This window comes from Taudactylus pleione, unplaced genomic scaffold, assembly GCF_031769625.1.
Source record: "Taudactylus pleione unplaced genomic scaffold, aTauple2 ptg000518l, whole genome shotgun sequence".
NCBI classification, from domain to species: domain Eukaryota; kingdom Metazoa; phylum Chordata; class Amphibia; order Anura; family Myobatrachidae; genus Taudactylus; species Taudactylus pleione.
In genome coordinates, this window is record NW_028284920.1 from 11,121,166 (window position 1) to 11,193,254 (window position 72,089).

General features: G+C 41.8%; 2 protein-coding genes across 2 annotated transcripts; both read right to left on the reverse strand.

The window, feature by feature from the left end:
* Positions 1-3,051: 3,051 nt before the first annotated feature.
* On the reverse strand, positions 3,052-3,984 carry LOC148501487 (olfactory receptor 5AR1-like). The gene has a single exon (XM_088450424.1). It carries the CDS (start codon positions 3,982-3,984, stop codon positions 3,052-3,054), a length of 933 nt encoding a protein of 310 aa, XP_088306550.1.
* A 31,406-nt stretch (positions 3,985-35,390) lies between these two features.
* LOC148501488 (olfactory receptor 5AR1-like) lies at positions 35,391-36,320 on the reverse strand. Its single transcript, XM_088450425.1, has one exon. It carries the CDS (start codon positions 36,318-36,320, stop codon positions 35,391-35,393), a length of 930 nt encoding a protein of 309 aa, XP_088306551.1.
* Between the last annotated feature and the right edge of the window lie 35,769 nt (positions 36,321-72,089).

Consider the following 72,089-nt stretch of genomic DNA (forward strand, 5'->3'; position numbering starts at 1 on the left):
ATACAAGCAGGCTGTAGCCACTGAATAACTAGATACTTGGGAGCTCAATCATACCCGCTCGCTAGATGCGTACACTCGCACCCAGTGTATGCAAATCTGGCCAACCAACAGCAAGGCAGGTGATCACATGGGAATTCATTAGCATGCCCACTATGTCATGGCGTGTGATCACCTTGTGTATGCAGATGCCCACCAGCCTGTCTTAAGACGGCCACTTGCGCATGTCATCTCCAGGATGACGTATGCAACCATTGGTACATTGGGCACTGTGAAATACAATCAGGTGACGTGTACTATGACGCTGTCTGTTAATTATGCACGCCCCTGAAATGGCGTTAAGATGCTCAGGCACGTCTGCGTTTGCACCTCCACTCCCCTGTTGTTAATGGCCAGCCCCTGTCACCACCCACAAATGGTTTCTCCTGTCACTCACTCTACTGCACTCTATGTGCAGCGAGTGAACGCTTCCCGATCTCTCGCACAGGTTCGCGCATGCGCACTATGATGCGTACGCATGCGCAGAATGCAAAAATTGGTCAGCTATGAGCGAATACATCCTAGCAAGTGGGTCTGAATCAGCTCCGTGGTTCCAAATGTAATAGGGTGAGAGTTAGAAAATGTGAGAGTTTAGCAGTGAACTCTCACACTTTTTAAACTCAGCCAAGGTAATTGAGTCTGACAACATGCAAAACTCCCATTTTTTTAGACTTAAAAAACTCTCACAATTTAAACTGTCATCCAGAGGTTTTCCTGTTTTGAAGATAAAACTCAACCTTACTACTAAACTCTTTTTTTTTTCACATTTTCTAAATTCTCACCCTATGACATTTAGCCCTTGGACTGTAGATGAACCAGATAAAACCGGACTTTGCAGATCTGGAACCAGAATGGAACCAGAGACTTGAACTATAATGGGACCAGTAAGGGTAGCAGCCAGCCAGAGTGGAATCATAGGCTTGCTGGACTGGAACAAAAGGTAGCTGCATACTAGTCGGAGTGGAACCAGAGGCTTGAACCAGAATGGCACTGGAGGTAACAGCAGAGTAGCCAGAGTGGAACCAAAAGCTTGAACTGGAATGGGACCAGTGAGAGAAATAACTAGCCAGAGTGGCTTTGAGCTGAGTGGAACCAGTGAGGGTAGCAGCCAACAGAGGTGGAACTGCAGACTTGGACCACAGTGAAAATGGGGAGAGAAACAGCAAGTCAGAGTGGAACCACAGGCTTGGACCAGAGTGGAACAACTGAGAGTAGCAGCTAGCTGGAGTGGAACTGCAGGCGTGGGCTGGAGTGGAATTGGTGAAAGTAGCAGCCAGCTGGAGTAGAACCACAGGCTTGGACTACTGATGTTGACCTACTGAATTTCTATCTAGACACTGTCGATCTTTAATATGGATACCCACAGAGCAGTTACACACAGGTGGATGAATAATTGAGAGTATAGATGTGCGCAGACCCCAGTGTTTTGGTTTTAGTTCTAAATCATAGTTGCATTTTGGCTTTGTTAAAACCACCGTCAAGTGATTTGGTTCAGTTCTGGTTTTGGATTTCTTTCAAAAATGTGTAAAAATAGCTATCATAACTTGGACCTGTTTTTGTTCCTATAGTATTATTAACATCAAAAACATTTATTTCCAGCCATTTACAGTCAATATTGTCCAATTTTGGCACCCACAATCATAAAGGAGTGGCTTACATGCATCAAAAACACACAAGATCTGGTTTATAGGTCCGAGATCCAACTTGTGTGAAGATCCAAGCTAGGACTCGGTGCTACACGGAAGGCCGAAAGTGACGTGAACCGGGACTTGTTTATACTGGTAATCCCCAAAGTGACCAAAGCCAGGACTTGGTTCTGCTCAAAACCCCAAAAGTAACCAAAGCCAGGACTTGATTCGACTTGGAACCACAATCTCATCTCTAATAGAGAGGCTGATGAGCTTTCAGAGAGTCTGCAGCCTTGCTGCAGCCAGGTTAGAATATCCTAAACACATCATTTGTTCTGTTTGTTGTGGATGGGGTGAACGAAACTAATCTAGTTGGTCAGTCACTAGGTAGTTAAACAGTGCATACAGTATATAGTGACAGGTTAGTGGGGACATTAAATTGCTGTAAAGAGTCTGCTTTATTCTGCATACCATAATGCCTTTTGGCCAGTCTGACAACCGGCAAAAAAAGATCAGCAAAGTGATACTGCAAACTGTGCATAAATTGTCTCACCACTATGCCTTTGTTACACTAGATAAATAGAACACATGATCTATATTAGCTAATTACTGTACATTATAGTTAGCCTAATATTCTTGTACTCCATTGAGTATTACACAATGCATTGTACCAGGTATGTGAAATTCTGATAGTTGTACTAAATTCTAAGCATAAAGAAATAATTTGCTAAGCTTTTAACCCGTAATATTATTATTATTATTATTATTATTATTATTATTATTATTATTATTATTAATGTTACATTCAATTTATTTAGCACACATACAGTATTATTTATATTGCAGCACTTTACAAAGAATGTTTTATCATTCACAACTGTTCCTGCTCTAATGCAGTTTATTGTCTAAACCAGTGATTCTGAGCTCCTACCATCAAGTGCCCAAAACAGGTCATGTTTTGAGGATTTCTGTCTGTGGATACAGGTAGGAAATTTAATGGCTCAGCAAAATATCTCACCTGTGCATTAGATTAAAGATATCCACAAAACATAACCTGCTGCGGATACTTAAGACTAGAGATTAAAACCCATGGTCTAAATATTCTCAACACACAATAATAAATAACCAGTTTGTTTTTAGTCTATGGGAAGAACCCCATGCATATATGTGAAGAACATACACATCTTATACAGATGGTGACCAGGTTCAAATAGAGCCCATGACTTCAATGTTGAGTCAGCAACACTCATTACTATGGCACCAGGCTGTCTGCAATGATACTATGCCTCGATGCTGCCAACATTTCAAGGGTTTTTAAGAAAATGTCAAATTATATTTTACACAGTCTGTATTATAAAACTCCTAAGACAATAATTTGTCATTAAATTTAATACAACTTCTTGTACATAAGTTTCTTCAAACCAACTTTAAATTCATGATTTTTCAAGCTATAAATAACAGGATTCAATATTGGAATTAACACACCAGATAAAAGAGAAAAAAACTTGTCCCGTTCTGGTGAATAACTTGAAGTGGGTCTCATGTAAATACAGAATAAAGTCCCATAAAAAATAATTACACAGGTTAGGTGGGAAGAGCAGGTAGAAAATGCTTTAAGTCGACCTTCTGCAGATTTTATCTTCAAAATAGTAGAGATAATAAACATGTAAGAAATTATTGTAAAGATAAATGCATTGAACGTCACAAGTACTCCTTCAATATAGTTCATAATTTCTACATTGTATATATCACTGCAGGTCAATTTCAATACAGGTGCGATGTCACAATAAAAATGGTCAACGATATGTGAATCACAAAAGGATAGTTTTGACACAAGCACAGTATGTCCAATTGTGATTAGGAAACTAACGGTCCATGCGGCAATTGCAAGCCCAGCGCAGCGTGTTAAGCGCATTAATAGAATATATTGAAGTGGATGACAGATAGCCAAATAGCGATCATATGCCATAACCTCTAACAGGAGGACTTCTGTACAAGTCAGAGCTATGTAGAAGTACATCTGTGTCATACACCCATAGAAAGAAATTGCGTTGTGCTGTGTGTGGAGGATATTCAAGAGATTAGGCAAAATATTTGAAGCATAAATGATGTCTACTGCTGAAAGGTTCATTAAAAATATATACATGGGAATGTGTAGGTGTGAATTTCCTAAAATAATGATAAAAATTGTTATATTCCCAAATATAATACTAGAGTAAATAAACAAGCATATGATGAATACGGGAATTTGGAGCTCTGGGATGTCTGACAGGCCTTTGATAAAGAAACTGGTTGCATTGAATTTGCTTTCCAACTTCATTACCAACATGGAATTTCCACAAAATGATCTAGAAGTAAGAGAAACATTGTTATTATAACCAATAAAGGTAAACACAACATACCACTAGCTTGCTATAAACATTGTACTTTGTATTTTGTCTAATATATATGAAATGATCCCCACATTTCACAAGTAGGTTTACAAACTAGTAAAGGAGTCTAATATGGACTGGTTATTGCAGCCTTCAATTTTTATTGCAGCCCCAAATTTTAAATACTTTATTCTGCACTTTATCCGGCTGTGGACTCAGGGTCTGACTCAGAGCCGATCGCTCGATGCGATCGCTCACATGACGTGTATGCAAATTGCATAGGCAGTGCTACCGCACAACTATGCATGCGAGCACTTCAGTATAAAACCAAGCCAGGTGACGTGTACTATGCACACCTCTAAAACGCCGTTGAGATGCTCAGGCACGTCTGTGTTTGCACCTCCACTCCCCCGTTTTTAATGGCCAGCCTTTGTTACCACCTACAAACGGCTTCCCCTGTCACTGACTCTGCTGTGCTGTCTATGTGCAGCGAGCGAATGCATTGAGAACTTTTGCTAAGGTATGCACATGAGCACTGCGATGCATACACATGTGCACAATGCATACCATCGGCAGCAGCGAGACTATGCATCGTTGCGAGCTGGTCTGACTCAGGCCCTCAGAGCGGTAACTACCGCCATGCAACAGGAAATAACCGGCATAATATGGAGAGATGTGAGACCTGTGTTTCAACTGTGGGAGAAATAAGCAGAGCGGGACCTAGCGGCTGTGTCATCAAACGGACCGGTGATCAACAAACACAGATTGCCCTTACCCAGGAGACGGAGCTGAATGCGGCCAGGTAAAAACTAACAACACCCCTTAAAGGCACGGTCTGGAGAAGCTGAACGACGAGTGTATTTGGGGTGAGACCTGGCCAGCAGCCACTGGTGAGGAACTGTGTTATACAAACGAGTAGTACGCTGATATATGGTAACCACGCTGCACAACAGCACGCGATTACATGGTAACAAACGCTATATGCTTTATATCCTACACGGTGGAATGGTGATTATTAATACTTTGCCATATAAATATATTTTTCAATAAGGACTTCATCTCTGATACAATTCTGATTATTGGCTGGTTGTTTACTACTATATGTAGATGTGCATATGAGGCTGCTATTATAGGCTGAATATTTATGTTACATTGTTACTGAATGTTATTAAGTGTATTCTAAATGTATCTTTTTATTGGATTTGCAGATGAATTGATACTGTGTGAAATAAATTGTTTACTTTTAACAGCTTTTGGGAATCCTTAAGGTGCGTACACATGGTACGATATCTATGAACGATATGAACGATAACGATAACGTTCATATCGATCATTTTTATGCAGCGAATGACCAACAAACAACTAACGATGTACGGTCCTGCATGGGCGATAATGGTCGTCCGTACATGCAGGCCATCTTGGACGATTTCAACACGATTTGCATTTTAAGAGATGTGGCAGGATGACTCCACTGAAAGATATTTATCACAGATATCTATCACTGTGTACACCCAATATAATTTGTTCTACACTACAGAAAGTTCAAGGGAAATCGTTCAGCGATATCGTTGGTTGTGCAGATCGTACCATGTGTTTACACCTGTGCAGACATATTTTTTCTATATTTCTGCTAATGAGGGTTTAGACAGAATCCCTCATGTGTCAGCTGCAGGTATTCACACAGGGCAGTTTTTATCTATAAAGCGCACCTATCGCTTTATTACAAATTAGTAAGGTTAGTAGTATGCCTGGAGCAAGTGTTGGGTATTCGTGGAGGAGGAAATGAGATTAGGGGGTATATTTACTAAAGTGCGGGGTTTTAGAAGTGGAGTTGTTGCCCATAATAACCAATCAGATTCTAGCTATTATCTTCTAGAAGGTGCTAGATAAATGATATGTGGAATCTGATCGGTTGCTATGGGCAGCAACTCCAATACTAAAATCCAGCACTTTAAGAAATATACACCCAGTAATTCCATAAATTATTTATAAGTAAAGACAAATTTAAGTGACCATATGGGCGCTAAACACCATAGTCTTAACAATGTGAAACGGAAATATACACATTTCTTATCTTTTAAATATTTATATGTAGATCCTGGAATGAGCCAGATGTTTTCTTCTCTCATATATCATGTAATACAAATAAACAATATATTTTCTTAGAAGGTAAGCTCTCACGAGCAGAGCTCTCTTCCCTCATGTACTTTCATTCTCTTACTTATACTATCATCTACTCCAGTGGTTCTCAAACTCGGTCCCCAAACAGTACACTTTTTCCAGGTCACCCAGCAAGTGCACAGGTGGATTCATTCCTCATTAAAGCATTTTAAAAGTTCCACAGGCGGAGCTAATGATTTTCACTTGTGATTCTGTGAGGAGACCTGGAAAACATTTACTGTTTGGGGTCCTGAGGACGGAGTTTGAGAACCTGTGATCTACTCCATACTCCCTACCATGGCAACTAACCCTTGGTTTATTCTGCCCTGCTGTTTTTTTGAGTGTTATGACCACTAATGCAGCAATGTTTATTAAATATAGGATATTATTATTATTATTATTATTATTATTATTATTATTATTATTATCCTTTATTTACAGTATATGGTGCCACAAGGGTTCTGCAGTGCCTGACAATGTACATAAACAGAAACAGTATTAGCAAAACAAGAATACAGTGACTTACAGTACAGCACATTGCAGTACAAGGACATGGTTTATAAACATTGCTGCATTAGTGGTCATAATACTCAAAAAAGCAGCAGGGCAGCAGAAACCAAGGGTTAGTTGCCGTGGTAGGGAGTATGGAGTAGATCACAGGTTCTCAAACATGTGATTAACTATAGTATATTATTATTATTATTATTATTATTATTATTATTATTATTATTATCAACCTTTATTTACGGTATATGGTGCCACAAGGGTTCTGAAGCACCTAACAAAGTACATAAACAGAAATAGAATTAGCAAAACAAGAATACGGTGACTAACAGTACAGCACATTGCAGTACAAGGACATGGTTTATAACATCAATATAAATACAGAACAGACAGACATTACTGTTATTACTTTAGGGTGACTTGTGATAAGCATGGAATATGAATTCTTGTACCAAGATTTTTTAGTTCTCCACTCCCATGTGAAGTCCTGCCAATTTTGCGTAAGAGATGAAACACGTTGAAGGAACAATGACCTCCGATTTCACAACCAGCTACTTTGAGCAGATAAGCCTATTGAAATTTAATTTATGTCATTTTCCATTTATATGTGTGTTTTGCTGTCTGTGTATGTGATTAAATACTTTGAATACTACACTATGAGAGTGCTTCTCACCTTCCTTTTTGGTTTATAATTGGGAATTTGACACCCCATATTATGAAGTGAGCAAAGGAATACAGTCGAATTTCCGGAAAAGAGATATAACCCAAAGCACAGCTTATTGGGATAATACGGCACACTCATATCTAATTTAAGCAGGAGATATATATCATTATTTACTACACCATAAGGCGCTTGTTCTCACCTTTTGTCTTTCATAAATCCGTGGGACCACACAACATCGGTTCATTTGGAGAACAAACAGTGGCCCCTGTGATAACAGGACTATAAAACGTTATTATTGACTTTTATGAAACTCACAATGCCAGTACAGATTCCAATAGAGTGTAGCGCTTCTCAGTACCATTCTATCAATTATATATTTATATATTTTTTTTATTTTTATCACAATATGATTGGTTGATATAGGTAACAACACAACTTGTCGGTTTTAGATGCTCTACTAAATGTACCCCAAGTGTCTAATAGCAATTACTGGAGTCTGGAATAAAAGCTTTCTTTTGTATTTCTGCCCTTTGTCCACTTGGTGCTGTATGTTGTTTTTTTTGCCTTCTCCTACAAGTCTGCAATTTCCGAAACTTAATTCCTAAATTATCAGGATGGGTATTCAATACATCAGTAACATGGGCTGTCATGTCATGTGATTTATTTATTTGAATCAACATCTAAATAATACAAAATCCAAATGTCAGAATATACTGTACTAGAATGTTTTGCTAATCTACAGTGACTGCTTTATGTACTGAATGCTCTTTATAGTAGTAATAAATATTCTTCTTTGTCATCTGTGATTTATAAATACAGATATGCCATCATACACTGTTGCTGTAGTCGCGCCAAACTGCCCTTCTCCGCACACTAGGTCATGTGCGACTCTGCAGTCTCATGAAGCAGTTTATCACCTTCAGTTGTGACTAAGATTCATTTTTGGGTGAAAAGGATGGAAAAGATGCTCTGCACAAGCCGAGTCACACAGCACCTGGCGGCTCACTCAGGCCAGTTATCTCGTGCCGCATGGCTTATTGAGGCTTATTGTATGGAGACACATCTGTACATGTGCCATGATATATACAGTACATGTTGCCATAAACCCTGGAATTAATATCTTTGCTACCAGAATGAATTACTGCTCGTGATAAGGTGCCTGTTTATAGAGATACATATCAGAAATGGAATTGTTATCAAAACGAAAAATAAAAACACAAAGTAACAGCACAATTCTTGAATTATTAATTACTGATATTTAATTCTTGCGTAAATTCCACAGTGGACTGATAGACAAAGACCACTAAGCTACTACTAGTGTGTGTAGATTGTATAGTCCAATTTTATATTCAAGAGTCATGTCAATAGAAAAAAGTGTAATCCTTACTTTATGAAATGCCTTTACATTTACCTTTAAATACATAAGATGAGCATGAGGTCTCAAATAATAAAACTTACAGTGAATGGTTAAGGATCCAGAGATGTAGCTGTCCAAGAGGCAGGTATTAAGAGCCATAAACATGGGCATAGCTATAGTGTGTGCCAGGGGTGTCATTGCTATGGGACCCAGAGGCTTTGAGGACCCCAGACCCAGGTTATATAGTTGTCTACCAAGTTCCTGGAATTGCCTACTAAGCAATTGTGTCTGGACCATTGCATTCCAGAAAAGGGGGACTCGTCAGTGCTTATATATAATGTAGGTGGAGGTCTCCGTCTCTCTGTCCACACAGATATGATCCTTCTCTCAAGCTCTCACTTCACCTCTCACAGGCACAGCTGAGCTGATCAGTGAGCTCGACACTGTCAGACAATAGGCTCCTCCTTGATTATAGCCCATTAAAGTGAGCATGGGGATGTATTAAACAATGTGACATAATATGAACTGGAGGCAGTACCATGTGGCATAATATTAACTGGAGGCAGTACAGTGTGTCATAATATGAACTGGAGGCATTACAGTGTAGCCTAATATGAAGTGGAGGCAGTACAATGTGGCGTACTATGAACTGGAGGCAGTACAATGTGCCATAATATGAACTGAAGGCAGTACAATGTGGCATAATATGAACTGGAGGCAGTAGAATGTACCATAATATGAACTGGAGGTAGTACAATGTGGAATAATATGAACTGGAGGCAGTACAATGTGCCATAATATGAACTGAAGGCAGTATAATGTGCCATAATATGAACTGGAGGCAGTACAATGTGGAATAATATGAACTGGAGGCAGTACAATGTGTCATAATATGAACTGGGGGCATTTTTGTTATCCAGCAGCACAAGATTCAACCTGGCCATTGGTGGTTTGAAAAACCCTTTATCTGTGGAATCACTATGTGTAAAAAGAGGAGTGTTTTTAAATGGTGACTCCATAGTGCTAACAGTAAACATTCAGTACATATGAGACTCATGGAGAGAGAGAAGGTTAAGTGAGTGACTATACAAGCATGGGACCTGATGGTTATCACAAAGAAAGAACATTTGTGGTCTGAGATGTAAAGAATTTCATATTTTGGCAGCTTCAGATCCATGTTCTCGTGTGTCCACCCATTTACTTTATGAAAATCCCATTTACAAATTATATTTTCTAAGGGTCTGATGGGAAAAATAAAAGAAAACACTGATCTTACAAAACCATGATGTAATACACATAGGTCCTGATTCAGAGATGGACAGAATTGCACAGATGCACACAAGCAGCTTTGCAATTTCCGTCCATTGTAATGCAAATGCAGAAGAAGGTGTCAAACACCTCCTTGCTTCATGTGCGAGCACCATCGCAACCGATGTGATGGTTGGTCCTTTGGTCAGGTTGCGGGAGCTGAAGCTTCCCGCAGCCTGACCGGGTGCTGGTCAGTGCAGAGGCCAGGAATCTGCATTCACCAATGCAGACCCTGGCCACATCCCTCCCAGAAAACGGGGTAACGCGTCCTCGTTTCCGGGAATGGTGAGACAGACACAGACCCGGAAATATCGAAGATGTGCGTTCATCATCGGATGAACATACATCTCTGAATCAGGCCCATAGTGCACTCTTATCTACCAGGGAGCTAGCTATTAATCCAACATTCACAATGTCGACAACCACATTGTAGGCAGCATGATTTTGAGCACAGTATGCCGACACAGTGCTAATTTAGTTAAAGTATTGTAACTTCGTCAGCATTATAGCTTTAAACTTTATGCTTTAAAGTTATAGTGCCGACACACAGAAATTAAAACAAACAGTATATCTCCATGCTTAGCAAGTTCAATCCTGGTGTCCTTGACATACAGTACAAGTACATGGCCTGCAAGATAAACTACTGCTACTATATAAGGTTCTAGGCAAGTAAAAATCCAAACCACTACTTAAATATCCCACCAGTAGTACATCAAACAAAGGTTATGGGATACATATTTACTAAAGTGCGGGTTTGGTGTTGCCCATAGCCACCAATCAGATTGTAGCTATTATTTTCTAGAAGTTGCTAGATAAATGATAAGTAGAATCTGATTGGTTGCCATGGGCAACACCTCTTCTTCTAAAAACACGCACTTTAGTATACCCCTAAAGTCTCCATTTATGGCCAAAATCTTGTGCTGAAATATTTTAGGGGATGCATTTTACCCTTTACAGCTGGACTTTTAAAATATTGATAGGTTCCATGTTATGCAGGAGACTGGTAAAACTAACTTACCAAATAATTGTATTGTATGAACTGTCAAAGCCACAGTAATTATACAATCCTTTATGTGATATAAAAAAAAGAAAAAGAAATGTTTCATTTGCTCTTTCCAAACCCAGGCTCTAGTAACGTGTATTTATTTAGTTTTGCCACCTAAATAATTGCTTAAAGGTAAGGAGAGTATCCAATTAGCCTTGATAATGATACGTTTTCTCCGGAGAAAACTTTTCGGACCCATCGCACGAAGTTGTCACTTATCACATGTCTGCGCACTATCATTTATCATGCAATCCTATTGCAAAACTGGCGAAACAATATTTGCACGATAATTCATGCACGGATGACAGGTGAAAAGTACAGGTGAAAATAATGAAATCAGCCTGTAAATAAATAAAAAGGTCAACTAATATTGGGTAACAGTATAGAAGTCTGTTAGTGGCCATAATTAAAGGGTTTGGCATTCTTAAATTGTGTCAAATGGCTGCTATATGTATTTTACTATAACAGTGAAAAAATTATAGAAAGCAATTTTCTTTGGCCAAAAGTAATGCTCTAGTTAAATTAGGGATACATAAAATGGGGGTAAGCATTACAAGTCATTTTAGGGCATTTTTTTTTTAAATTAAAAATACACCTGTCACTGACTCCTGCAATGTTTAAACACCTGCTCCATCCAAAGTACCTAACCCACTACTGTGAACCCACTTTCCTGGACTTTTTACTTTTTCAACCCAAGATGTTATTGGCACAAATAAGCTAATTAAAAAATATATATTTTCAGAGATGGTGAAAACGAATTTGCGATAATTGCTATGGAAGACTTTGTATCTGCGAAAACTGCGGCTAATTGGATAATAATACATAATGTTAAACAGCTTTAATGATTACTTTTTACAGTAAGCAGTCTGTTTCTTTTAACTGTTCTACAATAGTGGATGCTTAGCTGTATGTATATTCTATATTCTATGCCTTTGTACAATACTGCAGAACCCTATGCATGATTGAATAGAGCTATTTTTATAGTGTGTGAATTAGATTATTCTGTGGGAACACAGTGAACATAAACATGCAATAATCCCAAAGAAATGGATAGATAGAGACAAATGGTAACCTGGATATGACATAAGTTGAAAGAAAGATGAAAGGGAGTTGTAGTAAATTGAGTGCATTCAGAAAAGAGACAGGTTACCACTGGGGTATCCCAAGCATCTATACTTGAACTTGTGCTCTTTAATAGTTTTATTTGTGCTATTGCTACTGATGCTGATAGTATGCACTTCTGTAGATGCACAGTATATGATATAGGTTTCCAAATGTATGAATGGTGTTAACAAGGTACAAAAGGAAAGCATTCTGAAGAGCAACAGATGTATTATACTTACTGTCAGGGGCGGATTGGGAATTGAAAGGGGCCCTGAAAAAATTTGAGAAAGTGGCCCACGTTGGCTAACTGAAAGATCAACAGAAGGACTTTGCTCGAGCCTCAGGTGTGCGTCTGAAAAAGGGGTGTGTCCTTATGAGAAGGGGCGTGTCATGTGAAATACCATGGCAGCGAGCCACTCCACTTGTTTTTGTCACACTTGGGGCATGCCCAGCGCTCCAGGAGCTCCTGGGCATGTACCCAGTCTCTTTCTCTCCAGTGAATAGACAGTGGGTGAGTTGGGGCTTCCTAACTTCCTGCCCACCACAAAGGGACCTCTGGCTCACAAGACAAGGATGGTCTCATCTTGCAATGTGAAGAGATCCTCCGTGGGCCACTTTGCTTGCTATGACAGACATCAGTAAGCTGCCTGTCATGCAAGTCATGGGCCTAGACCAAGTAGAGCAAAATGTCTAAAAAGAAATCTATGCTATTTTTTGTGTGTGCTAAATAAAAATACACCTTACCTTTTTGTAGTTTCTGTGCAATGAGGAACTGAAGAAACTGAAGAAACTGATCCTTCCTGGACAGGCAGTGTTGGTATTCACTATTCATGCAGGAGAACACGTGGTCTGGAAGCTGCCTGATTGCCTAGGAATAAAGCCAACATCATCACCATGCAATAGAGGTTCAACCAGATAATACATAGTAACAGAAGTTTTGAGGCAGGGCGAAATTTGAGTTTTTCTGATCTAACAATTTTATATTAATAAAATATATTTGCTAATTTGGTTCCATTTGTATCAATAATATGGTTTCTGGAATTGGTATTTTATTGAAGATTATTGTCTCCCAGCCTTTTCTTCTAGTTTTACAAGTGGTTTGGGATGCGGTCATAATACCGACTGCGAGTATTCCAGTGGTCAGAATGCCAGTGACAGAATCCCAACACCTGTCAGAGTCCCAGCACCAGCATCCCAGCTGCTGGAATCCTGAAGGTAAGTAGTGGGGTAAGGGGGAGGATTAGGGGCTAGATCTGGCACTAGGGGGAGGGTTAGGCACTAAGGGGGAGGGTTAGTTTAGGGTGCAGGGAAAGGGAGGTTAGGTTAGGCACTAATGGTGGAGAATTAGGCACCAGGAACGGTAGATGGGAGCACTTACCTGGGTTTTTTCCATGCCCAGGTTAGGGTTAGGGGTATGGAAAGGGGGGGGGCTTAGGATACCGACGGACAGCTGTCGGTATCTAACCCTGTCAGGATGACTGCGTCGGGATTTTGACCACTGGGATCTCGAGCACTGATATCCCGTACGTTACGTACCCAACCCAGTGGTCATAATGATGGGGATGATAAAGTGGTGGCTGCATTGTTCACAGGGAGGGATAACACTGGCCTGGATGGGAAGGGGGCTGGGGGAAAGAGAGAGTGATTTATGAGAGGGACACTGGGCTAGATGAAGGGACAGTGAGATGGGGGTGCACTGGGCTGGATGGTAAGGGGAAACACTGGGCACAATGAGGTGGTCTGGCTGGGGGTTCTTACTTGGTGGGGCAGTGAGAAGGGGGCTGGTTGTGGAGGGAAGGGGGAGACACTGGGATGGGGGAGGGGAACAGTGAGATTGTGGGGGTTTGAGGGACACTGGGCTGAATTACAGGGAGACACAGGGATGGGAACATAGGAAAGTGAGCACTTATCTGAGTTTGTTCCATGCCCAAGCCCCCGCACACTCACTGGTGCAGTGTCCAAAGCCACAGCAGCAACTCAGCTCCGGCTGCTGCTGCTGGGATCTGGGAGGCAAGAGCTGAGGATGGTCCAGGAGCCAGAGAGTGGCGTGAGGTGTGGCGCAGTGCAGGCAGGGTGGCGCGGCCTGGTCGGGTGGGACTGCCGGGCCATCAGTCTCAGCTAGCCACAGTAATTGACTGCTGCAGTAATTGGAGACGGGGCCTCTCTCCAGCTCAGTTAACTTGAGCTGAGGCTGGGCCGCCAGCCGATCAGTTACCCAGGACACATTTAAAAATAAAATAAAAAAGAAAACAGAAAAAAAGAGATTTTAGTGGCCCCAACATGGTTTGGCCCACCGGGCAAAGTGCCGGTGAAGTCTATGGCCAATCCGCCCCTGCTTACTGTAGGAAAACAGGTTTAGGGGAAGATTGAGGAGTAATTAATTTATTATGTTTAAAGATTGAGTGTGCAGTCCAAGTCCCCCCTCTTACTACTATATTTGTGTATATTTTGTACACTTGAAGGTTGAGACTCCTTCTATTTGGAATTTGCACCCCACCCATCTGCCCTTAGGTGTTTTTAATCACCAGCCCAGGTTCATGCATTTCTGTTTACATGTTAGAATGGGCACTATTACAGGTAAGTCCTGGATAAATTTAATGTAATGTGTTAGTATTGGGGATGTTAGGGACCCATCTTATGGGGTTCACTTTGACAAGGTGGATGGGCAGACATGTTTGGCCAAACATGTACTAAGAACCTCATTTATACTCCATATTAATTGTAGAGTTTATCAGGATTTTTTTGTCTATCATTGTTCTTAGTACCTAGAGCAGTGATTCCCAACCTGGGTCCTCAATGCACACTAACAGTCCTGGTTTTAGTGATATCCATGCTACAGCACAGATGGTTAAATCAAAATAACTGAGATACTAACTAAGTCACCTGTGCTCAAGTATGGCTATCCTTAAAACCTGGACTGTTAGTGTGCCTAGAGTGTGCACCTGCATTATATGCCCCCAACATCTAATGGCCGAATTCAATTAGAGGTGAATCCATTCATCGCTGTAATCTTTTCACCTAATTCGCCTGTTGGCGGCGAAGTTATCATGTACTTTCAGTATGCACGCTCCCGCTTTTCACCCTATTCAATTCCAATACAGGCGAAAACGTAGATGTGCAAATACAGCGAATGGCGAAACTAACGAAAAGGACAGTTTATTTTGGGGAAATCAGTCTGTACCCCATTAAAAGCCTAATTTACCCAGGAAATCAATATAGAAGTGTATTAATAGCCCTAATAAAAGTATTTTGGGTGTTTAAATTTAGTCAAAGGGCTGTTATATACATATTTGCATAAATGTGGAAAAAGGACCTAAAGCAATGTCTTTTGTGAAAAATAGCTGTTGTAGTTAATTGCGGGTACATTTAGATGGGTACTAGTATATTTTTGGGGCTCTAAAGTGCCTTTAAAAAAACTTAAAAAAACACCTGCTGCAGCCTCCTGCATTCCTAAAAACACCTGTCCCATCCATACAGCCCCCCAAACACCAGACCCAGTACTTTATACCCATTCTCAAACACTTTTTACATTTTCACCCCAAAAATGACATGCCTTTTTTAGGGGGAATTCAGTTTCTATCTTCATAATTAGTCAGTAGGGGCGGGGGGTACCAAAGGGCTTTGAGCCAATTCCCCACATTTTAGCCCAAAATAGAGATTTTGCACAACGTTTCATCTGCCTCTGGATGGAGAAAATCTTACACCTGTTTTAGCCTATGGACTTTTTGCACATGCAAAAACTTCCTGGAATTGAATAGGGCGATACGCTGAATGTGGCGAAAACATTGCATCGGCGAACGCTTTTCGCCAATCGCGGCTTTTCGCCTCTAATTGAATCCAACCCTAAGTCTTTATGGAAAACAATTGCCAGATTAGATAGTCTGAGTGGTTCTACTTATCTGCCATTAAAAGCTATGTCTCTAATTTATATTTGTGACATGAGTAACATACAAAGGGGAATGTAATAGAGTAAGGAGGCCATGTAATAGTGTTCGAAAGGAAGTAACCAGCATGATTTCAGACTGTCCACTGCTAAATTCAAAGTGGCAATCAGTTGTAAGGCAAAACCAGCATTACAACTGATTGTTGCTTTAAAATTAGTGGTGAACTCACTGAAATGATGCCAGTTCCTTCATCATGGCACTTATTACATAACCCCCTAAGAGTTTATAAATGTACAGATGTTATGACAATTTTCTGCTGGATTTAAAGCAACAACATTTTTAAAGGCAAAATTAGGTTGGATTTGTCTTTTAAAATAATTTCTGATTTCAATCTCATTGTAAATTTGCCAAAAAATCGGCAATTTTATTAACTCCTACCCTATTAAAGGATATTTACTCCCACAGTGTCCAATAATTAAATCTTATAACATAACAATAAAACTAGAATCTGTTTTAAGTAAAATAATATGATATTTTCCTCCTGAGTATGACAATGTAAGCTGTCTCACATCATTCATTACAATAATCATATCAGTTATTTTTTTGAGTAATACAGTAATCACTTTAGTACTCCCCAGATCTACATCTAATTAATACAATTTATGACTGTGAATCGTGTTTTACTTGCTCTTAGTTGAAAAAATATATTGAAATCAGAAATGTAGCTGATTGTATTCATACATTTTAAATCATTTCAACTTGACATTATCATTTGTTGATGTACTTTTACATTATGTTTCTATTATTGTTGAACCAAAAGTCTGAAACATCCTTTTGACACTACTTTTATTTGTCTATAATTGGCGTTCATTGCTTTTCGGTTTTAAAATGCAGAAATACGGCCATTACCATATTGCTAATAAGTTAACCTGATAACCTGATGTTGATCTATATGAAGGAGTCTGATTTCTGACATACTATAGCAAACATTCTATTAAAGTGTAAAAAAAATTTGAGATTGACAAAGTGGAGTCATTACCTTGTACCTTACTCCCCTAAAGTACATTTACAATTGGTAAGAGCTGCAAATCATTAAGGTGTATTTGGCAGGATTTCATGTTACATTTATGGTCAACATTTAGAACACAAATGATATTAAAAAAATTACAAAATAGCAGTTTTCTCAAAAAAATATTTTACATACCTAAAGTGAGTTAATGCATAGAACAGATAGAGTTGACACAGATGGGATCACATCCATAAAGGTCTAGATGTCTGCAAAATGTGAAGAGGTTGCAACAATCTAGTTCCCTATTATACTGTGTAAGCAATAAATTGTTTTCCCCTGAGAGGTGTAATTCATAAAATTAAAATTATCATTGACTCTTTGTATGGAGGCTAGAAATAATCAGAGAAACGCTTTTAATGGGTGAATACTTTCCTCCCTAGAATAATAAAATATTATAAGAGCTATAGGTGGAGTGTTTACCCTAAGCCCTATTTCATCAAACTATGGCTTTATACGTAACTAGGGGCATATTGGGAGCCTAAAAAAGGGAAAAATTCTGAACGTATATCAAATAAATTGGAATCAAATCAAATATAGGCAGGGCCAAACTCAAATGTAAGTGTGGTTAGCAAACCACTAGCTCTAGAGGCAATACAAAGAGCATCCATGTGACTGACATACAGTCCAGAAAGCATTAATGTGACAACCATAAAGTACAGAGAGCATCTATATGACTGCAAAACAATACAGATAGCATCCCAGTGACCACTATATAGTAAAGAGAGCAACCCAGCAACCACCCTACCGTAAAGACAGGATACAGTAACTTCTATATACAGGTAGTACATACAGCATCCCAGTGACCACTGTAAGGCATAGACAGCATCACAGTAACCACCATACAATAAAGACAGCTTCCTAGTGACCCCATGGTGGTAATGGCATGAAACAGTAGGCATAGAGTAGAATAGGCTATAGTGAGGAATTGGCAATTGATGGAATGCAGAGAATTGACTAAGTATGGTGGCATACCAATACAGTAGAAATCCCCCGAATCATGTTGGTACTCATTTGGCCCCATGTTTCTAGTGGATATGTGGGAAGTGAGTGGGTTGTGTGCATAACATGAGTAGTATATGAAATCCTGTAGAGGTGAGGTTGGAAGACAGGCTTCCAGACACTGACAGTAATCAGACGGAAAGATTAGACAGGTGATGAGCACTTAGAATGAATTCAGGTGAGGTGGTGCTCATTCTGTTTAGTATTTATGTTGTGTAGTTCTATGGGCCTGATTCAGAGATGTAGGTTCATCTGAGGAAGAATGCACATCTCCGATGATTAGTGGACTGTGCCTATGCAACATCAGTTCTGCGCATGTGCAGAATGGGTCCTGCGATCTCACACACAGACCCCTTAAGCCGTAGCATGATTGACATGCTGTAGCATTTAGGGAGCAGAACAGATGCGTGCCTGGTCGCCGTTCCCGGAAACGGAGGAGTGTCGCCTCTGTTTTCCAGGTGGGGCGAGGCCAGGGTCTGCGTCAGCAGATGCAGATTCCTAGACTCTTGCGTGACCAGGCAGTGGTAAGCTTCAGCTCTTGCAGCCTGACCAAAGGAGCAGCCATCGCGACCATTGGTCATGATAGTCGTGATAGTGATCCCAGCCTGTTATGTCGGTTGTAGTGCTGGGATCGCAAATGTAGCAAGGAGGTGTCTGATATCTCCTTCTGCATTTGCATCTGAGATGGAGGGGTTTGCACAGATTTGTTCATGTGTGGCTCTGCAAATCCATCCATCCCTGAATAAGGCCCCATGTTAGGTGAGCAGACCCTTGAGAAAGGTGTGGATTGCACACCGATATGGCTATTCAGCTGGGACTCGATAATATACTACAGTATCTTCAAATAATGACTGCTAATGATAAGAGTATGCTGTGTACTTTTTTGACACGATTAGCTTCATACTATAAAAGGTGTGCATGCCTTGGTCAGCTCTGTTTGGAACTGCAGCTTCTCTGTACTGTTTATGTATATGACCGAGCGCAATAGTTGAAGTTTACCTGGTAGTGTGTTTCATTTAATTTTCCATTGGATTATAAATATATCATAAGTGTACGGTTGTGCCCTTATGTTAAGGGTAATCTAATAAACAGCATTCCGACATTATCATTTTGTGAGAAGAAGGGCATAGTGTTTGAAGAGCCAATCATCAAAGGTTATTGGATGTACTGAGCTGAAATTTGGCATGTCCATTACTCTGTGCTACATACCAAATTTCAGGGCAAAATAAATTAATAAGAGATTTGGAATAATCTACAGTTGAAAATTTCAATGTTTTTTTCTCCACTTCCTGTTTGAAAAAAAAGTTACAGTTTTCAGGTATTTTGGGGTAGGCATAACTCAGGGTAGAGGATGATTTAATACTAGGGTGTAAATTTACTACAGGTTTCTAAGCAAAAAACATATGTAAATGATGGCATTCGTCATTGTGTCTTTGTCAAGTAATTAATATTTATCATCTGTCAGGTTTCAGGGTCTGATTCAGAGGTACTCGTTATTTGCGAGCGCTCGCTCTGAATCAGGGCGGATATTTTAATTAAAAAAATCCGCCTCCAGGCCGCTTGCATAGCTGTGGGTTACCACCCACAGCTTTTGTGAGCGGCCTGGTGATGGTCTCGATTATCGCGACCATCGGGTTTGCGTCTAGAAACTTGTGTATGGTCTCGGTTCCCGAAAGCCTGAGTGAACTTCCTGCTCTAATAGAGCAGGAAGTTCACTACTGACATCACGAAAGATGTCAGTAGGGCTGTCCACAAATGGCAGGCGTTCCTTCGGGAATGCCTCCGTTTGTCCAGCCACCTCCCCTCCCCGCCTACAAAACGGGGCGAGCTGTCGATCAACATCGACAGTCGCCCCGTTTTGTAGCGAGCCCCAGAGCGAGTGAAGTTCTCACTCACTCCGGGGCTTGCGCCTGCATATTGCGCACGCCGCGCGTGCACACTGGCCGACCATCGACCCACTTGCGAGCGCTATGCACTTGCGAGCGGGTCTGAATCAATCCCTCAGTTACAACTGAAACCCGACATCGATGTCAGTTGGTTTTTGCTTGGGCTGGTATTGGAAAATAGGGGGTAAAAAGCATGGGATTCCCCCTATTCTCTGATAACCAGCACCGGACTGAACCAGCTGGGATGGTTAATGCCACAGCATGGGATCCTGATGGTGCTGGATATACACACAGCCAATATATCCATAAATATAATGGCTGTGTGTATTTCCAGTGCCATCGTGTGACATATTTTCTTTTTGGGGTGATTGATAAGTGTTTTAGTGAGATCCTATTTTTGTGCCAGACAAGAGGCTGCAGGTTTTGCGCACCTATTACAAAGCAATTGTTTTTATATAAACAGCATGGGCTCCCCCTGCAATTACATTAACCAGCCCCAAACTGCTCAGCTCAGACCTGGAATTCCTCAGAAATTGAGGACCCCAAAAATAAAATGGGTCCCCACTTCTATTTTTGGTTAAATAAAAGTTAATAATATTGTTCATTACAAATGGACTATAAGTTCCAGACTTCCTTCCCCAACATGCAGGCACTTGTGTAACAACAAGTGCCAGCATGTTCGGACATTAAGAGCCCACTGGCAGCTGTAGTCCACTTTTAAAGGAAATATTAAAATAAATACAGTACCCATGCACTATATTTGTAAAAAAAATAAAACAAATTCATACTTACAATGTGTACAGGGGATGCAATCGGGAAACCGGAGGGTTAGGGTTAAGTTAGGGGGAGGGAGGGTTAAGGTTAGGCACCCCCGGGGGGGACTTAGGGTTAGGCACCCCCCCGGGGGACTTAGGTTTAGGCAGCGGGGAAGGGGGTGTAGGGTTAGGCACTTACAGGGGGGATTAGGGTTAGGCACTCGGAGGGGAGGTTAGGGTTAGGCACCCCTAAGGAGGGTTATGGGGATTAGGTTAGGTTAGTATATACTTACCTGAGGACGAACGGTATTTCCAGCTCTGTCGGCCTGTTGCTGCTGGGATCTGTCCATCTGTCGGGCTGCCACTGCCGGGAGTCGAACCATGCGGCCAATGGTATTTCATACCGATTCCTGTATCCGTGGGGATCAGTGATCCTTTTTTTTATTTTCCTAAAGCCTATGTCTACATGGACTAAAGATTTGGTATGAATTTTTTTTTGAAAACATGTCAGAAACATTAACAATGAAGTAGAGACCCATGTAGTATCGAAACACTTTAAGGAGTTATATAATTGTGATCCGCTATTTCTGAAACATAAAGGGATAGAAGTGGTAATAATAGGTGAATAAGGAGGTGACCTTGCTTTAAAGCTATCATCTATCATGTAGAAATATATTTTGGATTTCTAGATTGGGGCCTGATTCAGCAAGGAAAGCAGTTGGCCGATTGTTGTGTACTGCGCATGCATATGCATCGCAGTGCGCATATGTGAACCAACCATCGCAGAGTGATTGGCAGGAAGTGCCGTTTGGGGGGTGGTGACGGGGGGGTCGGCCGAACGCAGGCGTGCTGGTGCATTTGAACGCCATTGCATGGACATGCATAAATTATCCACTGCGATGCCGTACGCAGCCTGAGGCTTTATAGCATGCGCTGAAGTAAGCAATTCCTGAGTAAGGTCTGACCTGCCTTAACTGTGTGTGAGGCTGCAATGGTACTCGATTGTACCAATGTTTTCACACTCTTGCTAAACATTACGGATGTGTATGTAAAGTAAAGTAGGCGTCCTTATGTAGTGCTGTGACGGCATTGCAATCGCTATGGCTTAGCATACTATCGCAGTGAATGGCAGGAGTATGCAATATTGCGTAGCCAGTGGCATAAGTTCACCCCAGTTGCCCGGAGGCAAGTTGTAGTTTGGCGCCCCCCCCCCCAAGAAAAAAAGGGAAAATAAAATGGTGAATATCTGTCTATCAATCTATACATGACACATGCACGCACGCAAACACACTGAAATAAAATGTTTCTATTGAGCCTATTTCCTGAAGTAAATTTGCAGGATAACCCCCTGGGAGAAAACATCCATTTCTTGAGCCATCTGCAAATTTACAGTATCCCCCAAATATATCTAGGGGGACCACAGCAGATATCAGAGACTTACCCTAACTGCAGCGTATTCCTAACCCAACTACAGTCTAACCCTAACCGTAGCCTAACCCTTCTCTCACTGCAGTCTAGCCCTAACCACCACCTAATTCTAACCCCACCCTAACTGCAGGCTAACCCTAACCGCAGCCTAAACCTAACTGCAGCCTAATCCTAACCATAACCAAAGTACAGAATAACCCTAACTGCAGGCTAACCCTAACTGCAGCCTAATCCTAACTGCAGGCTAACCCTAACCATAACCTAATCCTAACCCCACCCTAGCTGCAGTCTAACCCTAACCACCGCCTAATACTAACCCCACCATAACTGCAGGCTAACCCTAACCGCAGCCTAACCCTAACTGCAGCCTAATCCTAACCATAACCTAAGTACAGAATAACCCTAACTGCAGGCTAACCCTAACCATAGCCTAATTCTAACCCCACCCTAACTGCAGGCTAAACCTAACCACTGCCACATCCTAACCCTAATGTAACTGCAGCCTTACCCTAATAGCAGCCTAACCCGAACCTCAGCCTAATCCTAGCCATAAATTAATGTGTAGATATTCACAATGATGACAACACGTCAATGTTGACATTGTGAATGTCGACATTATGAACATGTTGACATCCTGAATGTCAACATTATGGTATTGACATTCTAAATGTCAACCTGATTACTACGTAACCTTCAGTACTCATCATTTCTAATAAATTTACAAATGAGTACATTTCATGATTTATTGATTAAACTACATATAATTAATAAATCATAAGTGTAACATGTACAGTAAGTGACTTACCTTCCATGTGGAGAACAGGATACACTGGTGCTGTAGCTTCCTCCCAGGATGAGACTGTGTCGGTGTCTGGAAGGTCATGACAACTCTTGGTTCTCCCTTCTTTCAGGGTTCATTTTCTGCTGAAGTTGAACTGAAGTGGGGAATGAAGGAATTGGGGGTGGCACGGATGGGGGGGTTTGGAGCTGTGAGGGGAGAGAGAGCAGGAGAGGGGAACCTGCCTGGGGAGGGGGAGTCAGTAGTGCTGTGGATGGAGGTGCCATGGATGGGGGGCTTGGAGCTGTGAGGGGAGAGACAGCAGGAGAGGGGAATCTGTCTGGGGGAGGGGGGGTCAGGAGTGCTGTGGATAGAGTTGCTACAGATTGGAGAGGTGTTGGAGCTGTGAGGAGAGCAGAAGAGAAGAACCTGTGTGTGGGGGGTCGGGGGGCTGCAGATGGGGGAGGGGTTGGAGCTGTGAGCAGAGAAAGCAAAGAGACAAACCTTTGTGGGGAGGAGGGGGGGTCGAGGGGGCTTCGGATAGGGGAGGAGTTGGAGCTGTAAGGAGAGAGAGCAAAGAAGCAAACCTGTGTGAGGGAGGGGGGTTAGGAGGTGCCGCATTTGGGTGAGGGGTTGAAGCTATAAGGACAGAGAGAGCAGAGCTGTGAGTGTAGAGAGAGATTAGAAGGAAACCAGGGAGGGGGGAAAGGGTACCGCGAGCTCCGCTGCATGTGTCTCTCACTGTGTGGCTCTGATGCTGAGCAGTTCTGTCTTGGTGGGTGAAGGAGGGAACTTGAATGGAGGAGCTCTGCTCGCGAGATGTCAGCCTATTCTCGCAGTTTCAGAAGTTCAGAGCTACTCCAAGCTATGGGCCTCTGACAGGTGCCGGCGTGCTTCCAGTGCCCGTTAGAAAGAATAATACACACTCCTCTGTCCTTAGCAGTAGGAGGCCCCGGAACGTCTGGGTGACAATGGAGCCAGGTGCTCCCTTCAGAGCTGGCGCCCGGCGGCAAATGACTCCATTGTCTCTGGTAGTTCCGCCACTGTGCATACCGTAGTGAATCAGGTGCTTATTATTTTGAAGTAGCGCTGTTTAAATGACTGATTGTTTCCCTTTAATACACGTTCGATTGGGTTCATGTCGGGCTAAGGTGGTGACCACACCATTCATCTGAACTCTCCAGAATGCAGAAGGAACCAATTCTGGACAACTTCTTGCTGGAATATTCCATCATTGTGAGGTACATGAAGGGCAGCATATGGTCATCAAGCCATGCAACATAGCGGTAACCTATCAATGACATGTTCAGATGGACCAATGGTCTCAACCCATGCCACATGAACACACAGCACACCATTATGGAACCACCATCAGCCTGTACGGTGCCTTGTTGACAACTAGGGTCTATGGCCTTATGGGATCTGCACCACTCCAGAACCCTATCATCAGCCGGAAACAATTGTAACCATGACTCCTTGGACCATGCCAAATGTTGTCAGTCTTCCAGTGTCCAATTAGCAATGTTACAAGCCCAAATGAGGTGGTGTGTTCAGTGTAAAAGTGTTGACTGCACTGACCTGCTGGAAGTACCTCCTGCATTGAATGTGGATGCGATTTGAGCCAGTTGCTGCTGGTCACATTCATTTAGCACCTGTGATCAACGAATGCGCTGTCCACAGTGGGTGGTAATGCCTTCTATGAGGTATTCCCGGTACACACCAGACGCCATAGATCGAGGAGTTTTGAATGCCCAAACAACTTTGAAAATGGAATTTCTCATCCATCGGGCACCCACTTTCATGCCCCGTTTGAACTCTGATAATTCAAGTAGCCTTGCCATGAGTAGCATAGCCAGTGCTCAAACTGACTCACAAGATGTGAGATTACATCTGATTCAGGTCTGGGCATTTGCAAGATGTCACAGTATGGGGATAACACCTACCATTACCTTTACATACTGTTGTCCTATGACTTTTGGCACTTCGGTGTAAATATGTTGGAATGTTAATACTTGTACTTGTATTACCCTTTTTTTAAACTAATAACTGATATATGAACTTTATTATAGAATTCCCCTGTCTACATTACCTTTTGATTATTTATAGCTTTATTATTTTATAATTGCCTGTATTTATTTATTTATCTATTTACTAATCTGTCAGATACCACCAGCTATGGGCAGAAAATTATGTATGTGAAGTACACTGTGCAGAAGTGGAGCATGGCCCTTTTTTGTACATCCACTGAAAGCAAACTCGACTTGGGAATTTACCACTTCTGGTCATTGTTCTGGGGCTCTTTGCAGAGCTGCGTGTGTATGCATGAATAAACATTGACCATGGCTGAAGTGTGATTTACACATGTTACTATATTAGATAGATGTAATCAGAATTGTGTTAAAACTAGAAGTGAATTGTTTTATTTGGTGCAAAGTATAAATATGGGCAGTGGGAACTCTTACCTGTAACCCCTTAGGAAGTACCAATCGGCATAACATGGTGGGATACCTGCTCCTGTAGACACTATTCCGCAGGAGGCTTCATGTGAACTGACTTGCTGGTGCAAGACATTTTCTGGCCAGAGGTTCTTCAACCTGGTTGTTTCACCCCAAAGATCTCAGATAAGCTTTCTTAATGTTTTATTCATGCATGGGCATTTTATATTGCTTGAAAAAATAATTGGTTCATGTTTACAGCATTACACTACGGTACCTATTTCTTAATTTTGAGGTATATTAGTAACTTGGAAAATGGCATCTATCTTGGAGCTGGTTTGTGATAAGGGATGTAGTCAAAATTTAGACAGTCAAAACTTAGACGATCAAAATGTCGACACCAAAATGTCAACTGACACTGTGTCGACATGGCCAAAACGTCAACAACCAAAACTTTGACAGGGTCATAATGTCGACAGTCAAAATGTAAACACAGTCAAAATGTCTACATTGAATTAATAAATGTTGACACAGTCAGAATATCTACAAGCAAAACATAAACATTGATACCCAAAATATAGACGTATGCAAAATGTTAGCAACCAAACTGTCCTTATATTGAATGTCTAAATTATGTCCATGTACAGTATACATTGTGTACCGGTCGACATTCTGACGTACATATTGATTATCGACATACAGTATAGTAAATGTCAACATCTTGGTTGTCTAAATAATGCACCTGTCGACATTATGGTGTCTATGTTTTGAATATCTAAATATTGAATGTCTAAAAAATATAGGCAAATCTTTGATAATGCCCAGATCATTATTAAGGTACCAAAATACCATTCTAAAGGTAATTAGAACACAGATTTATCATCAGAAACTAATAGCTGTTTGGAACTTTCTGCACTATTGTATTACTTACTACCATTGACAAAAATTTAATTCTGAGCATGACCCCTGCCTGGAGTATTCGCTTTGCCCACGCTGTTATGCCCCTGTCTCAACATTTCTCATTTGCTCATTTCTCCTCTCTCTTCAGCAACATTCCTTTTTTCCCCCTATATCTCTTCTTCCTTTTCCTTTTTGCCCCTGAGTGTAACTGTAGGCTTAGTCTATTAGCAGACACTGCAGTGGTAGGCAGGGCCGGATTTACCATTATGCAACCTAGGCGGTCGCCTAGGGCCCTACAGGTCCCAAGGGGCCCGTAGCTGGGCCCACCCCGGTAATCCGGCACTGGAAAGAACCTGCAGTGCTGCTCTGTGTTTTGAGAGCACCAGCCGTGGATGCAGGCCCGGCGACATAGTGGTACCCCCGTCCCGGGCCCCGAGGTTTAGAGGGGCCTCAAGGGGCCTTGGCTGCTAAATTTAATTGACAACACATAGATGCTGCGACTTTCGTCCGCGCCGGCGTGACGCAACTGGACAAATAAACAATGAAGCCGGACCCCATCCCCGGCAAAAGAGCACTGCGCATACGCTATAGTAATGAAGGACGCTATTACGTCATTGCGTATGACGGTGTGCCCGCACTGTCCCGGCCTTCTTATCCCTGCCTCCCGTGTCCCACCCTTCCGTAGCAGCAGCCATCTATGAAGAGCTGGAGGTTGCAATCACACTCCGCTCCAGTGACATTGGGACATTGGCTGCAGGCACCCTCCCCATCATAGAGGCAGCCAGAGCATTGTTACCTGACTTGTGGTCAGTGTATTTGTACATTATTTTAATTAAATACCTGTTCTAATGAAATCCATCTATATATGTATATATATATATATATATATATATATACCCATATGTGTGTATATATATAGTGTGTGTATATATATATATTGTGACACAGTTAGGTTAGGGGGTCCCTCTCCTGGGTAGAGGACTCCTTCCTTACACACACACACAGCAGCAGGGAAGCAGCACACCAGTCTGGATGCAAGTACAAGCTGGTCGGCGCCAGTCTTTATTGTACAATGTCAGAAATAACACAAAGAAAACATAAACGTAAATCCTAGCCCTGTCGGGGCACTAACTTCACAGGTAGTTCCCTCACTACCAGAACCTGGCAGGGCCTAATGCCCTCACCAGCAACAAAAGCACAGCACAACACTCACAGTTAGGTTTTTCCAGTGTCTCTGAGCAAACTCCCTGTCTGCTCTCCCAGGTGAGACCATTAGCCCTCAACACACTAGGCTTATATTGGCCACTCTCAGGTGGAAAACTAACAAACCTGTTACCAGGCTGCGAGAACCAAAACCTGGAGTGGCCGTGGGTGGAGCCCTCCCTCTCCTCTCACCCACAACCCCCAGGTCCCAAACCGGCTTTTCAAAAAGCCGAGACTCAAGCCTGCTACACTGCAGACTTTCTCCTAGGGGTTTAAAACACATAATGACAGGAATCTGGGACAAATGTACCTGCCACAGACCACTTTACCAGTGATCCTATCACAATATATATATATATATATATATATAGGTGTGTGTGTGTATATAAGTAACTAACTTGGACCCCCTCTCCCTGTGTATTCAGGAGGCTTGGCCCTGCTCAGTTATGCGACATGATGTCATCACGTCACATCACAATTGTACTGTCTGGGAGGCAGAGGATGTACTACTCTAGGAGCCATGCAGGTCCGCGGCACAAATACAAGTTTTCCCGGCAGATATATTTGGTGGGGGGATGGGAAAAAGGTGCTGTGAGGAGATGGGAGTGGGGTCTGTGCTGTGAGGGCAGAGGAGGGGTCCGTGCAGTGAGGGCAAAGGGAGGGTCTGTTCTGTGAGGGCAGAGGAGTGGGGGGGTCTGTGCTGAGAGGGGTCTGTGCTGAAAGGGCAGAGTGGGGATCTGTGCTGAGAGGGGCGATCTGTGCTGTGAGGGGAGAGGGGATCTGTGCTTTGAGGGAGAGGGGGTTTGTGCTGAGAGGGGAGAGCGGTCTGTGCTGTGAGTAGAGGGGTGCTCAGAGGTAAAAGGGGTCTTTGCTGTGAGTAGAGAGGGGTGCTGTGAAGGGAGAGGGGTGCTGAGAGGGGTTTGTGCATGAAGGGAGAGGGTCTGTGCTGAGTGGGTTCTGTGCTGCGAGGTGACAGGGCGTTTGTGCTGTGAGGGGAGAGGGGTTCTGTGCTGTGAGACAGGAAGTGGGTTGTGGTTCTGTGAGGGGGCAGTACGTGGTGCTATGAGGGGGCAGTGAAGGGGGTAGTATGTGGTTCTGTGAGGGGGCAGTGAAGGGGGTAGTATGTGGTGCTGTGTGGTAGGCAGTAACTGGGTCATTGTGTGCATTGCGGGGGGTCGATGTGCTATGGGGGAAACAAGTGAGTTGGGATGAAGGTCAGTGTGCTGAATGAGTGATTGCTGTGAGAGGGCAGTGAGTCAGTGTGATATGGACTGGCAGTGAGAGCTATAGAGGGGGCAATCAGTGGGGCCAAACTCTGAAAAGCTTATCAAAAATCAAGTGTATTTATACATACATAGCCGACGTTTCAAGGCGGTGGCGCACCAGGGTGCTGTACAGCAGAATTAATTTGTAATGAAAGTATAGTGCTATGGATTGTTTGGGGGAGGGGGGCCCCAAACCCGTTATCTTGCCTAGGGCCCCATGAGGTTTAAATCCCGCTCTGGTGGTAGGTGACAGTGGTGTGCAAATGAAAGTTAGTCCACACGGTAGATGACTTAAACAGGTGAAGGTTTATTAACTAGGTAGAAACAGGAACAGATAATTACAGGACTAACAGCAAATACAGGTTATCTGGATTGTCTAGTTGCAGCCAGGAGCATTTGTAGGGTTGCTTGGCATTGTGATACACCTAGTATGTACTCTCACTGTATATGCAGATTAAAGTGCAGTGGTGGCAGCAGGATCTCTAGTATGCCAAGCGTTGGTAGAATAGAAGAAATACTATAGGGGTCAGTATATATATATATATATATATATATATCCTCTGTTACAGGGGAGTACGCAGAGAACACATTGGGGGTTAGATGTAGTGGGGAGCTGCATATGCGCAGAAGACACAGGTCCATGGTTGCACCTCCTGTAACAGGCCACTTTGGGTCCTAGTGCCCAGTGGCTACTGTAATGGAGGCAGCATAGGGCTTGCCTCTAACACCTCCCTCTCAATCAAGGCTGTCTCAGGTTACCTGAATTTCAACATGAGCATGTCACATTAGGAAGTCTCACCTGCTGCCAAAAACATAAGAGCATTATGCAAACCTAACATGACAAAATACATAGAGATTTCAAATGTATTCCAGTCCACATTACTGTAAGAAAACATTTAATACATGTGACGTTAGTTACATTTTACTCACAGGTCAGATAAAACACTCTGACTAAGGCACTATCTACCAGCTCTCTAATGAAATGGTGTCTGATAGCAATATGATTGGATCTACCTTGGACTTTAGTATTGGAAAATAAGTATATTGTATTGTACCTCTAATCAGTGGCGTAAGTTCATCCCTGATGCCCGGAGGCAAGTTATAATTTTTTGTCCCCCCGTCACAGCCACTGACACTGTAATGTAGCAATTTCCATGCAGACAGGCTATAGATAGACAAAGGCTGCAACTGATGGTCTGACATGGAGCTCTCCACTAGTGTATGGTGGCTTCTCAGGTGCCGGGAAGGGGTGCCATGTATTCAATATTCAAAACATAGACACCATAATGTCGACAGGTGCATTATTTAGACAACCAAAATGTTGACATTTACTATACTGTATGTCGATAATCAATATGTACGTCAGAATGTCGACCATGACGGTACACTCCGGGTACATAGATACAGCCTAAGTGAGGTGAATATGTTGTGGACAATGAAGCAGGAGCCCCTTCAAAGCGGGAACCCGGCGACAGGCGCCTCCATTGTCTCCCATAGCTCTGCCCCTGCCTCTATTGTTAGATGCAATGTTGATGGCTCATCTACGCTAAAAATAGCTATCTCACACATAGTATCTTTCAGCCATAGTTCTTCTTTGACTGTTTCTGTGGGAGTCATATATTCCTCCTTTGGTAGTAACAAGGCAACTGATGGCTGTTTTCTACTTGCCTGGCTGACGACTGCGTCTGCAAGTGCAAACAGCTATCCAGTGTAGGATCATCTGTCATCTTCATCAGCTCCCCAATCATCATCGCAGAACGTTCATTGCTCTAAAGTTTCTGTTTTCTTCTTTAAGGAACTTGTTCTCCAAAGGCACAGGTTCTCAAACTCGGTCCTCAGGACCCCAAACGGTGCATGTTTTCCAGTTCTCCTCACAGAATCACAAGATAAATAATTAGCTACACCTGTGGAACCTTTCGAATGTGTCAGTAAGTAATGAATACACCTGTGCACCTGCTGGGTGACCTGGAAAATGTGAACTATGTGGGGACCTGAGGGCCGACTTTGAGAACCACTGCCCTAAGGTATCTAAAGCTACACTTGGTCATATGCCAATGCTTACATACATCAAAGTACCCATAGCACTGTGGTTAGGATTTTTTCTCATCTCTTGAATTTCTGCAACTGATGTTGGACATATACCTTTTGAAGTTTTCATGCTTTTGTCTATTTATGGGATTATTGCTTTCACATATGTCATTCCAAACAAGTTAAGCATCACTTCAATGTACAGTAGCTTTGTTGATCTATGGTAAAAATCATAGCACTCAGGTTCTGTATGATCCTCAGACCTATAGTGCGTAAGCCCAAGGTCTTTGAGTTTGAATCTGTCACTTAGTAACTGCTTGACATTGGCTATTTAGTTCTCTTATATATCACTTGCAGGATATTCATAATCATCTTTTGAATCTATGGCATATTTCCACTCTTGCCAGACTCTGCTTAATTTTGATTCTTGGAGGGTTTGATTTTCACAGCTGACAAAGTTTGCAAATTCATCGCTGCACCTTTTAGGAAGTTTTCTTTTGTTGCTCCTTATAGAGCTCTTGCTCTGTTGCTGTTCACTTAAGTATAAGGTTTCAGTCTCTGAAACTTGTTACACTTGTGACACTTGAAACATGTGTACTTTAACGTTTAGGTTTTGCACTCTTTGACAGCAAAATAGAATTCTCAGCATTAGTCTCTACATGTATCATACTATTGTGTAAGGGTTTTCAGCATTGCCACTGCAACCTCCTCATCGTCTATGTGGATGCCTACTGAAGTAAATTGCTAAGAGATAGACATGTTTTTATGTATATTTTCATTCATATTCTTGCATGCATTGAGCTTTGGGCCTGATTCAGAGCCGGACGCAATTAGCGCTTGCTCGTCCAGAAAATAGGGGTGGCTATTCAAATGAACCGTTCACTCTTTGCGGTCTGTTCACGCCTCTAGGTCTGAATGAGCAAACAAAACATGCGAACGTAATTTTGAAAAAACACGCCCCCTGGCCGCTCGCATCCTACGTCATGTCCGCTATTTATTAGATTAATCGAGTACATCGACCAGCGTATGAACTGCTCGCTATTCTTGTGGTTGGTTTTTGCTACCACAATTTTGCGAGCAGTTCTGGCTATAAAATATCCCAGTGACATGGTCAATGACACTGCTGTATTAATTATGCACACCCATAAACGCCCGTTTTGACCTTTAAGCACGCCTGCGTTCGGATCTCCACTCCCCGTTTTCAAGCACCTTCCCCTGTTACCATCCACAAACGCCTCCTCCTGTCACTCAAAATAGCAGGCATTCACTATTTAGCGAACAAACAATTTTCGGCCGCACTGACTGGTTCGCGCATGCGTATTACGATCCGTACGCATGCGCAGTTGGGCAAACATCGCTCGGAACGAACGAGCGGCCTCTTACGAGCGGCTCTGAATCAGGCCCTTTGTCCCATATGAAGTATGTCTTATGTTGATTCTTCTTGTTAGACCTATGTCTTTGTAAGACATCTGTAAAGTCACCCACATAACACATGCAGTTGTCTTCTCATAAATTATGGAGTGTACATGCTGTTCTACAGCTAAGCCTATTGCCCCTGTGGCTCCATACACATCATCTGGGTTTGGATTATCACTTGGGTCACTGGTAACTTTCCAGGGCTTATCCCGCTTTAACTGCATCTCCATGACAAACTTCCATTTGGCATCATTTTCTGAACCCACTAACTATGCGAAGCTCATACTAACCTCTGCACTGTACTTTTTCATCTGTATATATAAAGGATTGGTGTCTGGGCATGCTGGAGGGCTGAATGCATTATCGGCCTGGACACATAACCTATTGGCAGACACTATGGTGGTATATGGCAGTGGTGTGCAAATGGAGTTTAGTTCCCATGGCAGTTGACTTAACCAGGTGAAGGTTTATTAACCAGGTAGAAAAGGAAATAGGTAAACACAGGGTTAATAGCAGATACAGGTTAACTATATTGTCCATTTGCAGCCAGGAGCATTTGTAGGGTTGCTGGCTGTTGTGGTGAACCTAATATGTACTCTCATACTCTATGGAGGTTATAGTGCACTAGTGGCAGCAGTATCTCTAATATGTCAAGCAGTGGTGATATAGTGGGTGTAGGGGTCTGTATATACTGTGCATCCTCCATTAGTGAGGAGAAAACAGGGGCACATCCATTCACTGAGGAAGGACAGGAGGAAAGATGTTGTTGGGAGCCATGAATGTGCAGAAGGCAAAGGTTGGAGGTCATGCCTCTGGCAGCAGCTGCTCTGGATCCTAGTGCCCGGTGGCTACTGTAACAGAAGTAGTGCAGAACAAGCCACTACCACATTTTTAAAGGATTTTTAAAGCAGATGGCCACTCCACCTCCCTGTTCTGTCTTGAGCAAATTATCAGAGTAATTGTGGAAAGCAGGTTCCAAGATGTGGACTTTGTTTTGACTACCAGGCCTATGTAATGCAGTACATGCTAGATCTGATTCAATAATGTAAGAAATTCTATAAATCTTGTTTTTTATAGAGGTGGAATGATAGTTGATGGTCTGAAAGTAATTACTAGAGGGCCTCAGGTAGTTTTCTGTATGTCCAGTGCTGGGAAGGTAATCACATAGAGAGAATTCACAGTACTGTTTACTTCAAACAGAGACTGTCTGGTGGACATCACTTCTATTTGTCTCCTCTTTGCAAGTGGGGATAAGCAAGACAAGGTTCTTAAAGTGTTACAGGGGAAGTATCAGCCTGTCCATTCCCCATGGTCATAAAATCTGGAGTTTTTAAAAAGACATTGAAGAATGAAAACTTGTGGTGGTTTAATAGAATCATGAAGACTGTAGTAAAGGCCTAATTCAGAGTTGAATACAATGCCGATGTTTTCGCAAATGGAGTGATTTTTTTGCCACTGCGCATGCGTCGACGTACATGTACTACAACACGAGGACATGCACTGAAACTGGAGGGAGGTAGGTCCAAAGGAATTTTTAGGAAAAATTACTTCACAGAAAGGGTAGGGGATATGTGGAATAGCCTCTCGTCACAGGTAGTAGTGGGTAAGACAGTAGAGCAATTTAAACATGCTTGGGATAGGCATAAGAATATCCTTACAAAGAACTATGGATAAAATAGGGTTGAGGTTACCAAAAGGTAAAAAGGGCAGACTAGATGGGGCAAGTAGTTCTTATCTGTCATCAAACTCTATGTTTCTATATCTCGATGCTTACATTACTGTAGTCGCATGCTGCAATTCTTATTCGCAGTGTGATTGACAAGTAGGGAGCGTTTAGGGGAGGCAATAGGCAGTGTCAGTTAAAAATGCAGACATGACCATTTCAGGGGCGTTTCACATCCTGTATCTTCAGTCCAGTACATTGAAAACAGGGCTCCGGCAACTCAGTTACGGTGGCCATTCTGAGTGACTATAAACTTACTCAAGGGGCAAAATTTTCTAAGCGGCGGGTTCTAAACCCCGGTGGTTTGTGGCGGTTTGAAGGTGGATTCTATTCTATTCTAAACCCCGGGAGTTTGGTGGCAGTTTTGCAGCGGTTTCTATATGACAGCCCTGTTCTATTCTATTCTAAAATGTGTTTTGACGGCAGTTTTGCAGTGGTTTTGCAGTGGTTTTGGCCTTAGAAAATCATCAGATAGCAAAACTGATGCCAAATCGCCATCAAAACACATTTTAGAATAGAATAGCACAGGGCTGTCATTTAGAAACTGCTGCAAAACCGCCACCAAACCCCCAGGGTTTAAAACAGAATAGAACCCGCCATTAAACCACCAGGGTTTAGAACCTGCCGCTTATTAAATTTTGCCCAAGGATTTGATATTTGCATGATCAGCAACCGATACTACGCACGTTTACCCAGTTGCGGACAGCTTGCGAATGCTCTGCTGGGCATCTCAGTACAATTCCCGGTGTCTGTTCCTTTAGCAAAATATCGCACATCCTCAGCTGAAAAAAATCACAGATCCTGTACTAATAGCGCCTTTAGTTAATTATGGAAATATGGTTTGTACAATTTAAAGAAGAAATTTCATACAAGAGTAAAGATAACGTGTCAGGGGAATTTGCTGGGATCCTGTGTTTTAAATGTACAGTATACTTATCCCAGAAATACAGAATACAGAAGATGTGAGCTCCATTACCAGGCCTGTGTGCTTCATTAGCTGGTGGGTGCTGCATTACAGGGGATTTGTGCCCATAGGTGTATGCTATATTACAACATGTGATGTGCAGTGAATTGCATTAACCATGTGAAAGGGAGAGAGTTAGAGGGGTTAATTTAAGATGCTAGAAAGTCATAGAGTGAAGCATAGGTTTACTGCACAGATGGAAGTAAGTCAATTTTATTACCCACCTCTTAGATGGAGGAGTACATGCCCTCTATAGTGCTGCACCCATAGGTGCTGCTTTCACAATCTCCTTGAAATGTTTTTCAAGTATGTACTACATGTTTTAAGCACATAAGTAAGCGGCAAATTCATTCAGGATGAGCACGGACAACACCACATGCTGAAGCATAATCACCAGGTGAGATGAGTCCTGTGCTGGACTGTTCTTAAATTTGCAAAAATGTCTAAAAAGAGTTTTTTCAACATTGATCATATGTTTTTTACACCCATTTCTTCTTACATTTTAACAAAACGTCTTTTACTTCTTTGTTCTTTAGACTGTAAATGAAAGGATTTAACATTGGCACCAAAACAGTATACACAAGAGCAAACCACTTGTCCAGTTTGGAAGAGTAGTTGGATGTGGGTTGCATGTGCAAAGATGTTATTGTCCCATAGAATTGAATAATGCAGGTCAGGTGAGAAGAGCAGGTAGAAAAAGCTTTATCTTGACCCTTAGAAGACTTTATTGTTAGGATTGCAGAAATTATGAAAATATATGAGACTACAGTGAAAATAAATGAGGTAAATCCCAGTAGTGCTCCTTCAATGTAGGTTAGTATTTCTACTTCAGATATATCACTGCAAGAGATCTTTAGCAAAGGCGTAATATCACAGAAGATGTGGCTGATTCGATGAGAAGCACAAAAGGACATCTTAGATATAAGGACAGTGTGTCCAATAGGGCTTAAAAACCCAGCAGTCCACGCTGTAACTAATAGGTCAGTACAGTGTCTTATACTCATTTTACTATTATAATGAAGGGGGTGACATATTGCAACATAGCGATCATATGCCATAGCTGTAAGCAGCAAAATTTCAGTGCAACTTAATAACACAAATAAGTACAGCTGAGTTATACATTCCCAGAATAAGATTATATTATACTTGGTGATGAGAATATGTAATAGTTTAAGTAGAATACTTGAGGTAGAAGCAATGTCAATGATGGAGAGGTTCATTAAGAAGATGTACATAGGAGTGTGCATGCGGGGAGTCACCCAAATCACAGCAATAATGGTGGCATTTCCACAGACCACAACAAGGTAGGAAATAAACAATATTACCAACATAAAGTATTGGAGTTTTGGGTCGTCAGTCAATCCTTCAAATGAGAAAAATGTTGTATTAAATGTTGCTTCTAATAACATTTCTGTATAATGAAAAAACATGATTTAGATTTTCATATTATTATTACATTCTTTATCACTCAGTAAAAATCATAAAATAACTTTATAATATACAATGTGGGTTTGTGCTAATGAAGGACAGATACAGTGCAATGCTGAAATCGGCCGATATGGGAATCAATGTACTTTTGCGTTTTCAGCTTTTAAAACATTCATCTTCCCAGGTTGCCCAGAGATTCCTTTAGGCCTAACTAAATGAGAGCATCCTGAAACTCCAGTGTTTAATTTAACGAAAGCAATACTGGACATATTCTCTTTCTGTGTTATACTTTAAAAGAAACCGGATAAGAAACCAGAATCAAAGGGATATCGGTACTGTAGCTATCAATTTACTTCCATTGCATTGCTGGGACAGGGCTTTCTTGGAAGCATTGTTCCGGCACCTGAAGCATGGTTACTGCAAGCGGTTATGTGCATTACAACATTGCAATTAGCAGTGAAAATAACTAAACACTACTGCATTTTAAATGCTGATTGGGATACATATAGTCATATACCTGTATGTGTTATATAATGCTCAATGATCATTTTATGTGCCGCAAAAGGAATTAACAGAATTATTGGTTGCTTTAGAAATGGTTTGGACTGCTAGGCTTCATTACGTTTGGGGCCCTTGAAACTATATGTTTTTATGGCTGGACAGATTTGTAGCACCTTCAAGTTTCAACAGACAATATCATTCACTGCTCTAAGCTGTGCAAAGTAGAGAATCCCGTCACTAATACAACATTTTTTACGCAGCTGCTTTGTGAAAATATGTAAATATAGCAGCCGCTGGGAAATGTATTAAGACTCCTACCTGTGGCTTTGCAAATCCAATCATCTGCATAAAATGTTGCAGCATCGGTCGCAAATCAGTCGATCATCGGCCTTCTGAGTAACTATGTGGCTACACAGAATTGACGATGGAACTAAGTCACCGGCACCAGTTAATTTGCGTACAAAGACTACACTCCCATAAAAAGGTTGTCACCGGCCCACGTTTTTGTAACAATCTCTCTGTTAGCACCTATTACCACCCACAAAATAGCCCATATTTGTCAAACACTCTGCATCTAATCTTCTTTGTGAGCAACATCGCAGAGGCACCGGGATGAAAGTGCCATGTGCATTAGATGCATATGCTGTAATAAACGCATCGGCCAACTGCATACACATCCACATAGCATTTAGCTCTGAATCAGGCCGTAAGTGAGAAGGTGAATAAGAGATCAGCAGCTGCTTAGAGCATCTTGTACAGGTAACGGGTGAGGGGGGGCTAGGGGGGCATATGACCTGGGTGCTGGATCTGACGGGGCGCCAAGATGGTCGGAGACAAAAATCGTTAAACCCGTGAGTTAGAAGCATTCTATGGTGTGGGCTTCAGAGGGTAGGCCAGGTCCGGATTAAGGGGGGCATAGGGGGTGAGTACCCTTGGCCGAGCTCCCCCAACCCATCTTTAGCTGATGTCCGGTATGGTGATTGTGACCGTGCTCCGTGCCGGCGGCGCTGGACTAATCATCAGGGAGCAGGCATAGAGGGACCGGTATCACCTGGCAAAATAAAGTTGTTTTTTCCTATCTGCGCTGCACACGTAACGTCATTACATCATACACACTGAAGAACAGTGTGTGTGGATCCTGCTGCCACTGCTGCCTTAAGATGGAGCAAAGAGAAGATCAAGGTAAGTGGCGGTGGGGGTAAGTGTAATGACGCGTTTATGATCAGCTGTAGAAAATGAAAAACAATATTTTAAAAATTAAGCGGTCAGTTCACAGTTGCAATTTGGCTTTATGACCAAAAACTATGGGCCTGATTCAGACCCACTCGCGAGCGGCTGTCCGCTCGCAAGTGAGTCGATTTTATGGACTGAGCATGCGCACGACGGAGGGAGCTCCGTCGTGCGCATGCGCCAGACGCGACGCGCGAAGGAAAGTCCTTCGCTCGTTGTGTCCGATCAAAGGGGGCGTGCTGTCAATGTTGATTGACAGCACGCCCCCTTTGGTGGGCGTGCCAGGGGCGTGCCTCCCTGACGGGGGCGTTCCCACGGGAACGCCTCCCGTCAGAAGCCGGCCCACTGACATCACTAGTGATGTCAGTGGGAGTGATTTTGGCTCTGATAGAGCCAAAATCAGTCCGGAGCTTGCGGTTGAAAACCTCAACCGCAGGCTCCGGCTCGCAAATTCGTTGGTCGCGATGGTCTCGACCATCGCGACCATCACAATGCACGCTCGTATAGCCTGTGGGTGGTGACCCACAGCTATACGAGCGTCCAGGAGGACGCTCCATGAAAATGGAGCCCGGCCCTCATTCAGAGCGTGCGCTCTGCTCAGAGCGTACGGCTCTGAATGAAGGCCTATGTTCTTTAAATAATAAATTAAAAATAGAAATTGATTTACCCATCACTGCACTTCATGATAAAACCACATCAATTATCCTAAGTGAAAAAAGTGTGCAAATGTTGCTCAAATTTTCAAATGGTGTCCCCACAATATAACCCCTATCCTTTCTCAAGTAAATGCTAATAATTTGTGTACATGGCTGTATTAGTTGTGGCTGCCTAGTTTAGGACTAAAATGTACACATGCACTTTTTAGTGATGTCGATATATATATATATTTGGCATTAATATGTTTGGGAACATTTATTTAATTCATGTTGGGATAATGTTCGTTATGTGTATGTTTATTATTATTTAATTTGTATGCAGCCACAAAATTCCAACGCACCATACAGTGGGCAAACAGAGCATAGTAATTAAAACTCAGTGGTGAAACAAGAAAAATACAGAATAAGCAAAGGCAAAAAGCAGAACATTTAATATTAAGAAATAAGCTATAACTCCTAACACTTAATAGGCAATAAATAGAACAAACATAAAACATAGTACAGACCACAAAAGAGGCATAAAATAAAAAGGCATAAGGCGGGAGCAGACAATAATGCAGGATACAAACAAATATTCTCCGTTGAGCATATAAATCACCAAAATGTTAAAATTGGCCTGGAGGAAAATATAACATGCAGTAACAAAGTTGTTGAACAATTTCTATATATTACTTATACAGTACATGCAGTATAAATCAAAATGTATTAAAATCTATTTTAAATAAAATAAGTAAACACATTAAATACATATAAATACTGTATGTGAGGTTAAGGAATCTTATTTTTAAGTAACGATGTAACAATCAATAGTTCCATTGGTTGAAATAATATTTGCAGTACAAAATAAAATAATGTATATTCATGTCAAATGATCAAAAAAGATGTATGTACTCAATCCAGAAAAGCATTAAAAATACTGTTTTATAGTCTTCGTATTTGCAGGATTTGTAGTGGTGTTTTATAATTTGTCAGCTCTATAGGATCTCTAGCCATTTCTTATAATTAGGTTAAAAATCTATAATTCCACATCTGTGTTATATATAATTCATATAAACTACCATATCACATAAAATGTAATATTGGTATACATTGCTAGATAATAGGTTTAATTTTTTTGTTGGCATCTTATTCTGCATTTCTGTTTTATTCAAAATTACAGCTCACACTAGATCCTATCTCCTAGTTAGACTATTAGAAGCTTCAGGGGCAGCAGCTGGATCAACCGATCCATGGAGCACAGGAAAATAAATAGCTAATGTTGAGTCAAGTCTTTAATGTTAACCTTTAATATTAGCATTCATATTTTTATCTGCATTGCATGTTTTTAATTATTTTTATACAACAGTAGTGTATAGAAACTATCTCCTAGGTTAAACAACTAATGTTTGATTAAGTGTCATCTCACATGAAACATATAATGGGATTATTTAGGGAATATATAACGCTACTTGTATTTGAGACTATATCCTAAATACGTTTAATGATCATAAAACTTCATAAAATTGCTTTGATTGTAATATTTTTGATGCACTCCAAATATTGGGACTAATTGAACTGTACATAGAATTATTCCGTTACATGTTTGAAACTATGTAATTACAGACAATTCAAAAGAACATCTTTTACTCGTTCCACAGTCTATCCTCAAACCTCCCATCTAATTAATTCATGTAGAAAAAAAAAACAAAGTTTCCTTCTCGTTATCAAGTCATTATTAGTCATTTTATTAAGCCATATAACTGCTGTAGTTTGTAGATACCAAAACGGTTATTTACAGGCACTGAAATGTTCTGTTGATCCAAGCAGCTACTAGGGAAGGGGTAGTCAAACCCTTATAAATACAAAACAAATACAAAGAAAAATAGCAGTGCTATGATGGATACAGTAATTGACATTGACAAATACTCAAATACGGATATAATGAATACAATTACATATAAAATTTTAATAGAAAAGAGCAATTGTATAAAAGATGCAAATGCATATACACATTCATAGATGAGTATGTGCCTCACCCTATTGATTGTCCAGAAAAACAATGCTTGTTCCCATATATACTTCTGCATTCAATAAAGATAATGGTAAATTGCAAGAAACAACACTCTCATGCTGAGAAAAAGGACTGTCCAGTAGGTATATAATTACCTGATCCTTTCACCACGCTACTATTTTTCTTTTTATTTGTTTTGGATAACTGCTATAGTAAATATAATGTGAAAGCGAGAAGTACAGCATATTGTAATGTGTAGCAGGGATAGTGCTTATAAGAATCATTTTACTTAACAAACAAACAAGTTCAAGTACATAAACTTATGGTGCATACACACTTAGCGATCAACCAGTGATACAATATCGCTGGCTGATCATCCTGCACCCTCCCTGGTGTGCTGGATGTTCGATATCGAACTAACCGACCTCTATAGCGACCAGCAAACAACAATCGCGGGTCCCTATAGTAACCTGCTCAATATCAAGCAATTTGACCGGCATGCACGGCAGATGGACGATATCGCTATCGTCCATACGTACCCACTCATAGCTGGTCGATGGTGAGTTGGTAGGGACCATTTAAATGACCGATTTGAATGATAACAGTAACGATAACTATATCATTATCGTTCAAATCAATTAATTAAATCGCTACGTGTGTACTCACCATAACTCCCTATAAAAGAGAGGTTGCAGCCTTTGTACACCATACACCTGCAGTTAATCCTGGAGTTTTATTATCTGTGAACAATCAAGAGGATAGTGCCCAAATTGTTATGTATTACTGAATTCCAAAGGTCACACAAACAAGTGAATACGTACCAAAATATTAATAAATAAACTTGCTTTGAAGATATAGTTGTATTATAGTTTACAGTATATTATAGCTAATATACAGTATAAATTATATACAGTATATTATGTCAGAGAGATGTCCGGCTTCAAATAACAATCAGCAGCAGTATGTGTCTGTGAGATGAAATAATAAAATGCTGGTTTCTTGCACACGACAGCAGAACACAATGTACTGTATTACAAATAATATCTAATAGACAAAACACTTCTATTTATGTTCATAGCATGAATTATGTTGACTCCTTGCATTTCTATTTATAACAACTGCAAAAGTTGATGATGATCTTCCCAGAAAAATATCTGAAGAGTCACAGCGAGCTCTGTTATACTATTTGTGGGAGTTATGGTCTCCAAGGTACAAAAAAGTAGGAACAATAAGAGAACTAGTAGTAATGTCAATTAAAACTTTCCTAACCTCATTTGTTAGATTCTACTTTGTGTGCCCTTATGCCAGATATATATTAGTCATTTTATAATTGTATCCAACTAATATACATTATGTTAACCCCTTGACACACCTCGTCACATTCCAATATCAATATGACTGATTTTATACCTTACTTTTAATAAGAAATTGTATTTTCAGAAAATATCATTGGTCATTCTGTTCCATCTACAGATGAGTCCACATACACCTATCCTCGAATCAGTTCACAATTGGTGATCCACGAACTTCATCAAAGACTTTTTGTCACGGCTCGCTCAGGGGAATCTCCTACTGAGGATCTGAAAGCTGAGGTCCCGGGCTGTGGAAGGAATCGGAGGTGAGGGGCCTGGATGTATGTCCTCCTCATCCACAAGTATCAGATGTTGATGAGACCTGACTAAAGGTGCGGAGTCTAACCTGCTGGGAGGTGTTGATCAGTGACCCCTCCAAGTGGGATATGGGTTTAAGATGCACCCAGCAAGCAGGTCATGGCCCTTTGTTCAGGTATCCGATACAGGTGGGAAATGGAGGGAGTTAACACTGATGAGGCCCAGGAGAATATACCTCTGAAAGAGGCACTAGCGAGGATCTTGTATTTGTATTTTGTACTGAGTACGCGGGCAATGTATCATGCTTCACACCAAGTATCATTGTACTTAATCTGTGACTTTATACCAATTCCTTTGTGACAAAAGTTTAGAAAAAAGTATGAAAGTCTGGAAATTGCCACCCATGAGAGAACATCTAAGTTGCACCACGCATCTTGTGCCACATATTGCAAAAAAGATAGGTATAAGAGGACAGGTCTGTAAAATCTATATAATAAGTAAGAAAGTGTATTTGTGTGTGTCTATCTGTTTGTTCTTTATGCACGGGCAGAGTTTTGTACCGAGTGCCACTAAATTTTGCATGGTGCTGTGGGTTGAGCAGGATTAGGTTTTAGGATTTGTTTGAAATTTGTCAGGGCTGTGGAGGACTACATGGTGCCCACCAAGTAAGCTGTGTAGTCTCTGATTTGAAATTTTTGTTTAAGCAAGTTCGCTCAGGATGTCTTTTGGAGCCTACTACACTGATCTGAAGGCACTGGCTTATATGTACCAGTGAGGAGAGGATCAACTGTCACACTGCACCTGCACTGGCATTTACTAATTTCCTCCAAGCACATTTTCATATGCCATGGTCTCCAATGTTGGTCTGCAGAGATTTCTGTTCTGCACCGATTTCTCTTCTACAGTGATTTCTGATATTGCAGTGATTTGGGAAACTATACTGATTTCTGTCCTGTAAGTCACTTTTCTACTAATATACCCCATGTACTTTGTATTAGCTCTACAGCAAGAGTGCTTGAATACCTAGCTTGCTGGAGCAAGTCCAAACAGCCTGACGAAGACCCTGCTTATGGAGGCCTCGTGTGGCCTAGGACTCATACGGGAAACCAGCGCTCACCTCGGAGCGATCACCCTGAGATGGCTCCCTTGTCCTTCACCTATGGCCCGGCTTATTACACCTTGACCAGCAGACGCTGGAACTGCTACACATTAACCTCAGACTGGAGTCTAAGAGGACTGTATTCAGTGAGTACCAAAGGATTTCTCCTATGTGCTGTTACATTTATTTTTTACCAACATCCAAAGGATCACTATTTCAGCTTATTTGTGACTTATTATTCCCACATTTGTGGAAAATTCATTTGCATCCTATTTCCTCGCTTGGACACAAGATACTTGAGGGTGTGTAGGGGTAAATTTACTTAAGTGAGAGTTTTTAGAAGTGAGTTTTAAAAGTGATGTTGTCCATAGCAACCAATCAGATTCTACTTACCTTTTAACTAGCACCTTCTAGAAGATAAAAGCTAGAATCTGATTGGTTGCTATGGGCAACATTACTTTTAAAACTCACTTCTAGAAACTCTCACTGTACCCCTTAGTTTCTATTTGAGAAGGTTACTTTTCACTATGCTTCTGTGTAACCAGCATTATTGAGTTTGCAATTTATTATGTTCCATGGTACTAGTAATTACTAGTCTATATGCTCTATAATTTATTAATCTATTGATTGTTTTGTGTTAATATTTATTAACTCCCGGGAGCTTATAGTTTTATATGTGTATTTATTTATCAAAAAATGCATTTTAATTTATTATGTCTGTTGATACAGTGTTCATTATTTTTTAGGGCCTTTGCAGTATATCCCTGTGAAGACATGAAGACCCACAATGGGCATAATGGATGCAGCCCACCCTCAATCTCCATCCATAACCCCAAGAACCCTTAACCAACTTTTACGAAAGCCCAAACATCTATTAAGTCTGTTTTGCATCACAGACATTTTCATGGGGTTTTAATACATATAGGTCAGAAATCTGAGACAAATATATCTCCATTGTATAACCTTATCAGTTCTTTTGTCACACTATGTACAGATGTCAATAACCATTAGTTATCCTGTTTTGTTAGACTTGTGCCATCTTTGGTATTTCCTATATTACTTTATCACCTCTAATGATTTTTAGGCTTTTCTAAATTGGAAATGGTTAACATTTCTTGATGATAACATTGATAATTTATGACAACCAAGCATTTTACTAGGAGACTTTAAAGGCAATTGTGTGGCCACATAATAAGCTATGTGTATAAAATAGAGAGTCTTTTGTCTGCTATCAATTATTACAAAACTCACTTGCTAGTGCAGTTCAGTCTTATGTGAACTTAAGGAGTGACGACCTTGAGGCTTACATTTACTTTAACTTATATAGATATTTGACACTAGATCCACCTCTAGAGACACAATTGTTGAGAGAGGCTAACCTATCCATATAGTTCCAAGCCTGTAGAGAAATGATTGAAAGGAAAATAACCTTATGAAATTAGCTATACTATTTCAGGCCTACTTCTTTGCAAGACACTGGACCCTGATAGGTTTTCTGTGAATAAGCATAAATACTTACTCCAACTCAAAATGTTCTCTTCAATCCTGTAATTACATCAAACAGTACACAAGTGTGGACCCTACTATCCTTCTTACAATAAGGCCCACACCGTCGTATTGCCTAAAACAACCAAACACTCCCTATCGGTTGTTTTATATTGACTACTGCCTTTCTTTTTTTTATCTTTTATTTTAAATACACTACACACATACAATATAATTTAACCAGTAAAGATATCAAAATATGGGTATCAAAAATAGAAAATATAACACAATAACAAAAGTGTCACATTCTGTTTTCCCACATTTTTACAAGTAGTGTAATTTTATATTTTTTACAAATCTTCAAAAATTCCATATATAGAAAACAATAAATCAAAAACAACTATTTAGTATATCTTTAAGAAAGGAGAAAGGGAGGGTAGAAGGGAGAGAAAAGAAATAAAAACAGGAGAAAGATGGTGTGTTGCTGGTATCCACTGTGAAAAAAATATCAATGAGGTGCTCCTGGTAGTGAGGAGTTATGATAAGTGAACCAAGGGCTCCATACCTGTTGGTATGTAGATACTGTGTTATTTAGCAGGGAAGTGATATATTCCATTGATGAAATGTACCATAGCCTGTTAATTAGAACTGTTTTATTAGGGGAATGAGGAGATTTCCAATGTTTGGCTACCAAAAGTTTAGAGGCATTGCATATATGCCCAATCAATATATTTTCAGGCTTCGACGCCGAACGCAGGGGCTCCTGAAGCAGTATTACAAGCAGATCCATGGGTACAACAGAGGATAGAATTTCTGACATTAAAGTTACCGTCATAGGCCAAAACTGATGGATTACGGGGAAATCCCACCAAATGTGGAGGAAAGAACCCTCCATACCGCAATTATACCAACATCTATTGGAGGAATTTGGATACATGTGATGTAGTTTATCGGGCGATAAGTACCAGTGGGTGTAGATTTTAAAGGAAATTTCCCTGATGCTTACACTAATAGAGGCTTTTGAGATTTGTAGTCGTATTCGGGCCCATCCCTCATCATTTAGTTGTTGCCCAAGATCACGTTCGCAAGCTAATTCAAATTTTTCTTTCGGGGGTTGTTCGGGGGCCATAATTGAATGGTATATCAGAGAGATCGCACCTTTATGCCCAACCGAGCACAGACATTGGCGTTCAAACTGGGTGGGTTGACAAAGAGTTCTAGACTGACATTGAGTCCATATAAAATGGGTAATCTGAAGGTAAGGGTAGTGAAAGTTGGAAGGGAGGTGATATCTTATCTGAAGATCTGTAAAGGTGGGGGGAGCAAATAGAGGATGTTTCCAGATAGGAGTTAAAGGAGATGGGAATGATGTGAGTGAAAAACGTCAGTTAATTGTATCCCATGTCGACAGAGTAAATTGGATGGAAGGGTGAGAGTAGGCCGAGGCTGGTCTGTGAACCTGTGGGAGCCAGGGAAGAAAAGCTACACCTAAGTCCGTGAAGGATGCATTTTCTATACCAAACCATATTTTTGTGCCTGGGAAAGAGTGCCAGGAAATAATATGGCTCAATTGGGAGGCATAATAATAATTCTGTAGTAGTGGAAGACCTAACCCACCATTACCCGTAGGTTTGGATAAAGTTAAATGGTTCAATCGGTTTTTTTACCTCCCTAAATAAATCTCCCAAACAACTGTTGCATCGACTGTAGTACATACATAGGGACACGAACCGGAAGTGTCTGGAATAGATATAATAATCTAGGGAGTGCATTCATTTTGACTTGGGGTGAGCGGGTTCGCATTTCTGAAATCCGAACCCCCTTGAGCCTCTCCGATCCGAGGCTGATCCGAGTCAGGCTTGACTTTTCCCGCCTGACTCAGATCTGAAATCGAGGCAAAACGTCATCATCCCACCTTCCGGGTCTCGCGGGTTTTGGATCCTATATAAGGTACCCGCGTCGGCGCCATTTTCTCACTCGGCTGTGGACAGTGAAGAGGGAGGGTGGGAGTTAGGGCTGGCTGGGCTGTGTAGTGTAGTGTAGTGCAGTGTAGTGTTGTGCTGTGCTGTGCTACGCTGTGCTGCTGTTGTACATAGGGGCTGTGTCCACTCCTCCAAAGTCCATAGGGGCGGGCTGTGTTGTGCTGTGCTGCTGTTGTCCATAGGGGCAGTGTCCACCCCTCCAAAGTCCATAGGGGCTGGCTGTGTTGTGCTGTGCTGCTGTTGTACATAGGGGCTGTGTCCAATCCTCCAAAGTCCATAGGGGCTGGCTGTGCTGTGCTGTGCTGCTTTTGTCCATAGGGGCTGTGTCCACTCCTCCAAAGTCCATAGGGGCTGGCTGTGTTGTTCTGTGCTGCTGTTGTCCATAGGGCTGTGTCCACTCCTCCAAAGTCCATAGGGGCTGGCTGTGTTGTGCTTTGCTGCTGTTGTCCATAGGGGCTGTGTCCACTCCTCCAAAGTCCATAGGGGCTGGCTGGACTGTGTAAAGCAGTCAGTTGTCCATAGGGGCAGTGTCCCAGTCCTAAAGGGGTGCTGTAGTGTTGTCCAGGGGGTGCTCTGTCCATCAGGGGTGCTCCCCCCAAGTGCAAAAAATAAATAAATATTTTCTGTTTGTGAATTGTGTGCGCAGTAGCCGCACGTGCATCAATAAAGTAGTGCCAAGCGTGCGCCTGTGTCATAAGTAAAGGGCGGGCTGGCTTGACCGTTAAAGGGTGCTGTAACCCCCAAAGTACACTCCAAACAAAATTAAAAAAATATTTTCTGTGTTTGTGAATTGTGTGCGCAGTAGCCGCACGTGCATCAACAAAGTAGTGCCAAGCGTGCGCCTGTGTCATAATTAAAGGGTGGGCTGGCTTGACCGTTAAAGGGTGCTGTAAACCCCAAAGTACACTCCAAACAAAATAAAAAAATATTTGCTGTGTTTGTGAATTGTATGCGCAGTAGCCGCACGTGCAGCAACAAAGTAGTGCCAAGCGTGCGCCTGTGTCATAAGTAAAAGGCGGGCTGGCTTGACCGTTAAAGGGTGCTGTAACCCCCAAAGTACACTCCAAACAAAATAAAAAAATATTTTCTGTGTTTGTGAATTGTGCGCGCAGTAGCCGCACGTGCATCAACAAAGTAGTGCCAAGCGTGCGCCTGTGTCATAAGTAAAGGGCCGGCTGGCTTGACCGTTAAAGGGTGCTGTAACCCCCAAAGTACACTCCAAACAAAATAAAAAAATATTTTCTGTGTTTGTGAATTGTATGCGCAGTAGCCGCACGTGCATCAACAAAGTAGTGCCAAGCGTGCACCTGTGTCATAAGTAAAGGGCCGGCTGGCTTGACCATTAAAGGGTGCTGTAACCCCCAAAGTACACTCCAAACAAAATAAAAAAATATTTTCTGTGTTTGTGAATTGTGTGCACAGTAGCCGCACGTGCATCAACAAAGTAGTGCCAAGCGTGCGCCTATGTCATAAGTAAAGGGCCAGCTGGCTTGACCATTAAAGGGTGCTGTAACCCCCAAAGTACACTCCAAACAAAACGAAAAAAAAAATTCTGTGTTTGTGAATTGTGTGCTCTGTGGTTGCACGTGCATCAACAAAGGAGCAGCGCCAAGCGTGCGCCTGTGTCCCATAAGTAGAGGGCCGGCTGGCTCATTTCTTAAAGGGTGGTGTAACCCACAAAGTGCACTAGTCTCCAACAAAAATAAAAAAATATTTTCTGTGTTTGTGTGCGCCTTAGCCGCACGTATATATCAATATAACATAAATGGAGGACCAAACTTTCTCTGATAAAAATAAAATAGGTAAAAGATCAAGAACCATTTCCTCCTAGTGCTGTTGCTGCTGCTGGGAGTTGCTCATCATCCCAGAGAGGAAGTAGGAACACCACTACTTTTACTAAACAATTGACCCTCCAACAGTCCTTAGCGAGGAGGATGAAGTACGACAGCAGTCATCCTGAAGCAAAACGTATGACTGAGGCCTTGGCTGCTATGTTGGTGTTAGATGTGCGTCCGGTATCCGCCATTAGTGCAGTGGGATTTAGACAATTGATGGAGGTAGTGTGTCCCCGGTTCCAAATCCCGTCTAGATTCCACCTGCATCCTCAAAGCAGCAGCGACAAGTGTGCGTCTGTCTGTTAAAGGGTGGTATAACTCTCAAAGTATGCTCCACAAACAATAAAAAAATTCTTCTTTTTTTTCTGTCTTTGTGAATTGTGTGGGTTGTAGCCACACCTGCATCCTCAAAGCAGCAGCAACAAGCGTGCATCTGTCTGTTAAAGGGTGGGGTAACCCTCAAAGTGCACTCCACAAACAATAAAAAGATTAATATTTTTTTTCTGTCTTTGTGAATTGTGTGGGCTGTAGCCACACCTGCATACTCAAACCTGCAGCGAAAAGCGTGCATCTGTCTGTTAAAGGGTGGTGTAACCCTTAAAGTACGCTCCACAAAAAAAAAAAAATTCTTTTTTTTTCTGTCTTTGTGAATTGTGTGGGCTGTAGCCGCACCTGCATCCTCAAAGCAGCAGCGACAAGCATGTGTCTGTCTGTTAAAGGGTGGTGTAACCCTCAAAGTGCGCTCCACAAACAATAAAAAAATTATTCTTTTTTTTCTGTCTTTGTGAATTGTGTGCACTGTAGCTGCACGTGCATCAACAAAGGAGCAGCGCCAAGCGTGCGCCTGTGTCCCATAAGTCTGTTAAAGGGTGGTGTAACCCCCAAAGTGCTCCAAAAAATAAAAAACACTTTTTTTTCTGTGTTTGTGACTTGTGTGCAATATAGCCGCACGTGCATTAACACAGTAGCAGTGCCAAGCATGCGCCTGTGTCATAAGTCAAGGGCCGGTTTGACATCTGGTCTGGACTGAAGGACGTGCCAACAATTTCTGACAAGTCTACTGTCACTGCATATGATACTGTCCTCAAAGCAGCAGCGACAAGCGTGCATCTGTCTGTTAAAGGGTGGTGTTACCCCCAAAGTGTGCTACAACAAAATAAAATAATCTTCTTTTTTTCTGTGTTTGTGTGTGAAATGTATGCGCAGTAGCCGCACCTGCATCCTCAAAGCAGCAGCAACAAGCGTGCGTCTGTCTGTTAAAAGGTGGTGTAACCCTCAAAGTGCGCTCCACAAAAAATAAAAAATTCTTCTTTTTTTTTTTCTTTGTGAATTGTGTGGGCTGTAGCCGCACCTGCATCCTCAAAGCAGCGGCGACAAGCGTGCGTCTGTCTGTTAAAGGGTGGTATAACCCTCAAAGTATGCTCCACAAACAATAAAAAAATTCTTCTTTTTTTTCTGTCTTTGTGAATTGTGTGGGTTGTAGCCGCACCTGCATCCTCAAAGCAGCAGCAACAAGCATGCTTCTGTCTGTTAAAGGGTGGGGTAACCCTCAAAGTGCGCTCCACAAACAATAAAAAGATTCATCTTTTTTTTCTGTCTTTGTGAATTGTGTGGGCTGTAGCCACACCTGCATCCTCAAAGCAGCAGCGACAAGCGTGCATCTGTCTGTTAAAGGGTGGTGTAACCCTTAAAGTACGCTCCACAAACAATAAAAAAAATCTTTTTTTTTCTGTCTTTGTGAATTGTGTGAGCTGTAGCCGCACCTGCATCCTCAAAGCAGCAGCGACAAGCGTGTGTCTGTCTGTTAAAGGGTGGTGTAACCCTCAAAGTGCGCTCCACAAACAATATAAAAATTATTCTTTTTTTTCTGTCTTTGTGAATTGTGTGCACTGTAGCTGCACGTGCATCAACAAAGGAGCAGCGCCAAGCGTGCACCTGTGTCCCATAAGTCTGTTAAAGGGTGGTGTAACCCGCAAAGTGCTCCAAAAAATAAAAAACATTTTTTTTCTGTGTTTGTGACTTGTGTGCAATATAGCCGCACGTGCATTAACACAGTAGCAGTGCCAAGCATGCGCCTGTGTCATAAGTCAAGGGCCGGTTTGACATCTGGTCTGGACTGAAGGACATGCCAACAATTTCTGACAAGTCTACTGTCACTGCATATGATACTGTCCTCAAAGCAGCAGCGACAAGCGTGCATCTGTCTGTTAAAGGGTGGTGTTACCCCCAAAGTGTGCTACAACAAAATAAAATAATCTTCTTTTTTTCTGTGTTTGTGTGTGAAATGTATGCACAGAAGCCGCACCTGCATCCTCAAAGCAGCAGCGACAAGCGTGCGTCTGTCTGTTAAAGGGTGGTGTAACCCTCAAAGTGCGCTCCACAAAAAATAAAAAATTCTTCTTTTTTTTCTGTCTTTGTGAATTGTGTGGGCTGTAGCCGCACCTGCATCCTCAAAGCAGCAGCGACAAGCGTGCATCTGTCTGTTAAAGGGTGGTGTTACCCTCAAAGTGCGCTCCACAAAAAATAAAAAAATCTTCTTTTTTTTTCTGTCTTTGTGAATTGTGTGGGTTGTAGCTGCACCTGCATCCTCAAAGCAGCAGCGACAAGCATGCGTCTGTCTGTTAAAGGGTGGTGTAACCCTCAAAGTGCGCTCCACAAAAAATAAAAAAATCTTTTTTTTCTGTCTTTGTGAATTGTGTGGGCTGTAGCCGCACCTGCATCCTCAAAGAAGCAGTGACAAGCATGCGTCTGTCTGTTACAGGATTACATCGGTGACAGCATCCAAGTAGGCATGTCAGACAGTCCGTACCTGTACTGGCAGGAAAAAAAGGCAATTTGGAGGTCCCTGTACAAACTGGCTCTATTTTACCTGAGTTGTGCCCCCTCCAGTGTGTACTCCGAAAAAGTGTTTAGTGCAGCCGGGAACCTTGTCAGCAAAAGGTGTAGGAGGTTGCTTCCACAAAATGTGGAGAAGATGATGTTCATAAAATGAATTATCAACTCTTCCAGGGAGACTAGCCTTTCAGAATGTACAGAGGGACCTGTGGTTGTGGATTCCAGCGGGGACGAATTAATACTCTGTGAGGATGAGGATGTACACAACACTGAAGAGGGTGAGGAATTGGTGGATGAGGAAGATGAGGACGACATCTTGCCTCCGTAGAGCCAGTTTGTGCAGGGACAGATTAATTGCCAGCTTGTTTTGTGGGGGCCCAAACGAACCAATCATTTCAGCCACAGTGTCGCGGCAGACCCTGGCGCTGAAATGATTGGTTTGTTAAAGTGTGCATGTCCTGTTTATACAACATAAGGGTGGGTGGGAGGGCCCAAGGACAATTCCATCCTGCACCTCTTTTTTTTCTTTGCATTATGTACTGTTTGGGGCCTAGTTTTTCAAACTGCCATCCTGTCTGCCACTGCAGTGTCACTTCTAGATGGACCATGTGTTTGTGCCGCCCACTTGTGTTGCTTAGCATAGTCATCCAGCTACCTCGGTGCAACCTTTTGGACATAAAAACACTATTGTGAGGTGTGAGGTGTTCAGAATATACTGGAAATGAGTGGAAATTATGGTTATTGAGGTTAATAATAGCATAGGAGCAGAAAAACCAACAAATTCTATGATTTTAGCTGTTTTTATGCTTTTTAAAAAATAAAAACAGATCCAAAACACAAAACCCAGAACCCAAAACACGGAAGGGTGGTTTTGGCAAAACCAATCCAGATCCAAAACACGAAGAAAGATCCAGATCCAAAACCAAAACACAAAAAGTGGACGGTGCACACCCCTAATTTTGACTGCATTTCTTTTACCTTTCCAGGAAATATACAATACTTTCCAAGCCGATATGTCCCTCTGCAGTGCCTGAATCAGGGGGGAGTAATTTGCGCAGTACAATTGCGTGTACTGTTTGGTGATAAAGATGCCTAAATAACGAATCTTCATCGGGCGCCATTAAAATTTAAAGGTGGACTCCAAGCCAACCCTTGTTTGATGTGGGATATGCAAAGTAAGTGCTTCAGATTTTGATTCATTAACCTTGTAACCTGAGATCTCACCGAATTGGTGCAAGTCCAGGAATAAGGATGGGAGAGATACAGTTGGGTTGGACAATGTGAAAAGCACATCAGCAGCAAACAATGATATTTTGTATTGCTGGGACCCCAAACTTACTCCTGTGATATTGGAATTTGCTCTAATGTGTGCCGCTAATGGCTCTATACATAGAGCAAAAAGCAAGGGTGAGAGCGGACAGCCCTGTCATGTCCCATTTCTCAGACTGAACACGTCTGAACAAATACCATTAGTTGTAACCAATGAAAGCGGGTTCTGATAGCGAGATCTAAGAGCATGTAGAAAGCGTCCGTTAAATCCAAAAGATTCTAGGGTGTGGAATAGAAACGGCCAAGATACTCGGTCGAATGCTTTTTCAGCATCAATCGCCAAAATCACCGAGGATAACCTGGAGCATTTGATAATGTGGATAAGATCTATAGTTCTGCGAGTGTTGTCTAGACCCTGGCGATGGGGTATGAAACCCACTTGATCCAGATCAATTAATACTTGCAAGATCTCATTGAGTCTATTCACCAAAACCTTGGCAAACAACTTAATGTCCGTGTTCAGGAGAGAAATGGGTCTGAAATTTGAGCATAAATTGTGGTCTTTGGGCCTGATTTAGAGCCGGATGCTCTGACCAGAGCGCTCGCTCTGAATCAGGGCCCTCCTACCTAAACTTGGAGCGGCCTCTTGGACACTCGCATAGCTGTGGGTTACCACCCACAGCTTATGTGAGCGTCCATGGTGATGGTCACGATGGTCAAGACCATCGCGACCATCGGGCTTGCGACAAGACCCTGCTGTAGGGTCTCGCTGCCGCAAGCCCTGGAGTGATTTTGGCAAAATCACTCCAATGACATCACTAGTGATGTCAGTGGGGCTGGATCCATGGGAATGCCTCCATCTGGCAGCCACACCGCCGGCACGCCCACCAAAGGGGGCGTGCTGTCACTCACCATCGACAGCACGCCTCTTTTGGTGCAGGACCCCGAGCGACGGATTCCCCGACGCTCGCCGGGTCTCGCGCATGCGCAGGATGGAGCTCCCTCCATCGTGCGCATGCGCACTTGGGCACCATCGACCCGCTTGCGAGCGTACAGCACTCGCGAGCGGGTCTTAATCAGGCCCTTTGTCTGGCTTAGGGATAACAATAATTTTGGATTTGGTAGATTCCAGGTGGAATATTGATCCATCCAAAATAGTATTGAATAATTTTTTTAGGTGTGGGATAAAAACAGCCCCAAAGGATTTATAATAAATCATTGGGAAACCATCTGGGTTAGGAGCCTTTCAAGGCTTCTGTGTCTTAAGAGCTTGAATGACTTCCTCTGACGATATATCCTGGCTGAGGTTAAGCACTGTGTGGGAACTAATAGCGGGAAGAATACATGAGGCAAAATACTCCCTACATTTATCCATAGATGTAGTAAAGTCTAGAGGGGAAGGTATATTATATAATGCTTTATAGTAATCTTTCAATGTTTGTTTAATAACTTTGGGGTCATATGTCAGATTACCTGAGCTATCTTTCAGTGAGACTATTGCTTGTGCTGCCCGTTTAGCTCTTCATTTTTTAGCTAATAAAGCATCTGCCTTAATACCTTTGTCATAAAATTTTTGCCTGAGCCAACGCAGATGTTTTTTGGGCTAAAATATTATGTAGCTCACCCCTGACTTTGTCGAGTTGTCGTAGTGTTGAAGGAGCATGTGTACGTTTATGTGTTGCCTCCAGTTGGGTCATTTGGTTAGTCAGAGTCAACATTTCTGCCTTTTGGATTTTCTTGCAATGTGAGGCATACCTAATGATTTCCCCTCTAATTACTGCTTTGTGAGCTTCCCATAACTTCACTACAGAGACATCCGAGGTAGAATTGGTCTAAAAAATTCATTCATTTTGGTGGTTAGTAATGTTTGGAAATCTGAGAGCTTCAGGAGCGTCTTGTTAAGCCTCCAAAAGCGCCCCCCTAAACCCGAGGATGACCAATCCAGGCGAGCCAACAATGACAAATGGTCAGACCATGGGTTGGCATATATGGTCGAATCTACAAGTGTATCAGTCAACAAGACACTGCAGAGGAGCATATCAATCCTAGAGTATGAGTCATGTGGGCGGGAGTAAAAGGTATAATCCCTGGCTGTGGGGTCAAGAACTCTCCAGGAATCAAACAAACCAGCCTCTGTCATTTGTCCCTTCAATGTTTTAGAATTATTGGAGCTGGACAGGTGCGGGATTTACCCAAGTAATTTAGGTTATGTGAGAGAATGGAATTAAAGTCGCCCCCTAGTAAAACCTCCCTGTGTTGGAAATTATGTAACTCCAAAAAGAAGCTGTGGAAAAAATCGGACTGACCCGAATTTGGGGCGTACAGTGTTGCAAGGGTAATGTTCGTCCCACTGAGCTGACCTTTTAGTATGAGGAAACAGCCTTCTTCGTCGTGGAGTGAGTCGAGTAATGTGAAAGGGACAGAGTTACGAATTAATATCGCTACCCCGCATCATTTTGATCTATGATTCGAATAGTAGGTTGAAGGGAAATGTCGGGTGGATAACGAGGGATGGCCCGCTTGTTTAAAATGAGTCTCCTGCAAAAAAACAATGTCAGCAGAATGGGACAGAGCAAAGAAAACAACAAAGATCGCTCTTTTGGGGTGTTGAGACCCCTGGCATTCAACGTCAAAACAGAAAGTGGCAAATTGAAAAGGAAAAAGGGAAAAGTGAGGTGAGGAACAAAGAAGTACAACAGAAAAAAAAATTACAACAGAAAAGCAAAAAGGGGATAACAGGAAAAGGTAAGGAATGTGAGCGAGGACCCCTCAGTCAAGTGAGGCCTACCACACAGTTAGAGCACCCTAACTAACTTAATCAAATGAGGCTCAAGGTAGGGCGTGAGTTAGAATTCCCCCTAAATATCAGCAGGGGAAATATTTAACAAATAATATATTCGAATACCCTAAAAAAGTTTATGGAAGTGTGGTGTGGTAAAAAAGTTAGGACATAAAAGCACGCTTCCAGAGCCCTAACAAAAAGCTAAGTGAAGCAAGTGTGAAACACTAAAAACATAGTAGAATTTCTCAACAGTATTAAGATAAAAAACAGTTACAGTGAAGGTTAGATATGTGAAATACAAGAATCCTAGACTAGACATCCTCAAGTATACAAGGGTATATAGTCTGATGAACACAGACTGAATCAATATGCCCTTATGGCGTAAACGCCACATTAGAAAGTGCCTAGAGGATAATATAGTTCAGGTGTTGGATCATTTGGATCTTCTGTCGTTAGGGAAGGGCCAGGTGGAGCAGAGCAAGTGTTCAGCTGAGAGAGTAGGTCTTTACCCTCGCGAGGGGAGCGGATAATATGTAGGTGGCCTTCGTTCTCCACTATCAAGTGGAAAGGGAACCCCCAACGGTATCTATATCCATGTTCACGTAGCATGAGGGTAATTTCTTTAAGATCTCTGCATTTGGCTATGGTAATAGGTGCCAAGTCTTGAAAGATTTGAAGTTTTGATCCTTCGAAACTTAATGAGGCTGCATTGTGGCTTGCTTTTAGGATATGTTCCTTAATATGGAAGGATAGAAAGCGGAGGACCACATCTCTTGGAGGTTCGGTGTCTTTAGGTCTTTGGTGCAGAGCACGGTGAGCCCGCTCAATACATATCTCTGAGGGTGATATTGAGGTTATCATTGATGTTAAAAGGCGGGTAAGACAGGAGGTAAGGTCTGCAGGATCAATTGCTTCTGGAATATTCCGGATACGAAGGTTGTTGCGACGTTCTCTGTTTTCAAGATCTTCATTCTCCTCTTTCAGAAAATCTAGTTCATGGCTCAAATATTCTAGATCTCTATTAGTTTCAGATTGGAAGGTTGAAAGTTGAGAAGTGGACGCTTCTTGGGCTGTAGTACATGTATCAATATCAGAGATGTCCTGTTTTAGTTCACCTACCAACTTGTGAAGATCGGTGGTAAGCGTAGTTAAGAGAGACAAGTAAAGATTTGAGATGTGAGATGTCTTTCTTAGTAGCCGGTACGTCCTCATGATCCATGTTGGAATCAATGGAGTGTTGAGGGGAGGCAGGTTGAGATTTAGTGGACCCCACTTTATCCTGTTTGCTAAAGTGATGTGTGATTTCAGCTTGAGCCCCTTTTTTGCCCTTGTTCTAGATTTTACTAATGATGGAGAATAGATAGTGATAAGTTCCAATAAAACTGTTGATGGTAGAAAAACTTGCTAGTAGAATGAAGCTCAAGAAGTGGTACACATTAATTAACAATGCATTGGCACAGCGAGGTAAAAAGGAAAGTTCCTATTACTATCCCGAACTCCAGACCGCTGATATATGCAGTGGTGTAGATCGCCACTTGCAGAAGCCTCGCTTTGGGAAGCAGGGAGAGTGAGGGCATGGGAAATTAGTTTTAGGATTCTGAGATCCTCCCGGATCTTTATGTTAGATAGTTAACTTAATCCTGTGTACCGGTGGTTAGGATTTGCAATAACTATTCCACGTAGGCCAGATTAAATAATTTAAACAGAATCATTAATCTGGGTGTGTAGGGGAAAGTTATAGAGGGGTATTGTGCTCCAGGAGAAAGATCTCCCCCCCTGTACAAAAATAATAATCAATGTAAAATAGGGTGAGTTGTATTAACAGTGGTTTTATACTGTTTTGTATAAAAGAAGACTGAGAAGGAGGTAAAGGAACAGTCAATGGATCTCAGTCCCCTGATACCTTGCTTGCTATGAGCGCTGAAGAGGCTCAGGATCAGCTCCCCTGCTCTGCTCTGTGGTGTCCATTAGCACACCTCAGATCTGGAGCCCGGTGAGGTCATGCAGAGGCCACTAGGCAGGAAGCCTTGACAGGGACAGGTGAGTCTGGAAATATAGCCCAGTGGTGAGAGGGGACCAGCGGAGGAGACGGAGACTCGCTGCGGGGGTGATGTCACTACCGCCAGCATCTCCAGCTCGTGGCAAGAAATCTAGGACCCGGCTTCAGGAGGGACGGCGGGCTGCAGCCTGCAGTCATGTTTACAAACACTGCCCTGCTCCACAATCCACACCGCCCGGTAGGCTCTGTCAGTGAAAGCTACTGGGAGGCAATGGGAGCTGGAAGGGTTTTCGGGGTAGCTTATTTTGAGCTGTTTCTGTAGGAGCTCTGGCTGCGTGTGTCCAACTACTGCCTTTCTTAATACAGATTTCAAAGTTTTAATTAATATTCCCAAGCTTACAAACTGGCTATAAACTGAGTTCCGTAAGGTATTGTATGAGGTTGGTTTAATAAAAAAAGATAATAAGACCTCTCCTTATGTAAATGTATTCAACTCATACATATACATATAATTAACAGTATGGCCTTGGCACAGATTATTTTTCAACATAGTCTCCATAATTGTGTTAGCATTTTTTTCCAATGGTACACCAAGACATCTATCCCAGCATAGAAGAAATTAGTGTCAAGCACCTGAACATGGGACATGATGGCTTGCTGAACTTCAGCATTGTTTGTGAATCGCTTTCCAACCAGGAGCTTCTTCAATGGTCCAAAGAGATGGAAATTACATGGTGCCAAGTTAGAACTGTAGGGAGGATGGTCCAGTACCTCCCATCCTATTGGTTTTGTGAACTTCTGTTAGTTGCTTCAGTACCCAGCGTGAACACTTTTTCCTGTACACCAGTTGCTCATGAACATTGTTGTGCATAGTAACCACTGAGGGGTTCAGTTCATCAGCAAAATCACTAACTTGAATGTGTCTGTCCTCCTGAATCAGATTTTCAAAGTGGCACAAATTGTCAACTGTGGTGGACATGCTTGGCCGGCCGGATAGCCTGCTGTTACCAAAGGTAGTGCATGAAACCTGTTTTCGTAATATGACGTTATCACCTTGACAAGTTGGCGATGAATCTCAGCTGCTGATGTGCCCTTTAGATGCAGAAATCTGATCACACTATACACCTCAATGTTTGACTATGTTTCCGCCAGTTCCACCATCTTACAACTGATGTTGAGATAGTATGACTGATATGAGGTGCAGTCTAATGGCCGCAAGGGATAGCAGTGGTTTATCTGCTCTGGCCTGGTGGGAAATTAGAATACAATAGAGAACATTACAAACGTGAGAGGTCTTGTTACCTTACTTATTGAACTACCCTCATAACTTGGTGAAGGGATTTTGCATGGCTATTGCAGCAGTGGTGGCATGTCCTCAATAATCCCATTTGTAAGACATTCTACTCAGCCTAGATGCTAACAAGGGATGTGGCAGAATGCTTTGGCATTCAGGGACTTGGAGGAGACTCACTTCTTTCTATCCTACATGAGCAGGCCTACTTTAATAAAAATGCTCTCTGGGCCTGATTCAGAGCCGCTCATAAGCGGCCGCTGGTCTGTTCCGACCGATGTTCGCACAACTGAGCATGTACGCATGCACGAACCAGTCAGTGCGGCTGAAAATCGTGTGCTCGCTAAATAGAGAATGCCTGCTATTTTGAGTGACAGAATGAGGCATTTGTGGGTGGTAACAGGGGAAGGTGCTTGAAAACGGGGAGTGGAGATCAGAACGCAGGCGTGCCTAAAGGTCAAAACTGGCGTTTTAAGGGTGTGGATAATTATTAAAGCAGCGTCATCGACCATGTCACTTGGTTGTTTTCTAGTTAGAACTGCTCGCATGATTGTGGTAGGAAAATCCAACCACAAGAATAGCGAGCAGTTCATACGCCGTCCGATGTACTCGATTAATCTAATAAATTTCGGACATGACGTATGATGCGAGCGGCCAGGGGGCTTTTTTTCAAAATTAAGTTCACATGTTTTGTTCGCTCGTTCAGACATAGAGGCGTGAACAGACCGCAAAGAGCGAACAATAGCCAGCCCCTTTTACTGTATGAGCGAGCGCAAATAGAGTCCGGCTCTGAATCAGGCCCTCTTTCCCTAGACTGATGTCAGTTACTACTTTTACTTATTAGAAATAAAAATAAACAGTACAGTAGGCTTATTGACTTTCTTTGATGAAATTTACCTGGAATGGAAAGTTACCATATATTAGCTTGGTAAAAGCAAATCAGGTCAAATGGACACATTACCTTCCCAAAATATAATTCATCACAATCATATAACCATTTTGAGATACCAAAGAGTATGGACACATGACCAGGATGTTAATGTAGACACCTCCACGATAACCTATCCCACATTTCCACATTTAACAACACAATAAATAAGTCAATCAAAATGCTTCTCACCTTTACTGAAGCATTTGTAATATTTGAAACAATTAGAGCATTATTGTGGTAATTCTTTGACTGGTATAAACGAATTAATAAATTTTTCCTACTTTCTTCATGCGAACATAAGTATGTTACCATACATTACAACCTATGTGTGAGGTGATTTACAACTCACAGATATGGTTAGGTCTGGCTCACTGGTTATCCTTATTCACTCTTGAATACATCATTAATATGTGCACACTGAAATTCTTGTCGGCTTTGACCAGCCAGTATATACACTGATATTTCCCTCAACAATTTTTACTGCCCTATTTTCTCCCACATAGACTGTTTTTGGGTGAGCCTTCATCTTTTTGCAACTGCCTTTTGTATAACACAGCTGATGTGAATCTTTATCACACTACCAAAAATCAGATCTAGAAGTACTTGTCATGTTTTGTATTTTTTAGATCTGAGTCAGGACTTGTGGACTGGGCTGATGGGTTGTAGCAGAACAGAGATAGTGATATCAGAGGTCTGCTCATGGGCAGAGACTCATATGGTAATGCCTGGTGCCTTCAAAGAAGTCAGTGACACCTGCAAGGCTCGTAGTCTGCCCCTGGAATCAAATGAGTGGAACTCAACCTCTTACCCTAAATATAGGGATAAGGACCAGAAACAGAGTTTGAGAAATCAGGAGGCAGAGCAGTGAGTAATTCAGGTAATTGTAAGCACATCTGGAAACTTCTAATAGATGCTGCAGACCGATTACCAGAGCTGGGTCACTGGAGCCTAAATCTTTAAGGAGGAGCCTAGGTCAAGCACCCAGTCCCCAACAACCAGAATGAATGCTGAATCAGAAACTCAGCATTAACCTCAACACTCTAGTAGAGGACCCAAAGAGCAACAACCATTTTCGATAGTGGTACCAATGGTATACTGAGTAGTGAGTCCCAAAGTAGTTCAGTATCTACAATGCTGAGTATAAGCAATATAATGCAGGGCAGAAGTGAACTGAGGTGCAGTGATGATAAAGTCCACTTGTACCTGCAACGGGCAGGAGATATGAGGTCACTGTGGCAGGAGACTTGGCACTGGAAGCACTAGGAGAATCTTCAGTATACAAGCAGGCTGTAGCCACTGAATAACTAGATACTTGGGAGCTCAATCATACCCGCTCGCTAGATGCGTACACTCGCACCCAGTGTATGCAAATCTGGACAACCAACAGCAAGGCAGGTGATCGCATGGGAATTCATTAGCATGCCCACTATGTCATGGCGTGTGATCACCTTGTGTATGCAGATGCCCACCAGCCTGTCTTAAGACGGTCACTTGTGCACGTCATCTCCAGGATGACGTATGCAACCATTGGTACATTGGGCACTGTGAAATTCAACCAGGTGACGTGTACTATGATGCTATCTGTTAATTATGCACGCCTCTGAAATGGTGTTAAGATGCCCAGGCACGTCTGCGTTTGCACCTCCACTCCCCTGTTGTTAATGGCCAGCCCCTGTCACCACCCACAAATGGTTTCTCCTGTCACTCACTCTACTGGGCTGTCTATGTGCAGCGAGTGAACGCTTCCCGATCTCTCGCACAGGTTCGCGCATGCGCACTATGATGCGTACGCATGCGCAGAATGCAAAAATTAGTCAGCTATGAGCGAACACATCCTAGCAAGTGGGTCTGAATCAGCTCCATGGTTCCAAATGTAATAGGGTGAGAGTTAGAAAATGTGAGAGTTTAACAGTGAGCTCTCACACTTTTTAAACTCAGCCAATGTAATTGAGTCTGACAACATGCAAAACTCCCATGTTTTTAGACTTAAAAAACTCTCACAATTTAAACTGTCATCCAGAGGTTTTCCTATTTTGAAGATAAAACTCAACCTTACTGCTAAACTCTCACATTTTCTAAATTCTCACCCTATGATATTTAGTCCTTGGACTGTAGATGAACCAGATAAAAAACGGACTTTGCAGATCTGGAACCAGAATGGAAACAGAGACTTGAACTATAATGGGACCAGTAAGGGTAGCAGCCAGCCAGAGTGGAATCATAGGCTTGCTGGAATGGAACTAGAGGTAGCTGCATAGTAGTCAGAGTGGCTTGAACCAGTATGGCACTGGAGGTTACAGCAGAGTAGCCGGAGTGGAACCAAAAGCTTGAACTGGAATGGGACCATTGGGAGAAATAACTATCCAGAGTGGCTTTGAGCTGAGTGGAACCAGTGAGGGTAGCAGCCAACAGAGGTGGAACTGCAGACTTGGACCACAGTGAAAATGGAGAGAGAAGCAGCCAGTCGGAGTGCTGCATTAGTGGTCATAATACTCAAAAAAGCAGCAGGGCAGCAGAAACCAAGGGTTAGTTGCCGTGGTAGGAAGTATGGAGTAGATCACAGGTTCTCAAACATGTTATTAACTATAGTATATTATTATTATTATTATTATTATTATTATTATTATTATTATTATGAATATCAACCTTTATTTATAGTATATGGTGCCACAAGGGTTCTGAAGCACCTAACAAAGTACATAAACAGAAATAGAATTAGCAAAACAAGAATACGGTGACTTACAGTACAGCACATTGCAGTACAAGGACATGGTTTATAACATCAATATAAATACAGAACAGACAGACATTACTTTAGGGTGACTTGTAATAAGCATGAAATATGGGTTCTTGTATGAAGATTTTTTAGTTCTCCACTCCCATGTGAAGTCCTGCCAATTTTGCGTAAGAGATGAAACGCGTTGAGGGAACAGTGACCTCTGATTTCACAACCAGCTACTTTGAGCAGATAAGCCTATTGAAATTTTATTTATGTCATTTTCCATTTATATTGGTGTTTTGCTGTCTGTGTATGTGATTAAATACTTTGAATACTACAATATGAGAGTGCTTCTCTCCCTTCTTTTTTATTTATAATTGGGAATTTGACACCCCATATTATTAAGTGAGCAAAGGAATACAGTCAAATTTCCGGAAAAGAGATATAACCCAATGCACAGCTTATTGGGATAATACGGCACACTCATATCTATTTTAAGCAGGAGATATATATCATTATTTACTACACCATAAGGCGCTTGTTCTCACCTTTTGTCTTTCATAAATCCGTGGGACCACACAACATCGGTTCATTTGGAGAACAAACAGCGGCCCCTGTGATAACAGGACTATAGTATTATATTATTGACTTTTATGAAACTCATAACGCCAGTACAGATTCCAATAGGAGGTAGCGCTTCTCAGTACCATTCTATCAATTATATATTTATATAATTTTTTTATTTTAATCACAATCTGATGGGTTGATATAGGTAACACCACAACTTGTCGGTTTTAGATGCTCTACTAAATCTACCCCAAGTGTCTAATAGCAATTACTGGAGTCTGGAATAAAAGCTTTCTTTTGTATTTCTGCAATTTGTCCACTTGGTGCTGTATGTTGTTTTTTTTTGCCTTCTCCTACAAGTCTGCAATTTCCAAAACTTCATTCCTAAATTATCAGGATGGGTATTCAATACATCAGTAACATGGGCTGTCATGTCATGTGATTTATTTATTTGAATCAACATCTAAATAATACAAAATCCAAATGTCAGAATATACTGTACTAGAATGTTTTGCTAATCTACAGTGACTGGTTTATGTACTGAATGCTCTTTATAGTAGTAATAAATATTCTTCTTTGTCATCTGTGATTTATAAATACAGATATGCCATCATACACTGTTGCTGCAGTCGCGCCAAACTGCCCTTCTCCGCGCACCTGGTCATGTGCGAATCTGCAGTCTCTTGAAGCGGTTTATGTCCAGAGTTGTGAGTAAGATGCATTTTTGGGTGAAAAGGATTGAAAAGATGCTCTGCACAAGCCGAGTCACACAGCACCTGGCGGCTCACTCAGGCCATTTGTCTCGCGCCGCATGGCTTATTGAGGCTTATTGTATGGGGACACATCTGTACATGTGCCATGATATATACAGTACATGTTGCCATAATCCCTGGAATTAATATCTTTGCTACCAGAATGAATGACTGCTCTTGATGAGGTGCCTGTTTATAGAGATACGTATCAGAAATGGAATTGTTATCAAAACGAAAAATAAAAACACAAAGTAACAGCACAATTCTGGAATTATTAATTACTGATATTTAATTATTGCGTAAATTCCACAGTGGACTCATAGACAAAGACCACTAAGCTACTACTAGTGTGTGTAGATTGTATAGTCACATTTTATATTCAAGAGTCATGTCAATAGAAAAAGTGTAATCCTTACTTTATGAAGGTGATAAATGCCTTTACATTTACCTTTAAATACATAAGATGAGCATGAGATCTCAAATAATAAAACTTACAGTGAATGGTTAAGGATCCAGAGATGTAGCTGTCCAAGAGGCAGGTATTAAGAGCCATAAACATGGGCATAGCTATAGTGTGTGCAAGGGGTGCCAGAGGCTTTGAGGGCCCCAGACCCAGGTCATATAGTTGTCTACCAAGTACCTGGAATTGCGTACTAAGCAATTGTGTCTGGACCATTGCATTCCAGAAAAGGGGGACTCGTCAGTGCTAATACTGTATATAATGTAGGTGGAGGTCTCCATCTCTCTGTCCACACAGATATGATCCTTCTCTCAAGCTCTCACTTCACCTCTCACAGGCACAGCTGAGCTAATCAGTGAGCTCGACACTGTCAGACAATAGGCTCCTCCTTGATTATAGCCATTAAAGTGAGCTGGGGATGTAGTAAACAACGTGACATAATATGAACTGGAGGCAGTACAATGTGGCGTAATATTAACTGGAGGCAGTACAATGTAGCATAATATTATCTGGAGGCAGTACAATGTGGCATAATATGAACTGGAGGCATTACAATGTAGCATAATATGAACTGGAGGCAGTACAATGTGGCATTCTATGAACTGGAGGCAGTACAATGTGCCATAATATGAACTGGAGGCAGTACAATGTGGCATAATATGAACTGGAGGCAGTACAATGTGGCATAATATGAACTGGAGGCAGTAGAATGTGCCATAATATGAACTGGAGGTAGTACAATGTGGCATAATATGAACTGGAGGCAGTACAATGTGGCATAATATGAACTGGAGGCAATACAATGTGTCATAATATGAACTGGGGGCATTTTTGTTATCCAGCAGCACAAGATTCAACCTGGCCATTGGTGGTTTGAAAAACCCTTTATCTGTGGAATCACTATGTGTAAAAAGAGGAATGTTTTTAGATGGTAACTCCATAGTGCTAACAGTAAAACATTCAGCACATATGAGACTCATGGAGAGAGAGGAGGGTCAGTGAGTGACTATACAAGCATGGGACCTGACGGTTATCGCAAAGAAAGAACATTTGTGGTCTGAGATGTAAAGAATTTCATATTTTGGCAGCTTGTCAGATCCATGTTCTCGTGTGTCCACCCATTTACTTTATGAAAATCCCATTTACAAATTATATTTTCTATGGGTCTCATGGGAAAAATAAAAGAAAACATTGATCTTACAAAACCAGGATGTAATTCACATAGGTCTTGATTTAGAGATGGAAAGAATTGCACAGATGCACACAAGCAGCTTTGCAATTTCCGTCCATTGTAATGCAAATGCAGAAGAAGGTGTCAGACATCTCCTTGCTGCATGTGCGAGTACCATCGCAACCATCGCAACGGATGTGATGGTTGCTCCTTTGGTCAGGCTGCGGGAGCTGAAGCTTCCTGCAGCCTGACCGCGTGCTGGTCAGTGCAGAGGCCAGGAATCTGCATTCACCAATGCAGACCCTGGCCACATCCCTCCCAGAAAACGGGGTAACGCGTCCTCGTTTCCGGGAATGGTGAGACAGACACAAACCCGGAAATATCGGAGATGTGCGCTCATCATCGGATGAACATACATCTCTGAATCAGGCCCATAGTGCACTCTTATCTACCAGGGAGCTAGTTATTAATCCAACATTCACAATGTCGATAACCACATTGTAGGCAGCATGATTTTGAGCACAGTATGCCGACACAGCCCTAATTTAGTTAAAGTATTGTAACTTCATCAGCATTATAACTTTAAACTTCATGCTTTAAAGTTATAGTGCCGACACACAGAAATTAAAACAAACAGTATATCTCCATGCTTAGCAAGTTCAATCCTGGTGTCCTTGACATACTGTACAAGTACATGGCCTGCAAGATAAACTACTGCTACTATATAAGGTTCTAGGCAAGTAAAAATCCAAACCACTACTTAAATATCCCACCAGTAGTACATCAAACAAAGGTTATGGGATACATATTTACAAAAGTGCGGGTTTGGTGTTGCCCATAGCAACCAATCAGATTGTAGCTATTATTTTCTAGAAGGTGCTAGATAAATGATGAGTAGAATCTGATTGGTTGCCATGGGCAACACCTCTACTTCTATAAACAAGCACTTTAGTATACCCCTAAAGTCTCCATTTATGGCCAAAATCTTGTGCTGAACTGTTTTAGGGGATGCATTTTATCCTTTACAGCTGGACTTTTAAAATATTGATAGGTTCCATGTTATGCAGGAGATTGGTAAAACTAACTTACCAAATAATTATGTTGTATGAACAGTCAAGGCCACAGTAATCATACAATCCTTTATGTGGTATAAAAAAAAGAAAAATAAATGTTTAATTTGCTCTTTCCACCCCCAGGCTCTAGTAACGTGTATTTATTTAGTTTTGCCACCTAAATTATTGCTTAAAGCTAAGGAGGGTATCCAATTAGCCTTGATAATGATACGTTTTCTCCGGAGAAAACTTTTCGGACCCATCGCACGAATTTGTCACTTATCACATGTCTGCGCGCTATCATTTATTGTGCAATCCTATTATAAACCGACGAAAAAAAATAAGGAAATCAACCTGTAAATAAACAAAAAGGTAAACTAATATTGGGTAACAGTATAGAAGTCTGTTAGTCGCCACAATTAAAGGGTTTGGCGTTCTTAAATTGTGTCAAATGGCTGCTATATGCATTTTACTATAACAGTGAAAAAATTATAGAAAGCTTTTTGGCCAAAAGTAATGCTCTAGTTAAATTAGGGGTACATAAAATGGGGGTAAGCATAACGAGTCATTTTAGGGCATTTTTTTTTTAAATGAAAAATACACCTGTCACTGACTGCTGCAATGTTTAAACACCTGCTCCATCCAAAGTACCTAACCCACTACTGTGAACCCATTTTCCTGGACTTTTTACTGTTTCTACCCAAAATGTTATTGGCCCAAATAAGCCAATTAAAAAATGTTGCTATGGAAGACTTTGAATCTGCGAAAACCGTGGCTAATTGGATAATAATACATAATGTTAAACAGCTTTAATGATTACTTTTTACAGTAAGCAGTCTGTTTCTTTTAACTGTTCTACAATAGTGGATGCTTAGCTGTATGTATATTCTATATTCTATGCCTTTGTACAATACTGCAGAACCCTATGCATGATTGAATAGAGCAATTTTTATAGTGTGTGAATTAGATTATTCTGTGGGACCACAGTGAACATGAACACGCAATAATCCCAAAGAAATAGATAGATAGAGACAAATGGTAACCTGGATATGACATAAGTTGAAAGAAAGATGAAAGGGAGTTGTAGTAAATTGAGTGCATTCAGAAAAGAGACAGGTTACCACTGGGGTATCCCAAGCATCTATACTTGAACTTGTGCTCTTTAATAGTTTTATTTGTGCTATTGCTACTGGTGCTGATAGTATGCACTTCTGTAGATGCACAGTATATGATAGAGGTTTCCAAATGTATGAATGGTGTTAACAAGGTACAAAAGGAAAGCATTCTGAAGAGCAACAGATGTATTATACTTACTGTCAGGGGTGGATTGGGAAATGAAAGTGGCCCTGGGAAAATTTGAGAAAGTGGCCCACGTTGGCTAACTGATAGATCAACAGAAGGACTTTTGCTCGAGCCTCAGGTGTGCATCTGAAAAAGGGGCGTGTCCTTATGAGAAGGGGCGTGTCATGTGAAATACCATGGCAGCGAGCCACTCCACTTGTTTTGTCACACTTAGGTCATGCCCAGTGCTCCAGTAGCTGCTGGGCATGTACCCAGTCTCTCTCTCTCCAGTGAATAGACAGTGGGTGAGTTGGGGCTTCCTAACTTCCTGCCCACCACAAAGGGACCTCTGGCTTACAAGACAAGGATGGTCTCATCTTGCAATGTGAAGAGATCCTCCGTGGGCCACTTTGCTTGCTATGACAGACATCAGTAAGCTGCCTGTCATGCAAGTCATGGGCCTAGACCAAGTAGAGCAAAATGTCTAAAAATAAATCTATGCTATTTTTTTGTGTGTGCTAAATAAAAATACACCTTACCTTTTTGTGGTTTCTCTGCAATGGGGAACTTCTGAAGAAACTGATCCTTCCTGGACAGGCAGTGTCGGTATTCACTATTCATGCAGGAGAACACGTGGTCTGGAAGCCACCTGATTGCCTAGGAATAAAGCCAACATCATCACCATGCAATAGAGGTTCAACCAGATAATACATAGTAACAGAAGTTTTGAGGCAGGGCAAAATGTGAGTTTTTCTGATCTAACAATTTTATATTAATAAAATATATTTGCTAATTTTGTTCCATTTGTATCAATAATATGGTTTCTAGAATTGGTATTTTATTGAAGATTATTGTCCCCCAGCCTTTTCTTCTAATTTTACAAGCAGTTTGGGATTGGGTCATAATACCGACTGCGAGGATTCCAGTGGTCAGAATTCCGGTGCCAGAATCCCAAGACCTGTCAGAGTCCCAGCACCAGAATCCCAGCTGCTGGAATCCTGAAGGTAAGTAGAGGGGTAAGGGGGAGGGTTAGGAGCTAGATTTGGCACTAGGGGGAGGGTTAGGCACTAGGGGGAGGGGTAGTTTAGGGAGCAGGGAAAGGGAGGTTAGGTTAGGCATTAAGCGGGGAGATTTAGGCACCAGGAACGGTAGATGGGAGCACTTACCTGGGTTTTTTCCATGCCCAGGTTAGGGTTAGGGGTATGGAAAGGGGGATTTTAGGATACCGGCGGACAGCTGTCGGTATCTAACCCTGTCAGGATGACTGCGTCTGGATTTTGACCACCGGGATCCCGAGCACTGATATCCCGTATGTTATGTACCCAACCCAGTGGTCATAATGATGGGGATGATAAAGTGGTGGCTGCATTGTTCCCAGGGAGGGATAACACTGGCCTGGATGGGAAGGGAGCTAGGGGAAAGAGAGAGTGATATATGATAGGGGCACTGGGCTAGACGAAGGGACAGTGAGATGGGAATGCACTGGACTGGATGGGAAGGGGAAACACTGGGCACAATGAGGTGGTCTGGCTGGGGGTTCTTACTTGGTGGGGCAGTGAGAAGAGGGCTGGTTGTGGAGGGAAGGGGGAGACACTGGGATGGGGGAGGGGAACAGTGAGATTGTGGGGGTTTGAGGGACACTGGGCTGAATTACAGGGAGACACAGGGATGGGAACATAGGAATGTGAGCACTTATCTGAGTTTGTTCCATGCCCAAGCCCCCGCACACTCACTGGAGCAGTGTCCAAAGCCACAGCAGCAACTCAGCTCCGGCTGCTGCTGCTGGGATCTGGGAGGCAAGAGCTGAGGATGGTCCAGGAGCCAGAGAGTGGCGTGAGGTGTGACGCAGTGCGGGCAGGGTGGCGCGGCCTGGTCGGGTGGGACTGCCGGGCCATCAGTCTCAGCTAGCCACAGTAATTGGCTGCTGCAGTAATTGGAGGCGGGGCCTCTCTCCAGCTCAGTTAACATGAGCTGAGGCTGGGCCGCCAGCCGATCAGTTACCCAGGACACATTTAAAAAAAAAAAAAGAAAACAGAAAAAAAAAGATTTTAGTGGCCCCAACATGGTTTGGCCCACCAGGCAAAGTCCCAGTGAAGTCTATGGCCAATCCGCCCCTGCTTACTGTAGGAAAACAGGTTTAGGGGAAGGTTGAGGAGAAATTAATTTATTATGTTTAAAGATAGGGTGTGCAGTCCAAGTCCCCCCTCTTACTACTATATGTGTGTATATTTTGTACACTTGAAGGTCGAGACTCCTTCTATTTGGAATTTGCACCCCACCCCTCTGCCCTTAGGTGTTTTTAATTACTAGCCCAGGTTCATGCATTTCTGTTTACATGTTAGAATGGGCACTATTACAGGTAAGTCCTGGATAAATTTAATGTAATGTGTTAGTATTAGGGATGTTAGGGACCCATCTTATGGGGTTCACCTTGACAAGGTGGATGGGCAGACATTTTTGGCCAAACATGTACTAAGAACCTCATTTATACTCCATATTAATTGTAGAGTTTATCAGGATTTTTTTGTCTATCATTGTTCTTAGTACCTAGAGCAGTGATTCCCAACCTGGGTCCTCAATGCACACTAACAGTCCTGGTTTTAGTGATATCCATGCTACAACACAGATGGTTAAATCAAAATAACTGAGATACTAACTAAGTCACCTGTGCTTAAGTATGGCTATCCTTATAACCTGGACTGTTAGTGTGCCTAGAGTGTGCACCTGCATTATACTGTATGCCCCCAACATCTAAGGGCCGAATTCAATTAGAGGTGAATACATTCACCGCTGTAATCTTTTTGCCTCATTCGCCTGTTGGCGGCGAAGTTATCGTGTACTTTCACTATGCACACTCCCGCTTTTCACCCTATTCAATTCCAAAACAGGTGAAAACGTAGATGTGCGAATACAGCGAATGGCGAAACTAACAAAAAGGACAGTTTATTTTGAAGAAATCAGTCTGTACCCTATTAAAAGCCTAACTTACCCAGGAAATCATTATACAAGTGTATTAATAGCCCTAATAAAAGTATTTTGGGTGTCTAAATTGAGTCAAAGGGCTGTTATATACATATTTGCATAAGTGAGGAAAAATTACCTAAAGCAATGTCTTTTGTGAAAAATAGCTGTTGTAGTTAATTGGGGGTACATTTACATGGGTACTAGTATATTTTTGGGGCTCTAAAGTTCCTCTTAAAAAACTTTAAAAAACACCTGCTGCAGCCTCCTGCAATGCTAAAAACACCTGTCCCATCCATACAGCCCCCCAAAATACCAGACCCAGTACTTTATACCCATTCTCAAACACTTTTTACATTTTCACCCCAAAAATGACATGCCTTTTTGAGAGGGAATTAAGTTTTTTCCTTCATAATTAGTCATTTGGGGGGGTCACCAAAGGGTTCTGAGCCAACTCCCCACATTTTAGCCCAAAATAGAGATTTTGCACAACTTTTCATCTGCCTGTGGATGGAGAAAAGCTTACACCTGTTTTAGCCTATGGACTTTTTGCACATGAAAAAACGTCCTGGAATTGAAAACGGCGATACGCTGAATGTGGCGAAAACATTGCATCGGTGAACCCTTTTCACCGATCACGGCTTTTCACCTCTAATTGAATCTGGCCCTAAGTCTTTATGGAAAAAAATTGCCAGATTAGATAGTCTGAGTGGTTCTTCTTATCTGCCACTAAATACTATGTCTCTAATTTATATTTGTGACATGAGTAACATACAAAGGGGAATGTAATAGAGTGAGGGGCCATGCAATAGAGTACGAGAGGAAGTAACCAACATGATTTTGGAGTGTCCACTGCTAAATTCAAAGTGGCAATCAGTTGTAAGGCAAAACCAGCATTATAACTGATTGTTGCTTTAAAATTAGTGGTGAACTCACTGAAATGATGCCAGTTCCTTCATCATGGCACTTATTACATAACCCCCTAAGAGTTTATAAATATACAGATGTTATGACAATTTTCTGCTGGATTAAAGCAACAACATTTTTAAAGGCAAAATTAGGTTAGATTTGTCTTTTAAAATAATTTCTGATTTCAATCTCATTGCAAAATTGCCCAAAAATCTGCACTTTTATCAACTCCTACCCTATTAAACGATATTTACTCCCACAGTGTCCAATAATTAAATACTAATAACATAACAATAAAACTAGAATCTGTTTTAAGTAAAATAATATGATATTTTCCTTCTGAGTATGACAATGTAAGCTGTCTCACATCATTCATTACAATA

Excerpts from the sequence above, each read along its gene's own strand:
- LOC148501487 (XM_088450424.1), bottom strand. The coding sequence starts at position 3,984 with ATGAAGTTGGAAAGCAAATTCAATGCAACCAGTTTCTTTATCAAAGGC.
- LOC148501488 (XM_088450425.1), bottom strand. The coding sequence starts at position 36,320 with ATGTTATTAGAAGCAACATTTAATACAACATTTTTCTCATTTGAAGGA.